A 72,089-nucleotide genomic window follows, 5' to 3' on the forward strand; every position below is an offset into this window, starting at 1 on the left:
GTGGTAGGTGCATGGAATGCACTGCCAGCGACAGTGGTGGAGGTGGATACAATAGGGTCTTCTAAGAGACTCTCAGATGGGTACATGGAGCTTAGAAAAATAGAGGGTTAAGCGATAGGGTAATTCCAGGCAGTTTCTAGAGTAGGTTACGTGGTTGGCACAACGTTGTGGGCTAAAGGGCCTCTAATGTGCTGTACATTTCAATATTCTATGTATGAACAACTGTTAATTAAGTTTTTGTGAATTGCTAAGAGTAATGTATAAATAGTTCATACTGTAATTGCAAACAACCAAGGAGAAGATGCCAATCGGGCTGCTTTGCCTCAATATCTTCTTGGCCTGCACTCATCCAAATAAAGCAATAATTATACCTTCTCACTCCTGACTTGTGTCTGGTAGGTGATGGCAAACCCTCGAGATGTTAGGAGGCAAGTCATTCGCCACACTGCTCCCGTAACTATTCTATTTATGTGGCTGATAACCCCAGGATATTGACATTGGGGGACTACACAATGACATTACACACCAAATGTAGGTGGTTAGACTACGACTTGCCAATTATCAGTTCATATCTGAACGTCATCAAGATCTTTTATTGAATAGACTGCATGATTTGAGTAATTGCTAGTAGATTTAAAACTATTTAAAGCTTTTCACTATAGGAAAGGTGGAATTGGATTGGGGTTGGACTAGGAATGGAGTGTTTCAGTAACGCAGAGGGCCAAGTCTGTTTTCCATTGGGGAGGAACTGAAGTAAATATTAAAAATAAGATAAAGCAAGGTGCTTAGACTTAGACGTTGGGTAAGGGGAAGAGATTTAGAAGGGAATGGCAGGCATCTAGAACGCACTGCCTTGGAGAGTGGTGGGAGAGTCCAGATGAACATCTAAACTGCCTAGCTGTAGAAGGCTGCTAGTCAAGTGCTGAAAGGTGAGGTTAATTCAGGTGGATCACTGGTCAGCATGACTGTGCTTGACCAAATGGCCCACACCCATGATGTATAACTTATTCTTTCAAGGCACTCTGACATTGTTGTGCTGCGCGTGAGCTAATTGACCACCAGTGGCCTCTTTGATCTGCACAAGACTTGGAACTGTTTCTATCGATTGGAAAAGGTGGTGTGAAATGATTACAAAAACTTGTTACTTACATTTCTTGTCCTAAATAATAATTCTAGAATTGACTATTAGATTCCTATCTTGTACAATAAAGCATAGCACAATTAAAAGAACAATGAACTGATTCCATATAATTGAATCATCTGGGTTTTATTTAGTTAAAAAAAAACAATTTTGAACCACAAAATATTTACAAATGAGCTTTGAATATGGAATTTGGATAAATGCCTTCAAAATACAGATAAACATTAGTGTTTCTCTGTGATAAAAAGGCACATTCCAATTACAAACTTTGGAATCATTTCTTTCATGTTCTGAATCTATTTGGTTTCACTGAATTATGATGTGCAGTATGATCATAAATCAGGAATTCGTATCATAATTTCCTACTCGCATTTAAAATATGAATCAAGAGTACATTTTCAATAAAGCACTTTCATGGGTTGAGGATATCCTAAAACGTTTCACAGAAAGTAAAACTGTTGAGGAAAAACCACTATTGGAACCTATAAAATGTAACATTAACTTTCACACTGCAGATGCCTACAAAAAGCAATGAGGAGTAAGTGATCTTTCCTGGGATTTTTGCATCATCTTGATCCTATATCTCAACTTTAAGAAGACAACTTTCACAGCGGTGATAATATGTTTAACTAGATTAGATTAGACCCTACAGTAGTACCTGAAAGCCCTGGAACAAATACCACCACAGATCCTCACAAGAGACTCGGAAGATCAGCTGGAAGGATAGACACACCAGTGTACTGGAGGAGGCCAACACAAACAAAATCTCCATGTCACCCGGACGCCCAGCTCACATCTCCCCAATCTCCCAGTTGCAGGAAAATCGGCAAGCCCTGGTGAACAAAGGAAACAATTCAGTTCAGCATGGGCCATCAAACCCTCAGGACCTTCCACAGCGGCACCGAGAGCGTCCTGACTGGCTGCATCGCCGCCTGGTCTGGGAACTGCACCAACCTCGATCGCTGGGCGCTGAATGCAGAGAGTGGTACGGATGGCCCAGCGCATCAGTGGATGTGAACTTCTCTCCATTAGGGGCATTTATAGTAGCAAGTGCAGAGAGAAGGCCTGGAAGATCATCGGGGACACCAGTCACCCCAACCATAAACTGTTTCAGCTACTTCCGTCTGGCAAATGCTACCACAGCATTAAATCCAGAACTAACAGGCTAAGGGACAGCTTCTTTCTACAAGCCATTAGACCTTTAAATTCACTTGTCTGGACATTGCAACGGAGTCATAACGCTAAGATTTTTACTCCCTCATGTTGTGGGATGGATGTAAGATTTAGATATAGCCTGAAGAAACACAACTTTACATCTAAAAACTGGGAAGACGTTGCACTGAATAGATACACCTGGAGGAAATCTGTTCAAGAGGGGCCTGTGCTACAGAGAACGACCTACGTTGTGTCGCACACAACAAGCATCAGCTGGGAATGGAGAGACTGAGTAACCAAAAGAGCCAGCCACTAACCACAGCCACCACTTACCCTTGCTCACACTGCATCAGAACATGTGGATCCTGCACTGGCCTCTACAGCCACCTGCAGACTCAACAATAGACAGCCCCTTAGCGGAACATCATACTCGACTTGAGGGATTAATCTTTGAACCACAACTGGTCACATTAATTTAAGAAGAACTTTAGGCAATTATCTGGTAACATGGCACTGCGCAAGTTCTAAGTTTAACACCATAAAACAAAATAATCTTAATAATGTTTGTGCAGTAGTCAGTCTGCGCTAGTTCCTAGCCATTATTCAGAGCACACGGTCTCACCTGGTGAACATGGGGAAACATTTCCTGCTGTAAAGCATCTTCCTGCTGGTGCTTCATGAATCCCACCATTAGGGAAGGTGCATCTATAACTGAAACTGGTTGAGGTTTGGTTCTCATCTATGGGACGATCTCTTACCTCAGAGGGTGCTAGCTGGCCTCACCACTCCATGGCTAAGGAATGGAGAAAGCACTGACGGTCCTACATCCAGCAGAGTAACCATCTGAACAGAAACCAATTCAGCCATGACAATGCACCATCAAACGGTCTGATCGTACCCACTACTTCATTTGGCAAGAGGCAGCACCATCATTCATGGAGGTGTTCCCAATAAGGAATAAACATATCAAAATAGCTTATGATTTGTTTGTAGCAACAAATGCTTTTCCTTCCCCAAAAAAGTGATAAATAATACAGCTATCAATATGATTAATTTAACTGACTTACTCAATTTCAACATCTAATTTTGAGAGGATTAAAATCTACAAGCTAAACATAACCAGGTGTACCATTTTTCTAATAGTTCAGGCTGACTATTTTACCATAACACTACTTGTAATACTTTTTCTTCTGTCAATTAAATATCTATGCGTTCATAATTAAACAATCTGAAATTCTATTCCACACTATTTGAAACACATTTTATCGATAAGTTGCACGGGCATAAGATTCATTTTCTAAAAATTAAAATACAACTTGTGCTTACAACACATGAGAATATAAAATAACTACATAATAACACTTCAGTTTCCACAAATAACATTGCCACATTTAAACTTAAGTCATTTTGTGCACATTTCTATCGAGTTTTTATTCGTCTTGTTTTCTCTTGGGTTTCTTGGGATTACGGGACCGGCTTTTTGCTTTGCAGAGAGGACAGATGGGAGCATTCCGATGGATTTGCTGATGACAAGACAAGCAAGCCTGAGGATGGAAATAGAACGGTTAGTCATATCTCTAGATCGATTAGATGTTACTATCAGAGAATCATTACTACATTGCTGGGCTATCACCATGCACGTCACAAAAAATGCATTGAAAAAGGCATGAAATACAGGCAATGCTCTCAAATTGGCCCCACAACTCACAGCACTTGCATAGTTCCAAAGTTTAATGTCATCAGGTCTAAATGGTCTCTTCAGGCATTATCTAAGTTACCAAAAATACAAAATCCAATAACTATATCACTATGTGTTTTATTGGTCAAGAAGCTATTAAAGACTTTTCACACATTCTTTTGTTCATTCTGTATTCTAAGAGAAAGGATCTATATCTTATTCTGGTGAATAACATAAAAACTGTAATGAAGCTATGATCTGGTTTTGCAAAAATCTAACCAGCACTCCTGATAGTTATTTCATTTGATGCAGCTCTGGCAGCACTTTACTACAATGGCATCAACTACTCAACACACGATCTCTCACTCACCCCAGCCAAAGGTTAAATGTACATGCCAAGACATCTATCAGAAGTCCATTCACCATCATCACTCCTACACCAAATGTCCAGCATTACAAACCAGGCCTGAATCCCTAGACATAATTATTCACCTTTCTCTGCCTTTATAACCAAAGGATATGAGAAGAGCAGGTCACCCACCATTCATCTCCTGATCTCAGTTTCACCTTTGTTCTTTTAGGACTCTTGATAGACTCTTATGCTCTTGATAGAGCCGGCTGAGTTCACAAACTTCTGCAGCTTTCTCTTGATCCTGAGCAGTGGGCCCTCCACAGCAGAGAGCAATGCTCTCCACAGAACGGAGATTTGCGAGTGTCTTTAACAACATACCAATTCTCCTAATGAAATATTGTCCCTGTCATGCCTTCTTTGCAATTGCATCAATATGCTGAGCCCAGGGTAGATTTTCAGAGATGCTGACACCCAGTTACTAGAAACTGCTCACCCATTCCATGCTGATCTCTCGATGAGGACTGGTGTGTGGTCTCTCGGCTTACCTTCCCCGAAGTCCACAATCGTCTCCTTGGTATTACTGACATTGAGCGCAAGGCTGTTGCTTTCCGTATAACCATATAACAATTACAGCACAGAAACAGGCCATCTCAGCCCTTCTAGTCTGTGCCGATACTTACACTCACCTAGTCCCACCTACCCGCACTCAGCCCATAACCCTCCATTCCTTTCGTGCCCATATACCTATCCAATTTTACTTTAAATGACAGTACCGAACCCGCCTCTACCACTTCTACTGGAAGCTGATTCCACACAGTTACCACTCTCTGAGTAAAGAAATTCCCCCTCGTGTTACCCTTAAACTTTTGCCCCCAACTCTCAAATAATGTCCTCGTTTGAATCTCCCCTACTCTCAATGGAAACAGCCTATCCACGTCAACTCGATCTATCCCCCTCATTATTTTAAATACCTCTATCAAGTCCCCCCTCAACCTTCTACGCTCCAAAGAATAAAGACCTAACTTGTTCAACCTTTCCCTGTAACTTAGGTGCTGAAACCCAGGTAACATTCTAGTAAATCTTCTCTGTACTCTCTCTATTTTGTTGATATCTTTCCTATAATTCGGTGACCAGAACTGTACACAATACTCCAAATTCGGCCTTATCAATGCCTTGTATTATTTTAACATTACATCCCAACTCCTATACTCAATGCTCTGATTTATAAAGGCCAGCATACCAAAAGCTTTCTTCACCACCTTATCCACATGAGATTCCACCTTCAGGGAACTATGCACCATTATTCCTAGATCACTCTGTTCTACTGCATTCTTCAATGCCCTACCATTTACCATGTATGTCCTATTTGGATTATTCCTACCAAAATGTAGCACCTCACACTTATCAGCATTAAACTCCATCTGCCATCGTTCAGCCCACTCTTCTAACTGGCCTAAATCTCTCTGCAAGCTTTGAAAACCTACTACTTTATCCACAACACCACCTATCTTGGTATCATCTGCATACTTACTAATCCAATTTACCACCCCATCATCCAGATCATTAACGTATATGACAAACAACATTGGACCCAGTACCAATCCCTGAGGCACACCACTAGTCACTGGCCTCCAACCTGACAAACAGTTATCCACCACTACTCTCTGGCATCTCCCATCCAGCCACTTTCGACACCACTCAACCAGCTATGCTTATTTCACTTCTGTTAGCCTCATCACCTTCTGAAGCTCTCTGCCAATTTTCATCGGCAAATATGTACATGGCGTTTGAGCTGTGCCTAGCCACACAACTGTAGGTATACAGACGAGTAGAGCAGTGGGCAAAGCTTGGGGTCTGCCAACGTTGATGATCATCATTGACTTTGATGTGGTTATAGTTGCATTTAAGATACTGTCTTTTCATCTGGCATCCAATATTCACGATATTTCTCTCCACCCACCTCCTTACACACAATTCCTGACCACCGATCCCTGCTAACCTCCACATTGCTCATTTGGTTAATTAAGTGTGTTCCCATTCTTTCATCTTTCATGGAGCCACGAGAGACTGCACAGGCTGGAATCTGGAGCAACAATCTGCTGAAGCAACTCAGAGAATCAAGCTGCATCGAGCTGTTAACAGTCGGGCTAAAATCCTGCATTAGGACTGTGAATGCAGAGAGCCACTATAAAAAAGAGAGAGAGGGAGGAAATGAAAGGCAGTTTATGCCAGGTGGCAGAGCAAAGGGGAGGTGTTGGAGTGGGACAACAGAGTCAGGTATGATAGGTAGAGGCAGGTAGAGCTCCTGTAAGTGGACCTAGTGAGGGTGAAGGCAGAGATGGCTGCTGGAGGGTGTTAAATGGGATCACAATGTCATCAGTGTTGGCATCTGATAATGTGAGCCATTGGGGAACCCATTAGATCGATAGACGGAACCAGATGGGATGCAGGGGCATCCAATGGGCAAAATGTGAGGGTAATGGCTGGGTGGAACCAGCAGGTAAGGGAAAGCAGATAAAAATGGAAGGTCCAGAAGTGGATCAGGAGGGGTGAGGGATTGGGATGAGTGGCATGGGATGGGGTGGGGCAGAGAAACACAGGAAATAAGTGTTACTGGAAACTGGAACTCTGATGCTCACTCATAACATGCAGTTGTAGATTACTCAGTTGTTTTTACTCTAGTTCGCATTCACACTCGCTCTGGCAGTGGAGAAGGCTAAGGACCGACAGGTTGTTGTGTGAATGGGAAAAGAAACATCAAGCAACCAGGAGCTCAAGATGGCCTCTGGTGCCCTGCAATCACTGCTTAGTCTCTCCATTGTAGAGGAGACCACATCAAGAACAGCAAATGCAGTAGCCACACCTAATTCCCTTTCTCCTTCAAGACACCCGAATCTGTTATTCACCTGATATCTCTGGTCATTTCTGTTATGTAATTTATTTGAGTTCTTCCAGTCAGATAATTTTTTTCTCTTTCCCCATCAATAGCAGGGAGTTGACCCTAATCAATATTACAAATATTACCTGTGACTAAAGGCTTTAACCTCCTTATACTGTCCCACTCAGCACAGTTAACTCAAAGCTGATCTTCCCTTCTTTTGTTTAGCTGATGAGTCTGTTCTTTTCTGTCCCTTGTGCAGAGATCAACTCTGGAAATATCTTCTTCAATGTACACCACTCTGAGACAAGATTTTTTTTTCTCACTTATATTCTCTTCAGTTTTCTTTTAGTGTATGTTAACACATGACTTTAGAATGCACAAAGCACTTTAACCTCTGCAGTGCATCAGTTATTTTAAATACTTGTTTGGAATGCTAACAATAACCTTCTGCCTTTCTTAACCCCTGCCAAGGAGTCATTAAAGCAGTTTAGAGACCTCCATATAGGAGTACACCCAATTTAATCATTTCCTGTTCAAATTTATTTAGAACACCGCCAATCACATTCTCGACTACTGGACTTTTTTACTGGGAACACTCAAAGCTACCAGGGTTCAACAGTCCTACATGGGCTTGTTGGAATGGTCTGTATCATTTTTATTTTCCTGTACTTTCTTATGCCTAATCGTATTTTTATATAATTAGCTATGTACATGTAATTGTTCAGTGAGTTTTCTATGGTTTCAGTTGCCTCTGTAATTTGTCTGGAAATGTCTTGGTTTTAGTGGTGGATATCACATCACTTGAACAGGAGTATTCTTATTAGTTAATTACAGCATTGGAATTTCTTCCACCTTCCTTTCCAGTCCAATGGAATGAGAACTATCAGTAGTTAGATACAAGAAGATCAGACTACACTTTTTGGTCTCTTCTCTTCTCCTGCCACTACGCTTTCTTTCCTTTTCCCTCATTTCCTTTGTTCTCGTGAAACTTAATAAAATTATTGTAAGCAACAAGCTTTATACCTTATTCTTGACTTCTGAAAACTTCTGACTTCACCAAAACATCAGGATCCAAGAAGCTTCATGGGGCAAGTTAAAAGATGCCATCTTGAACAGGGCCAAGCCCAATATTGGGAACACATTTGAAATGAAGGTATATTTTGTTTTATTTCTTTGCCTGCTCTTTGAGTTAACCATGTAAGCATCATATTGTATGGACCACAAACCCATCTCACAACCGTTGGACTATTAGCTCTCAGACCACAACTCAACACACACACACACGTGCCTCCATTCACTGCCCCTCCCAGATCTGACAGGACCTCAAGCTGAATGTGTACCACTAAATGTGCCTGTTATTTTCCTTTGACTGCAAAGGGAAGATCAGACCATTGTGTCAGGTCGTTCAGTGTGCTCAGTGCTACTGAAATTTCCAGTGCAAAGTCACAATAAAAAGTCTTCAGCCCAACACACTGTCACCACCTGACTGGGCGGCAGCAGACGCCATTGAATTTCTAGGCTACTCTCTATCTAGAGAGAGAGAATGTCACAAAGACAAGGCAGATTTTATCATCCCATTTTTTCTTAGTTATTCAACGTGCCTTACCGTTAGCGGCAGTTAGTATTTTTATAGGAGAGAGAGGTGATGTCATTTACTCTGCCCTAAAAAAAGGAATCCAGAATTTGTAACTGCCAGGAAAATATGGCTTTAATTAGGCTGAAGTTTTCTTTTAGTGAGCACAAGCTTAGGAAGGTGCAAGATGGATTCTGTGACCAGCAAATACTTAGTTTCCTACAGTGTTCACTGCACACCCAAACCCAGAGGTACAGCATGTTTCCCCCAATACTAAAAACTAATAGAATAACTGCTATGTGAAGCCATGTCTGAATGCTGGTCTAGGCTCATCTATTAAAATGTCAGGAGAAGCTTTCACTGACGTTACCTTCATGGGAGGGGGTTGCTGCCGGAACGTGGCTGTTTGCCGAGCATCCTGTTTCCTGGCCACCTGTAGCTGCTGGGCAGCGGCAGCGGCCGCCGCAAGTGACTCTGGTATTGGTGGCTCCTGAGGTTCTGTCTGCCATTCTGCTTTCTGCTTCTCAAAGTAACTAAACAGCAAAAACACAGAAATCCTCATTGACGGGCATTGTCAAATATACAGTATTCAGTTAATATCAGATATGTGCAAAAACTATTGATCACCTAAATAACTAGGTATTTCTGAACAGCCTGAACACAACCTTGTTATCTTTATACTACTTATTTATTTTCTTAATTTACAGATATTTATGTCTTTGTACAGTTTCACGCCAGTGATAGCCTGATTTTGATTATTACGAATAACAATTTGAGTACTTTTTGCCCATTTTTATTGCAGTGCAACCTCAATATGACATGCCTCAGTTTTAGTTGCACTGTATGCGTTAACTTTATCCCCCAAGATGGCAATTACGTTTTGAAGTTCAGAAGTTGAATGTAAATTTATCATCAAAGTATGTGCATTTCACCAATACTGCCTTGAGATTCATTTTCTTGCAGGTATTCACAGTAGAACAAATAAATACAACAGAATCAATGAAAACCTGCACACCAGCAAACAAACAATGCAACTCCAAGATGCATATCCCTTATCCGAAATGCTTGGGGCCAGAAGTATTTTGGAATATATGACAGTTTGGGATTGCCATCATTTTCAATTTTCAATTTTACTGTACGTCCTACCTGTAAGCAGTCTTTGTCTTACACTTGTTCATCAAACATACCATTAATATAATGAAGATATAGTGTGTCTTGGGTAACAAAACAGCACAGCAGCATTGGGAGAGAATACCTGAATCAGCTGTTGAACAGCAGGCTTTCAGTCTCCACCTACGATGCCATGTTTTGATTAAAGGGTTGCAGCACATTATATTTCTATTTCACTGTCTTTTAGGTTTTATGCAAGATAAAAATAATCAGCATTGTAGACTTGTTCTGGTTAGATTTTCATCAGCGATGCTTTAAAAATTTAATGCTGTTATGTAAGGCATAAGAACGTTCAGTACCGTAGACCTGCTCTGCTGTTAGATTTGTGATCAGCAGATGCTTTAAAAATTTAATGCCCTGCCTCTTCTTACATTTCTGCAACCAGCCTGCCGAAAATCCACAATTACCTTCAATTTTCAGCTGGTCGTGAAAGATTTCTGCTTGTTTCATGATCAGCATACTGTTAAGCAGTATATGTTCATTTTGACGCTGGCGATACACGAATGAGGAGTTCGCTTTTTGCTTTATGCAGTTTTTTTTATTTTTCACTAACTTCTGTTTATTACCTATCTGAGGACACTTCTCAGAACTGTCTGTGGTGCACAGAGACCTGTGCATCGCCTGGGAATCTTCCCCGCGTCTCCTGGAATTTCCCATTTGTGGCGTCACGTCCATGCTCAGAAAACAATCTCAATTTCGGAGGTTTGCAGATTTTGAAATTTCAGATAAGGGGGTACTAAGCCTGCATTACCATTACTTATAATGTAGATAGCTTCTAAGTAGCTTCTGAGTTGTTTCTCAATAGTTGTATGAAATTTCTGCACTTCACCTTGAATAAATATAATTCTGAAAGCATCGAGCAATTAATTTTCTAAAGCCAAATTTACATGCTTTCTCCTGAAGACGTTAATTCTTGCTACAACGTATTTCTGTAGTTTCCAGCAATTCTTCAGCACCTCACACAGCTCTGTGGAGAACGCATACAGGCATCCTTTTCTCATGTCCATCAACAACAATTCATAGACTTTGCATTCACAAGTACCATGCAAAGTTTGCAAATTAGTCTCAGGAAAATGCCAAGCATTGTATGGCCTATTTTCAAGCAGAGGACAAACCAACTTCTGTTGCACATTCTGCCCCTTGCTGGAAGGACAAGTCTCGAGTATCCATTTCATCATTTAGCTCAAGGCTAGCCATCTCGAGTATGGATCACAAACAAGAGAAAATCTGCAGATGCTGGAAGTCCCAGCAAACACACATCTCAGGATGAGGCCTTTCATTCCAAAAATGCCATCCCCTTCCCTCAATTCCTCTGTTTCTGCCACATCTGCTCTTAGGATGAGGCTTTTCATTCCAGAACTAAGGAGATCTCCTCCTTCAAAGGCCTCAAAGCCCTCCGCTACTTTCTTGACAATAGATCTCACCAGTTCCCCAACACCACCATTCTCTTCCGATGGGCCAAACTGGTACTCACAATTAATAACTCACACCTTCTCTTTTGGCTCTTCCCACTTTCTTCAGACTAAGGGTGTAGCTATGGGCACTCGCATGGCCCCCAGCTATGCCTGCCTCTTCATGGGTTATGTGGAACAGTCTATGCTCCAAATCTATACTGGTACTGCTCCCCAACTTTTCCTTCGCTACATTGACGACTGCATTGGTGCTGCTTCCTGCACCCATGCTGAGCTTGTCAATTTCATCAACTTTGCCTCTAATTTTCACTCAGATCTCAAATTCACTTGGTCCATCTCGGACACTTCTCTTCCCTTTCTCGATCTCTTGGTCTCCATCTCTGGAGACAGACTGTCCACTGATATCTTCTATAAACCCACCGACTCCCATAACTACCTTGATTATACTTTTTCCCACCCTGCCAAATGTAAAAATGCTATTCCCTATTCCCAGTTCCTCCATCTCCGCCACATCTGTTCCCAGGATGAGGCTTTCCATTCCAGGACATCCCAAATGTCTTCTTTCTTTAAGAATCGTGGTTTCCCTTCTGCCAACATCAACGATGCCCTTACCCGCATCTCCTCCATTTCCCACACTTCGGCCCTCACCCCATCCTCCTGTCACCACAACAGGGACCGTGTTCCCCTTGTCCTCACCTACCACCCCACCAGCCTCTGGATCCAGCATATTATCCTCCGCAACTTCCGCCACCTTTAACAGGACCCCACCACTAAGGTCATCTTTCCCTCTTTACCCCTCTCTGCTTTTCGCAGGGATCGTTCCCTCCGCGACTGCCTGGTCGACACGTTCCTCCCCAAAGATTTCCCACCTGGTACTTATCCCTGTAAGCATAAGTGCTACCCCTGTCCCCACACCTCCCCCCTTACCACCATTCAGGGCCCCAAACAGTCCTTCCAGGTGAGGCAACACTTCACTTGTGAGTCTGTTGGGGTAATCAATTGCATCCGGTGCTCCCGGTGTGGCCTCCTCTACATCAGTGAGACCCAACGCAGATTGGGGAACCGCTTCGTCGAGCACTTCCGCTCCATCCGCCACAACAGACAAGATCTCCCGGTTGCCACCCACTTCAACTCTGCTTCACATTCCCATTTGGATATGTCCATACATGGACTCCTCTACTGCCATGAGGAGGCCAAACTCAGGTTGGAGGAGAAACACCTCATCTACCGTCTGGGTAGTCTGCAGCCCCTTGGTATGAACATTGAGTTCTCCATCTTCCGGTAATTCCCTCCCTCTCACTTCCCCCATCCCACTTTCACTCTGCCTCCTCCTCTAGCTGCCTATCACCTCTCTCATGACACTGCCTTCTTCTACTACCCATTGTGCTTTCCACTTAGATTCCTTCTTCAACTCTCCTGCCTATCCCCTCCCTGCTTCCTCTCCCCCACCCATTGATCTTTCCTCTGATTGGTTTTTCACCCTCCCCCCCACCTTCTTTATGGGCCCCCTGCCCACTCCTTCTTCAGTCCTGACGAAGGGTCTCGGCCCAAAACGTTGACTGCACATTTCAACGGATGCTGCCCGACCTGCTGAGTTCATCCAGCTTGTTTGTACGTATCCTCCTTCAAAGAAAGGGGCTTCCCTTCCTCCATCATCAATGCTGCCCTCACCTGCATCTCTACCATTTCATGCATGTCTGCCCTCACATCATCCTCCCACTACCCCATCAGGGATTGGTTTCCTTTTGTCCTCACCTACCACCCCACCAGCCTCTGCATGCAGCACATAATTCACTATAATTTCCACCATCTCCAACAGGATCCCACCACCAAGCACATCTTTCCCTCCCCCCCGCCCTCACTTTCTGCGGGGATTGCTCCCTGTGTGACTCCTTTGTCCATTCATCCCTCCCCCTGATCATCTCTTGGCACTTATCCTCGCAAGTGGAACAAATGCCACACTTGCCTCTACACCTCCTCCCTCATTTTCATTTAGGGCCCCAAAAGGTCCTTCCGGTTGAGATGACACTTCACCTGCGAGTCTGCTGAGGTCATCTGGTGCTCCCAGTGTCGCCTCCTATATATCAGTGAGGCCCAACACAGATTGGGAGCCTGCTTCGCCGAGCATCTACACTCCACTCCATATACCAGAAAAAGTGGGATCTCCCAGTGGCCACCCATTTTAATTCCACTTCCCATTCCCATTCCAACACATCAGTCCATGGCCTCCTCTACTGCCGTGATGAGGCCACATTCAGGTTGATGGAGCATTACCTTATATTCCATCCGGGAAGCCTGCAACCTGATGGCATGAACTTCAATTTCTCAAACTTTAGGCATTCCCTTTTCCCACTCATGCTTCAACTCCTTCCCTGCCCATGAACTCCCTCTGGTACCCTACCCCCTTCCTTTTCTTCCATGGCCCTCTGGCCTCTCCTATCAGATTCCCCCCCTCTCCAGCTCTTTGTCTCTTTCACCAATTAATTTCCCAGACCTTTACCTTACCCATTCCCCCTCCCCCCATTTCACCTATCACTTACTATCTTGTATTTCTTCCTCCCCGCCCCCACCTTCTTATTCCGACCTCATCTTTTTTCTCCAGTCCTGATGAAGGGTCTCGGCCCGAAACATCGACTGTACTCTTTTCCATAGATGCTCCCTGGCCTGCTAAGTTCCTCCAGCATTTTGTGTGTGATCTTAAGAATGGAGGTAGTTTAGGGGAACCCCAGGTAGGTCTTTTCCCCATCACCACCCCCGACTCACAAGATAATTCTCAGTACTACTGTATTCTGTACAGCAGTTGTAAAACAACAATTTTCATATCCTATGAAACAGCAATAATAATCCTGATTTATAGAGACTGTGGAAGCAAGATGGATGCAGTCCAAACTGGCCCGTGACGTTGGTTTTCGGGGAGCACCCTGAAACTAAGGGAATCCAGAACAAGCCCCACATGGTTATAGACATTAACGTAAGAGATTCTGCAGCTGGGGGAAATGAGAAGCAACACACACTACAAGTGCTGGAGGAACTCAACACATATGGAGAGGAGTAACAGTCAAAGTTTCTGATAGGACCATTCATCAGGACTGGAAAGGAAGGTGGAAGAAGCCAAGATAAGGTGGTGAAAGAGGAGAAGGAATACAAGCTGGTAGATGAAAGGTAAAACCAAGTGAGGGGGAAGGTGGGCAAGTGGGACAGATGGGGGGGGGGAATGAATGAGAAGTTGGGTGGTGACAGGGCTGACAAAGAAATCTAATAGGAGAGGGCAATGGATCATGGGAGAACGGGAAGGTGGAGGGCCAGCTCCACTGCTCGAAGGGATCTGTTGAGTTCCTCCAATATTTTGTTGGCTAAGACATTCTGCCTGCTGCGGTCGGGATGCTTTCACCGTGTGCTGCGTATGCGAGGCTGGGTCTGGCAGTGCTTGCATTGTGTGCTGTGTCTGCGAGGTGGAGTCCAGCGGCAGCGTGCAAGTCCATAGTGGGGGTATTCCCTTCTGCTTTCTGCGTGGGACGACGAGCCTATCGGGACCCCGAGGACTTGTGGAAACTGTGTGGTGGTTTAATATCTTTTGACTATTTTTTTTGTGCCCGTAGTCTGTTTTTTTTAATCAATTATGGTATTGTTTGCACTGTTGTAACTATATGTGAACCATAACTATAAGTAACTATGTGGTTTTGTGTAGGTCTTGTAGCTTTAGTTTTAGGTTTGTTGGGTGGTAGAGTTGGTCTCCTGACTTGGTTGTGTCTGGGTAGCTTGTTTTGTCGGGTAGGTTTGAACCTCCTTTCCGGGGAACAAGCTAAGATGGTAGCGCAATATTAATACGCAGCAGCCTCTCCGTACTCTGGATTGGGTATTGCCAAACGTTATGTGGATTTTCTGGTGTAGTCTGTTTTGTCGTGTGCTTTTGTGATATCATTCTGGAGGAACTTTGTTCCATTTTTTAACTGCATTGTGCTTTCTAAAGGACAATAAATCGAAATTCAATCAATTGCAGAACAAGCAATGGCACCCGACACAGAACGTTTGTTGTTCAATACTTTAAGGAGCAGCGAAGCAATGTGGAACTCGGGATTACAGAGCACAGAGTAAAGAGTGTGGTAATGAGTAAATTAAAACTTGGTACAACATACACTGCACTTGAAGGCATTTAAATGAGCTGCTGTCAGAATATTATCCAACAAGTCGAGGGGCCGTACTGGATCTGATGTTGGATACTGAGCCTGGCCAAGTGATTGACTTTTTACTGGGAGAACAGTTAGGGAACAATTTCTTAATATTTAAGGTAGCTTTAGATAAGGAATTGGGTGGTGGGGTAGAGACACGCCTCTACCAACGGATGTGTACGGCGCTCCTTCCCTCTGCTAGCCTGCAGGTCACCCTTGGACAAGATGAAGCACCTGCTTAACCCCGCGAGCGGGGTCAGATGAAGACATGGGAGCAGGTGGTGGATGGTCGTATGAGCAGCTGGTGCACATCACAAGATGTAGTTATCAGGGAGACTAGAGCTCTCCCAGAGTTCCCTCACCTCTCATTAAGAACAAGCCAGTAACATTATTCATTCTCACTGCACTAGCTATGCAATAATGGACAGAGAGAGAAAGAAAATACTAGAATCTTTCTTAGAGTATAAGCCTGACAACTCTGACACTTCCTCCTCCAACAATGGCAGCTCATATTTGGAGGCAGAGAATGTAGGTGAGGTCCTAGATGACTACTTTGCTTCAGTATCCAACGAGAAGGACGTGAAATATAGGGAGATCAGTGTGGAGGTATTTCAAGATCAAGTTTAAGATAGTGTGGGGCCTATTAAAGAATATGAAGGTGGATAAGTCTCCAGAATATACCCCAGGTTATTGAGAGAGATAAGGGATGAGATTGCTGGGGCCTTAACCAATAGTGTCCACTCTAGCTGCAGGGGTGAGGTCCCAAAGTTCTGCTGAGTAGCTAATGTTGTTTCATTATTTAAGAAGGGAAACTAAGATATTTTTGGAAAATATACATAGACCAGAGAGTCTCATACCAGTGGTAGGGTAGTTTCTGGAGAGGATTCTTAGGAACAGGATTTAAAAGCAATTGGAAAACCATGGCTTAATTAGGCACAGTTAGCATGGTCTTGTGTCGGGCAGGTCATGTCTTATTAACTTTATTGAATTTTTGAAGAAGTGACAAAGACAATTGATGAAGTTAGGTCTGTTGTCTGCATAGATTTTAGTAAGGTGTTTGGCTTTCGGGGGTGGGGGGGGTACATCCATAAGTTTAATATGCATGGGATCCATGGTGAGTTGGTTACTAAGATTCAAAATCTGTTTACCCATAGAAGATGGTGGAGAGTGACTGATAGGACTTATTCTGGCCAGAAGTCTGTGACTAGTAGTGCTCTATAGCAATATGTATTGAAACCTCTGCTGTTTAATGACCTGCATTAATGACCTTTGCTGTTTAATGAGCTGCATTAAAATGTGGATTGGTGAGTTAGCAAGTTTGCAGATGATTTTTGTGGTGTTGTTGGTAGTGTAGAAGACTGCCAAAGGATACAATGAGATAAAGATCAGTTGCAGTTTTGGGAGGAAAAATGGCAGATGGAATTTAACCTGACCAAAAGTAAATTATTGTACTTTGGGGATCAAATATAAAGTGACAGTGTACCTTTAATGGCCAAACCTTTACTGAGGAGGGGTTTTGGGGTTCAAGTTTGCAGTTCCCTGAAAGTGACTACACAGGGTTAATAGGACGGTAAAGAAGGGATATCACACGCTTGCCTCTATTAGTTGAGAAATTGGGTTCAAGAGTCAGGAAATCAGGTTTGCAGCTTTATAAGACTCTAGATCGGCCACATCTGCAGTACTGTATTCAGTCTGATTACCCCATTAAAGGAAGGCAGTCGAGGCTTAGGACAGAATGTAGTAGAGGTTGGCCAGGATGCTGCCCGGAGTAGAGGACACGTGCTATAAGGAAAGGTTGGACAGAGTTGAGTTGTTTTCCCTGGAACAGCAGAATTATTGAGGTTTATAAGATTGTAAGAGGCATAGATATACATAGATTTAAATATCTAATACCAGAGGACATGCCTTTAAGGTGAGTGGGGGAAAGATCAAAGGAGTTGTGCAGGGCAATTTTTTTTTTGCGCAGAGAGTGGTAGCACTGGAATGCGCTACTGGGGCAAATACAATAGGAGTGTTCAAGAGGCTCTTAGATAGGCACATGAATGTGCAGGAAATGGATGGATATGGATATCATGGGGGTGGAAAGGATTAGTTTAGTTGGGCATTTGATTACTGCTTTAATGAGTTTGGTACGGACTGTGGGTTTGTTCCAGTTCTCTTCTGTTCTATGTACTTAATAAAGATGTTGAAGGCAGTAATAATGATTTCAATGGCAGGAGGGCTGAAATAAGGAGAGAATAAGTGATATTTTGGTGGTGAAAATAGACTGCTTCTGCAATGAATTCCAAGTACACAGATGGGTTGAATGTTGCAATCTGTAACAGCAAACACCTCTAGGCCATTCATTTGGCCAAGGTGTTTGACAACACAAAGGCAGCAGAGGGATCCAGATGACATTCAGAAAAGCTATATTTGGGAACTAAAAGTCTTTTTTTTGTCAGTTTTGCTAAATGGGTGATACTTTGTACTGCTCATACTTCTTTTACTTCCCTGACAAACGAGTAACAAATAACGGGCCGGCGCAGTAGCATAGCAACAAGCGTAATGCAGTCACAGTGCCAGCAACCCGGGTTCAAATCTGCCATTCTCTGTGGGGAGTTTGTACATTATCCCCATGACTGTGTGGGTTTCCCTCCAAGTGCTTCAGTTTCCAAAGGCGTACAGGTTAGCAGGTTGATTGGTCAATAGACTGCATGGGTATATCTGGGCACCGCAAGCTCACTGAGCTGGAAGGGCCTGTTACCGTGCTGTACCTCTAAGTCAGTCAATAACTAAAAGTTATAGTCCACCAAATCAAAGATGCTTACTCAAGAGAAAGCTTTTCTTCTTCCTCACACAAGTCTGGTAATCGCTGCAGACCTAGAGTCATTCTCAAGGCATCCACATGTTCTTTAAGGGGCTTGTATTCCTCATGCAGACGCCGTGTAGATTCAAGAAGTTTGTTCAAGTCATTTTCAGATTGTTTTATTGTATTTTCCATCTACAAAATGAAAAAGAAAATTCTTAATGGAAGCAGTGTATTGAAAGTGAATGATACTACAGTGGATTCTGGTTAATTGAGCTATCTGTTAATCCGGGCACCTCATATTGGAGACAATGCTTTAACAAAAACAAAAACTAATCAGAAAATTGCTGGGATGCCCTTCATTTATTTGGTATGCTATGCTGTTTAATTGGGGCAGGACACTGTAGCTGAACAGGTTCTAACTAGCATCAGTCACACACACTTATGTGGCCATTAGACGCCACACGCGTTGAACCAACCATTTTTAAATGGTCTCAGTTGTGTGTGTTTGTGTTCAAAGCCCAGTGATTTCTGACACTGATAGCTGGTGGGAAGTAAGCAGTAAAACATTCAGACTTGGAGATGCCAGAAATGGCCAGGTGTGAAAGTTATACCCTTTCACTATTTCAACAAGTTAGGAACTAATGAAGAATTCGAAGGCATCAACAAGCATCTTGAATTTTACATTAAAAGTGAAGATTTAGAGGATGAAATCATCAACAGGAAGGCAGTCCATTATCTGCTCCAGGTGTCTGTATTGATTTTGATCATTGTGGACACTGGATGAATTTCTCTGTCGATAACTACTTGGAACTAATATACAGTTTTACAATGCCGTAGTACAATGGTACTTCCTAATTTGTTCTGTATTTCATCTAAATACATAATTTGTTATTCAGTTTGTCTTTTTTATACCTTTTTAACTATTTACATGAGATTTCGGCTAACTGGGACATCGGTTTAATTGAGCGAAAATGTACTGGTCCCAATGTGTCTCAGTCAACCGGAATTCAATGTGTTAACAAGCATCTTTTCCCCTGTGCCATTTTTCTTGTGGAGTTGCCTATTAGTGAGTGGGTAATGGTATAGAATTCCAAAAGCTTTGGAAGCGATTACAAAAAATGCGTGGGACTGAAAACTCCTTCTGTGCACAAGGTGAGACTGATCTCTACCATCCAAGATACAAGTTGGATTAATTTTCCCGTTCCTAATGCTTTAGACAGACTCACTGCTTTAAACAAATTTAGTGGAGAAATTGGCAAGAAGCATATATTCAGTTGATAAGTAGTCAATATTAGTTCTCTATTTCTCACCACAAAGAATAGATCTGGTTTGCTGATTTTTTTGTTGTTTAAATAGCATTTGCTGTTTTAGAGCTGCAGTAATTTATTTTTGGAACAAATTAACTGACTACTAAATTTTAAAAAAACTATCAAATAGAAATTAAACTATCTAGTTTCAATGCTGCCTTGAGCACCTGGCTAGAACCCATTGTTGCAAATGGATCAAAAATAAACCAAGTCATATTTAATTTGTTTTTTTACCTATTTTGCTTGGTATTCACAGACTTCAATGACATACCACCTCAATGCCCAGTTTTGTTATGGTCCTATTTTTACAACTAATGCTCTACAATTAATGCTCAACCTGTTGCAATTTACACTAAATAAAATGCAACCCAATGCTAACGTGCCTCCAACATACCACATTGATATCTGCATGGATCAGCCGGAGCTCCTCGACATGAGCCATCTTCTCCTGGAGCAAGAGATCCATTTCATGCTTATAGTCTTTCAAGTGCCTTTCTTCAGATTCCAGTGCATCAAACTCAGCTTTCAACCGAGCTTTAATTTTTTCCATTTGCACTGTCTTAGCCCTGCAATTTCACATGGACATTTAAGGCTTCAGAAATATAGCATATTGATAATTTTGTTTCACAGCTCTCTGAACAACTTCTCATAGCATACTAAAGCTTTTGTAAAATAAATCAGCTTTTGTCCACCTACAGTAGAAGAAAACTATTTTATTGAAGCTAACGTGTTTGAGCTCATCTCGTAGCCTAATGCAGTCCACACTGCTTTCCTCACCTGAATCACATTGGCCGAGTTCAGGAAGGACAACTGATCCTACTGGACAGATCCTATTTACAGATATTAATATGAATCACCAGGGTTGACTACGATACCCAGGCCATGAAACATCACAAAAGGGGTGATATTAGTGAAAAGAGTACAAGTTAAGTAATATTTAAGTTTGCTGACCGCACCACAGTTGTTGACCGAATCAGAGTTGGTGATGAATCAGCATATTGGAGGGAGATTGAAAATCTGGGCGAGTGTTGCCACAACAACCACCTCTCACTCAATGTCAGCAAGACCAAGCAGCTGATTATTGACTTCAGGAGCTGGAAACCAGAACTTTAAATTCCTTGGTGTTATCATTTCAGAAGATCTGTCCTGGGTCCTGCATGCAAGTGACATTGCAAAGGAAGCACGCCAGTGTCTCTACTACCTTAGAAGTTTGTGAAGTTTCAGCATGACATCCAAAACTTGACAAACTTCTATAGGTCTGCAGTGAAGAGTATACCAACTGGATATACTACGACCTGGTATGGAAACACCAATGCCCTTGAATGGAAAAGCCTAAATAAAGTAGTGGATAAGGCCCAGGCCATCACAGGTAAAGCCCTCCCCACCATTGAGCACATCTACATGCAGCGCTGTCACAGGCAAGCAGCATCCATCACCAAGGACCCCCACCGTCAAGCCCACGCTCTCTTCTCACTGCTGCCATCAAAGAGGTGGTACAGGAGCCTCAAGACCCACACTCCAATTTCAGGAACAGTTATTACCTCTCAAATGTCAGGCTCTTGAACCAAAGGGAATAACTTCACTCAACTTTACTCACCCCATCACTGAACTGTTCCCACAACCTATAGACTCACTCTTAAGGACTCTTCATCTCATGATCTCGATGTTTATTGCCTGTTTTTTGCCCCTCTTTTTTTCACAAATTCTCAGTTTAATAGTCTTTTCCACATTGGTGTTTGTCCATCTAGTTGGGTGCAGTCTCACTGATTCTATTGGTTTTCTTTGTATTTACTCCGTAAGGCCTGCAGGAAAATGAATCTCTAGGTTGTGTATATGTACTTTGATAATAAATTGACTTTGTACTTTGAACAATGTAGAATTCCAGCATCAACATTTATAGGAGACAATTTAGGGCAGCAATAATGTTTAAAATCTACCTGAAGTAACCTGTCTAGCTAATAGTTAATCAGTATAATCTTAGTAAAAGAATAGTACCTCCCACACTCCACTGTTACATCAGAGAAAAATACATGCTTAGGTCTTGGTGTTGAGCTTGAATCTGCAACTTAATTTGGTTCTAAGAAGTACCAACTGTCCTCCCACAACACACTCCTACAGATTTTACCTCCTCTGATAAAATGGAAGCCAATCAACAATAAATATTTATAAAGTGAAAACTCCAATTAAGTAGTACCCTGAAAAACTGACGGACAATGGTGGATTGTGTAGAAACTGTACGAGTCCAGTCCAGGTCACTGCAGGCTGTTTATTCACAGGGATCTAAACAGAGGCTTGTTGAATATTTGCTGCCTGGAAATTCAGTTCACTGAATCCCCACTCACTGTTCCTGTTATACATGTGCTTCTTTCTCCATTGATTTCAGTTGTTTGAATATCCTGGCTGCAGGGATTTAAGTTATGAACTGCTCACCAAAGAAGCAAAACCACAGCTTGACTTACAAACAAAATATTTATCAAATTCCTTCCAGCTTCCTGTGTGGTTTCTAGAATTCGGCGACAAAAACGTCTTGTAGCGACCCAATACAAAGACTCAGTGACATGCTCCAGGCTAGTGCTTCCCATCACAAAATGCAATTGTCCAGTCTCAATCCACTTCCTGGTTGGAGTGGACTGACAGTAAAATCGAATGGCAGTCTACTGCAGTAGTAAAGTTGTGGCAGCTATCTATTGGTATTCAAGCTTCAAAAACCTCTTTCCCAAAAGCGAAATTCTGCCACCCCCTACCACCCCTCCTTTGGAGTCTCGCAAAAGCTATTCCTTTAGGAGTAAAACAGGCTGCAGAAGCCAGATTCCAGTAACTTTTACAAAACAGTTCAACTTATTCATCCACTCGCTACATCGTTTATTGCTTTAACACAGTGGTCCCCAACCATACCAGGCCGCAAAGCATGTGCTAGCGGGCCGCGAGGAAACGATACGATTTGGCGATATGAAACAATATGAGTCAGCTGCACCTTTCCTCATTCCCTGTCACGCCCAGTGTTGGAACTTGGAGCACACACGAGGTCATTACCCACACGTCATCCATGTCAGCACAGGAAGATGCAGATGACGGTGGGCTGAGAAGTATGTTTGACATAACGTCTCTGCCGGCATTCTAGATAAACGTCAAGGCTGAATATCCTGAGATAGCCACAAAAGCACTGAAAATGTTGCTTCCATTTCCAACATCATATCTCTGCAAAGAGGGCTTTTCTGCAATGAATGCAACGAAAAATAAATTGCGGAATAGACTAGACACAAGGAACCCACTTCGAGTATCGCTGTTTCCCATCACCCCTCGATGGGACCGTCTTGTTGCAGGGAAACAAGCCCAGGGCACCCACTGATTCAGCGATATTGGTGTGTTGCAATGATTTTATATGTTCATACAGGGAAAATACACACTGTGTGTTTACTATTAAGTTTGTTAGATAAACCCTTTTAAAAACAAAGTTGAGTGTATTAGCTACTTATAAGTGACTTAGTTAACTTATCACCTATATACCGGTTGTGATTAACACCCCCCTCCACCCCCACGGGTCAGCCAGTCCGCAAGAATATTGTCAATATTAAACCGGTCCACGGTGCAAAAAATGTTGGGAACCCTGCTTAACAGCTAAAACAAATTGATTCAATGATTGGGGGTTTTTAGATTCTAGTAAGAGTTGAGTCTGATCTTGATACAATTTGTGTAGTAACTCACAATCTATGACTGAGGTCTGTTGCTTATTTGTGAAGTTAATGTCAAAGAATCAATGCTATACTTGCTGACTAAATTTAAAAAACTGCTTGTTAATTGCTTGGTCAAGCATGGATTTTTTGCATGGCTTACAAAGCTACACAAAAGAAGTTCAAATGAAAGTTACCAACTTGAAATATTCAAAATTCTAGTTTGAATTACATTTATTATCAAAGAATGCATAAATCATACAACCTTGAGGTTTGCTTACTCACAGGTAATCACAAAGCAGGAGACCTGAAAGAACCCAACTAAAGAAAAAGAGAAAAAATAAAAGACCAACACCAGAGGTGCAAGAGAAAGACAAAAAATACAAATCGTGCAAACAATTGAAGTGAACAACAGCATCTGGAACCAAAACTGAGTCCTCAGATCCAGACCTCGAAGCAGCCCGGAGTAGGCCCAAAAGTTCACTTATCAGTTCATCGTATTAACAAGCAAAGTGCACAGCAGCCGGGGTAGTCTCAGCCTCAGTACTATGGAGATGACTATCGCAGAGAATAAACAAAATTACCTCTTGCCATGGATCCCAACACCCTGTCTTTTCAGTCTATCTGGGCCAGCATTTAAATTGAGCAAACAAAGGAACAGCAAAAGGCTCTGCCACCCTGGAGAGAGAAGTCAAGATCGCGGAGATCAAGCGAAATTGGCTCTCTAGGCCAATGTTTAAATTGTTTAAACAGCAAACCGTACCTCGCACTAGGACCCAGGCAACACTGCAGCAAAAGGCTCCAGTCCTAGACAATAGACAATAGGTGCAGGAGTAGGCTATTCGGCCCTTCGAGCCAGCAGCACCATTCACTATGACCATGGCTGATCATTCACAATCAGTACCCCGTTCCTGCCTTCTCCCCATATCTCTTAACTCCACTATCTTTAAGAGCTCAATCTAACTCTCTCTTGAGAGCATCCAGAGAATTGCCCTCCACTGCCTTCTGAGGCAGAGCATTCCACAGATCCATAACTCTCTGGGTGAAAAAGTTTTTCCTCAACTCCGTTCTAAATGGCCTACCCCTTATTCTTAAATTGTGGCCTCTATTTCTGGACCCCCCCCAACATCAGAAACATGTTTCCTGCCTCTGGAGTGTCCAATCCCTTACTAATCTTATATGTTTCAATCAGATCCCCTAAAATCCTTCTAAATTCCAGTGTATACAAGCCCAGTCGCTCCAATCTTTCAACATATGACAGTCCTGCCATCCCGGGAATTAACCTCGTGAATTCGCTGTACTCCCTCAATAGCAAGAATGTCCTTCCTCAAATTTGGCCACCAGAACTGCACACAATACTCCAGGTGTGATCTCACCAGGGCCCTGTACAACTGCAGCAGGACCTCTTTGCTTCTATACTCAGCTCCCCTTGTTATGAAGGCCAACATGCCATTAGCTTTCTTCACCGCCTGCTGTACCTACATGTTTACTTTCAGTGACTGATGAACAAGGACACCTAGATCTCGTTGTACTTCCCCTTTTCCTAATTTTAGACCACGCCACCCAGCAACTCGATCTGAGCTCAGATTTCGTCACCCAGCCCAAAGTCATTCTCAAGCTCTTCAAATCAACTCAGCATGCAGAGTGATCCAACCTCGCACCCGGGCCAGTTGTATAACCACCAAATCTCGTGGGCCCAGGCTCCAACTTGTCTTGCCACCCAGAGTGAACTAACTTCACACCCACACCAATTGTACAAACATCCAAACTCCATCTGCAATGACTCTGCAACACGCCATTTCAGCTGATCCCAGGAATCCATCTCACCATCGCTCGCCCCTTCACCATTTGTGGCAATAATTTAACACAATGTACCTCAGAAAAGGTATATTTAGTGATGTTTTTAGTTGGAATTCCCTAGCTTTTTGACTACCAGAGATCTATTGCACATGTTCAGTGGTGACATCTTAACCGAAAGTGTTAAAGATGCATGTTTAATCTATTTCTAGGCCATGGTAGAGAAATGAGAATGCAAATCACTTTTAACACCTCTACACCTGCTGCCTGACCAGCTGAATATTTCCAACACTTTTTGCTTACATTACACTTTCAAAATTAGTTCCTCCAGGTCGTCACAGAAAAAAGAATCAAATGCTACATAAATTTAAGAATTTTAAACATAAAATACAAATTTAAATAAACTAAGAAATATTAAAACATTTCATGTGTTTTCTACAATCAATATCTTACCTTGCTATGTATAAACTTATTTGCATTGCTCTCATGGTATAATTGTTGTGAAGTGAAAATATCTTGCCAAGATTATTCAGCTTCACACAAACTACATTTGACAAAAGTAGCTAAAACTTCGCTAAATCCAAGCAAATGTTTTAACATATCTCAAACCTCGCAGAGTGATAAGCAACCTGTACGAACATTATTTTTTATTTCACCTGCTTCAGGATAAATATATTTTTGGTTACATAAATTGACAGAGTGAATTACAATATATTTGCTGAAGAAAAGCAGTATTTGAAGAGTGGTGTTTATTGATGTTATTGTTTGTTAAGCTATATAGAAAAAGGTATTAAAAATACTGAAGAATTATAATTTTATAACATTTAAAACAACTAAAAACATTAAAAGTCAAGTTATCTTTTTAAAAAGTGATCTGCATTCTCATTTCTATTACATGCCATGGAATACAATTTCCAATGCAATTGATATGATTTCAACCCAAAAATCAGAATCAGGTTTAATATCACTGGCTTACATTGTGAAATGTTTCGCTTTGCGGTTACAGTACATAACAATATGTAATAATAAAAATTGTTTAAATTATAGTAAGGATATATGAAAAATAAATTAAGTAAGTAATGAAAGAGAGGAAAAATAGTGAAACCAAGTTCACGGATACATCGTCCATTCAGAAATCTGATGGCAGGGGGAAGAAGCTGTTCCTGAAATGTTCAGTACGTGTCTTCAGGTTCCTGTACCTCCTCCTTGATGGTAGAAGTGAGAAGAGGGCGTGTTCTGGGTGATGGGGGTCCTTAGTGAAGGATGCCGCCTTTTTGAAGATGTCCTCAATGCTGGGGAGACTAGGGCCCATGACGGAGCTGGCTGAGTTCACAACTTCCTGCAGCTTTCTCAGATCTGATGCAGTAGCCCCTCCATCGCAGATGATAATATAACCAGTTCGACTTCTTTCTATAGAATTTCTGTAGAAATTTGAGAGTGTCTTTGGTGATATACCAAGTCTCTGCAAACTTCTAATGAAATATAGCCACTACCATGCCTTCTTTGTAATTGCATCAATACGTTGGGACCAGTATTGACTTTCAGAGGTGTTGACACTCAGGAACTTGAAACTGCTCACTCTTTCCACTGCTGTTCCCTTGATTAAGATAGGCATGCATTCCCTTGACTTCCCCTTTCTGAAGTCCACAATCAATTCCTTTGTCGTACTGACATTGAGTGCAAGGTTACTGTTGTAGCACCACTCCAGCAGCTAACTTATCTCACTCTTGTACGCCTCCTTGTCACCATCTGAAATTCTGCCAACGATAGCTGTGCCACTGGCAAATTTATAGATGGCATTTGAGCTGTGCCTAGCCATGCAGGCATGAATGTAGAGATAGTAAAGCAGTGGGCTAAGCAAGCATTCCTGAGGTGTGCCAGTGTTGTCAGCGAGGAGGAACTGTTAATCCTTATCTGCACAGACTGTGGGTTACCGGTGAGCAAGTCAAGGATTCAGTTACAGAGACCTAGGTTTTGGAGGTTGTTGATTAGAACTGAGTGTATGATTGTATTGTACACTGAACTGTAATGAATAAACAGCAGCCTGACATAGGTATTTCTATGATTCAAGGCCAAGTGGAGAGCCACTGAGATGGCAACAGCTGTAGATCTATGATGGTAACAGGCAAATTGCAGCAGGTCCAAGTCTCGCTTAGCCATGACCAACCACTGAAAACACTTCATCACAGTAGATACGAGTACAGCTGGGCAATGGTTATTGAGGCAGCTTACCCAGCTCTCTTGGGCACTGGTAAGACTGTCGCTCTTTTGAAGTAGGTAGGAGCCTCCAATGGCAGCAGTGAGAGGTTGAAGATGTCCTTGAACACTCCCACCAGTTGGATGGCACAGGCTTTCAGAGCCCTACCAGGAACACCATCAGGGCCTGATGTCTAGTGAGGCTTCACTCTCTTGAAAGATGTTCTGACATCAGCCCCTGGGGCAAAGATCACAGGGTCACCAGATGCTGCAGAGATTCAAACAGGTGTAGTTTTATCCTCCTTTTCATAGCGTGCATAAAAGCCTTTCAGCTCATCGGGGAGTGAAGCATCACAGATATTTGTTATGTTAGGTTTCCTACATTCATTATGTAGGAAGTAATGACCTGCAAACCCTGCCACAGCTGACATGCATCCGATTCCACCTCTAACCTCAATCAGAATTGTCTATTTGCTCTTAAAATAGCTTTCTGGATTGCTGGACTTCTTGGATAGTCCTTGATCACCAGTCTGTGCCTACTTTGACCTGGTCCGAGACCCAAAAGGAGATTACACCTTTGGACCTATGTGGAAATGGCATCAAGACTGTATTTTGCCACTGGTCTCTATGGGGACCCCAGTCATGGGGAGAATCGCCAACGCACATCTTCAAGCATGCCAAATCGTTACTACAACTTCACTTTGTACACCTCACTGGCGAAAATCCAGGACTTAACAATCATGTAAATAGCTGAAAGCCGTGGTCCTAATCTGAAGTACAGTAGGCCCTCAAATGCGAGTTCCGCATCGCGAATCAAGAAAACCTGGAAGTGCTCTTCCAGCACTTATTGTTCAAGCATGTATAGATTATTTTTCTTGTCATTATTCCCTAAACAATGCAGTATAACAAACATTTTACATAGCATTTACACTGTATAAGGTATTATAAGTAATTTAGAGATGATTTAAAGTAAATGAGAGGACATGCATGGGTTATCATGAATCGGGATCAGAAAAAATAATCGGAAGTCCTCTTACTAAGTAAGCCAGAGCAAGTATATCCGCTATTATTTAGTGTCAGCTAGTCAAACATTTATCTTAGTATATAGTATATATTTTACCTTTCTATGCATATGAAACACTTAATTCAGTGCCGGGAATGTGCTGGTTTGATGTGGGGGATCAAAAACTCAAAACCCCAAAACCCAATAATTTAACCACTGCGTTGCTGAGTAATAATTGTAGCTTTCATCGGGGCAGGGCCTTTCTCACTTCATACTTTAAAATTGTTCCCATCGTTGACTGACATAACTTAATGCTTTTACAATGACCGATGGTGTTTCACCTCTTTCCAATCACTTTATTATTTCCACTTTATTTTCGATTGTGATTATTTTCGTGAACAGAAACACTGCGGATTCAGAGCTCTGGCGCCGGGACCTAATGTCCACTGCACTGAGACAGGTTAAATAAGGTCAGGGGTTCCGCTGGGTCCCAAGGACCACCGAATTGAGACAGGTTGAATAAAGGACTTGAGCATCCGCATTTTCTGGTATCCGCGAGGGGTCCGGGAACCAATCCCCCCGTGGATAAGGAGGGCCGACTGTAATAATTGAGTACTTCTTACTTGAAATGCTTTGGCTCAAAAGTGTTTTGGATTTTGGAATATATAATGAGAGAGCTTGGGAACTTCATCATTTCTGGGTCTACCAGAATTTATGTTGTACTGGTAAACAGTCTTTGTCCTACATTTCTTTATGTACTTAACAGTAAAAATTATCCTGTACCATTAATATAATTAAAATATAATGTGTGCAAGGTAACAAAAACAGCATCAGGAGAATACTGAGTCAATGCTGAACAACAAGCCACAGCAGCTTTTCAGTCTCCACCTATGATGCCGTGTTATGATTAAATAAGTTACAGTACACTGCATTTGTATTTTACTTTTTTTAGGTTTTACGTAAGGTATATTTAAAAAATCAGCATTGTAGACTTGTTCTGGTGTAGATTTTCATCAGTGACGATCTCAGCAATGAACTTCTCTGCTGCTTTGTGATCAGCCGATGCTTTAGCTTTAAAATGTTTAAATTCTTTAAAAGATTAATGCCATGTCTTTTCTTGAATTTCTACAACCAGCCTGTTGAATATTGATAATTTCCTTCAATTTTCCATCCGTAGTGATAGATCGTTGCTTGTTTCAAGCTCAGCATACCGTTAAGCAGCATATGTTCACTCCGACAAATCCACCCTTTCAATATACAATCGCAATCTTCATTTTTCACTTACAGTGTTCTTCTTTTCACTAACTTCAATTGATTGGATACATGAGGTAACTTCCCAGAACTACCTGGGGTGTGCAGAGACCTGTACATCACCTGGAACCTTCCAAGCATGTTATGATATTTTCCATTTGTGACACCAAGTCAAAAAAATTTCAGATCTTGGGGGGGTTTCGGATTTCGGAACTCTGAATAAGGGATGTCAGCAAAACTCAGTACAATTCAGCCCAGAATCTCAGTGTCAGCTTATGACAGGCTTTAACGGGAAGGCAGATGGTGATGGCTTTGTGAGCATAGAAGATTAAGCATTCACAGAACAATGAGTGGAGATTGTGAACAATGGCAGTATTCAAAGCAGAACAAATCTAAGTGCTTATTCATTTTCCAGGGATTCACATTGAAAGTGATTCTGGCAATAGACCAGAACAGATGCAAATAATCTACACCATTCTTCATTATAATTTTATTACAGTTGGTCCAAGTTCATTCTGGCATTCAGTTCCCTGACGTACTTATTTTCTTTTTGATGTGTCTAATGATATGTGGAGTACTTTCTGTTTTCAATTTACCTCAGTTCCATTGCATAATATGATAAACAGTCCCTCAATGACCAGGTGGACACATGATCCAATGTTTAGGGATCCACAACCAAATTATAGAGACTTCCTCGCATAATGTGAGAAAACTGTATTAAATTGAGTACGAAAACTATCAAGAGGCAGTAATTAAGAAAAATATGGTCATTTAAGAAGCAGCAGTATATAGAGATAATTAAGCAAAAATATATCTCACTACTGGAAGAGTAGTACAAATTAACTTATTCAATGAGTTGAGGTAAATTAAAGATAGCTCTCTCAACTATTAGTGCTTATGCACTATTTCCATTTCCTTCAATTCTCTCAGGGATGCTGCCATTTAATCACTACAGTTTCATTGAGTCAGTAGAGTGGTGTTGGATAATTTTCAATGCACAATCAAAGCAGCAAAATTTTCATGATTAAATCCTTATATTGAATGTTTGCAGGCACCTACTGGAAGCTACGCAAGGATAATTGATCAGAAATGATGAATCTGGCAGATTTTCTTTCCTCCATCTCAGGTATAACAGACGAAAGTGTGCTCTTTTTAATAGGACCCCCCCCCCCCCCCACTTATTGGGCAAGTTCTGTACTTTGGCTCTTCAATACATTTTGATTTCTTTTTTTCTCTAACCTACAATTCAAAAGGAGAGAAATGCAACAGTTCAGGCATTGTGGCTCCATTAGGAGTGGTGTCCTCATTCACTGCTTTACTTCACTCAGACTGTTTATAAATCCAGAAGTTTTTGTTTAAATATAAAAACAGAAAAGTTACTGGATGCTGAAACAAATAATTTAGCCAATTAATACCAGGAATGTTTTAGCACCTTTCCTCCCATTTAACTATCCATCTGGGGCTCAGGAGAACTACACCTTTCATCTGGTTTCTGGAGAACAGCACGGTGCTGACAACCTGACAAGGAATTTAAACTACCAACTACCGCACAACAAATGGGAATGGAGAAAATAAATTTTATGCTATTGCAGAAATATTGATTTCATTCTTTTTTATTAAATAGAAATTCTAAGCCTTTGGTTTGTTTGAGTTGTGGATTATTTTACATTGTTGAGAGAGGGAAGTTCTTGTGTAAAATGTTTACTTAAGATAATTTGATGCCAGGTATCGGCACAGACACAGAAGCTAATCCTCTTCATCTGGATCAGAACTGGTCAGTAAAGATGATACAGGGGAACGTTTCCAAAATATTGAGCGTAGCCTAGTGATGTAGCTCATAGAACCACTGCCACAAAGTGCCAGAGACACAAGTTCATCACTAACCTTGGGTACTGTGTGTGTAGCTTGCACTTTTCTCCCTGTGAAGATGTGTGCTGTCCCTAATTGCTCTAGTTGCCAAATAAGTTGCCCTTAGTGTTAAGGTCAGTGGCAGAATCTGGGAACAGTTAATGAGAATGTGGGGAGAATAAACCATTAATACAGGACTTGCACTAATGATGTCGAGGATTGCTGCAGCCTCAGTAGGATTGCCAGTTTCCATACTGCAGGTCTATTCCAGAGGCAGCTTCAGAATCCATTACGAATTAGATAATAAGGTCTCAATTTATAACTTGGAGCAAGGCTTTGACAAAATGTGAAAAAAAACTTAAAGCTAGAACAAATTAATGTATTTCAGAATGTAAACAACTTTAAAGACCAGAGATGGTAATGGGAATTAGCTACAAATAAACATACATTTGCTTAAATCTTAAAACAAATTCTGCAAATTGTGACAAAATGGCATTGAAATACATCTCAGACTCATGGTGTGTGGACATTTTCAATAACAGTATTTTTGTAATATGTTTAGTACACCTCAGTTTAACTGGAACATCATCATACAAAACCTACCATAGTCCCACGTAAAGGGTCAAATATTTTTCTCTTTGTGATAGATTATGAGCATCATGGAAAATGGAAAGCATAGTAGAGAAGTTTTGAGATTCTGGTAGCAATCTATAAAGCTTAAAGACATAGCCACCAAGGACAGTGATAAATTCAATGGTGCTCCAAACCCCAGAGGTGTAACACCCTCAAAGTGTATTGGGCTGGAGGAAAGGTTTGGTCAAGGCCATTGAAGTGTATGAAATGCTAGAGCAAAAATCTCAAACTTGTCTCACTATTTGAAATGATTGTGCCTGCACTGCTCCAGACCTCATCACCTTTTCCATACCAGATCCCCTTAGGATTAACACAACAGGTCGACCATCATCCGCAGGAGGAAAAGAATTGTCAATTGACAACAACCGCATCAAACATCAACAATTCCTTTCCTCCCACAGGTGCTGCTCAACCAACTGAGTTCCTCCAGCAGATGGTTTGTTGCACCAGGTTCCAGGATCTTCAGTCTTTTGTCACTCGTTCCCCGTAGGCCTCAATGACACATTCTTTTAAAAACTTAATCTACACCCTTTTTAAATACCTCCAAGGATCAATAAGCTCAGAATGGAGTTTATCACTGGGGAGCTGAGTGTGTGGTATTGGCCTAATAAAACTAAATTATTCGTCCCAATGCTAAGTTGGTAGAAATTTTTGATCTTCCGTTACAGATGATGCCTTTATCTGCTAAATATTTCCACCACTTTTCTATTTCAGTTTCACAGTGCTTGCAATTTTTTTTCTAATTTTCATTTCAAATAATTATTTGACAATTTAAAAACAGTGGGGTAATCAGAAAGAGGGGTCCCCAAAGACTAAGGCAAATTCTGAAGATGCACTGTGGGGATTATTCTGTCTGGTTGTATCAGTGTCTGATAATGGAGGTTCCGATGGACGGGACTGAAACAGGCTGCAGAGGATTTTAGACTCGGCCAGCTCCATCATGGGCAGCAACCTCCCTGTCACTGAAGACACCATCAGAAGGCAGGGCCTCGTGAAGGCGGCATGCAACATTAAGCACCCTTGCTATCCAGGACATGGCCTCCTCTCATTACCACCATTAGAGAGGAAGTACAGGAGCCCGCAGACACAGCAACCTTTTGGGAACAGCTGCTCCCCCTCCGCCATCAGATTTCTGAACGGTCCATGAACACAATCTCACTATTTTGTTGTCTTTGGCACTTTTTATGTATTTTTTTATACCTTTTTGGTTCCTTAAGGTTGTTATACGGGGTGGAGGGGAGAGAGGAGGACTGGTAATGGGGATATGCTCTGCACTACCTATGAAATGCTCCCAAAGGCATGCACCTCAAATAGCCTCTGACAACCAAGTCCAGCTCCCGGCCTTGACGTAAGGCTTAGCTACTAAGCCCAGTGGAACTGTTTCTACTGACAGGAAGAGTAAAGGTGGGCTGCTGGCACCTTAAAATAAGTGGGAGTCATCAACCGTAGCTGGCAGCTCTTTTGGAAAGAAAGCTCTGATTGCACACCTCCGCTGCCTTCGGCTATATCCACTCATAGGAAGGGCTTCCGCAGTAAACCCAAGGAAATTGTCACAGCTGGGGTCTCTAAGGTAGTCCTACATTGAGTTTAGTTCTCACAGCTCCCTCTGAGACTCGCTTGGCCGGCGAAGGACAATTGACAGAAGCAGGTGGCAGCCGCACATTCTTCTGGAATGGACGCGGCAGCACCGAGCATCGCGAAGTAGGAATCTGATCTGCTATCAAGAGCCACTTTGTCCAAAAGCTTACCTGTCTGCCAAAAGGATTCAGTGATCATCTAATGGCCATAAAACTACCACTGAGGAACAAACACAACATCATGCTGATCAGCGCCTACGGCCCGACGATAACCTACCCAGAGGATGCCAAAGCCAAGTTCTATGGAGAGCCTGATTCCCTGATTGTGACTGTACCCAGGTCAGAGAAGCTCCTTGTCCTTGGAGATTTCAACGCTCGGTAATACCTGGGATGGAGTCCAAAGGCTCCATAGGACAGCCAAATGGAAGAGCAACAGCCTGCTTCTTCTGAAAACCTGTGTCATGAACGACTTCCACCTGCCAAACCATAACAAGATGTCTTGGATGCATCCTCACTCTAGGCACTGGCATCTGATTGACTATGTAATCACCAAAAGGCTGATGGTCACAGTGACCAAAGCCTTGTGTGGCACGGACTTCTGGACAGCTCACAATCTGATTGTTTCCATTCAACGTCCACATTCAACTCAAACGATGTCCACAGGCAAGGAAATGTGCCAAGAAGCTCAACATCAGAAAGCTGAAATTGGGTACTACAGCTGACTACCAGGTGAAAAGCCGCCAGTCACAGCTCACCAAGGTTCATCTTGGAGGGCATATTGGAAAAGACTGGGCTGCTTTCAGAGATCCCATTCACTCTGCCTCCTTCCAGGTCCTCAGCCATACAAGATCGGTTAGATGAGAATGATAAGGAGATAAAAGCTCTCCTACGAGAAAAGCACAGGCTATACAGACACTATCAGATCAACCCTTCCTGTATCTCCAAGTTAGCATTTCCCAATGTGCACTGAATAGTTCAAGCCAAACTTAGAAAGATGCACGACTCTTAGCTCTGCAAAAAGGCTGATGAGATTCAGGGCTACATTGATAGAACTAAACACGGTGTGACCCTCAGCCTTCTGGGACCTCGCCGCTCCTAAGCTCAGATGGCACCACACTCATCACCGAGAAGCCCAAGATTCTGAACAGATGGGCAGAACATTTTGAATCTGTGCTGAAGAGACCATCCACTGCAAGTGAGGAAGCAATCAAGTAGTCATCAACCATGAGATGGCCTCTCTTTCCCAAGAAGAGGAAGTCAAGAAGCCAATAGACCAGCTGTCAAGTGGCAAAGCTCCTGGAGCAGATGCTATACCAGCGGAGGTCTACAGAACAGGCAGTCCACCCATCACCAGCAAACTGACAGTTCTTCCAGTCCTTCTAGGAGAAGGATTAGATTCTGCAAGAAATGAAAGATGCATCCATTCTACACCTGTACAAGAGGAAGGGAAACTGCCAAGCATGCGACAACCACAGAGGCATCTCTTTGCTCTCAGTAGCCCGGAAAATCTTAGCCAGAGTCCTGCTAGACAGGCTATATGCTCACTGGAATGAGGCCATCTCCTGGGAGGTCAGTGCAGCTTCAGGAGAGGAAGAGGAGCTATCGACATGCGAGACAACTGCAGGAAAAATGCCAGGAGCAGAACGGACAGCACTGCACCACCTTTGTCGATCTTACCAAGGTCTTCAACACTGTGAGCCAAGATGGATTATGGAAGATCATGGCGAAGTTTGGTTGCCCTGGCAGATTCATCACCATGGTCATGCTTCGCCAAGGCTAGTGCCAATTTTGAGAGACTACGTGACACTGTCTGGGGGTGAAGAGGAATTACTCTTTAGACCCAGCTGGAAGTTTATTGCACTGTCATCATACTGACCCTCCTCTACACATGCGAAACGTGGACTGTGTACATGATTCATTACATAGATTGAACCACCTCCACATGTCATGCTGACGGAAGATCATAAAAATCAATTGGCAAAACAGAATTGCTGACACGGAAGTGCTGCCTGCAGCAGACGTGCCCACCATCCACACATTGCTGAGGAAACATCAGATGGGCGGCCATGTCGTCAGACGATCGCATCCCCGAGCAGCTGTTCTTCAGGGAGCTGTCCACAGGCGAGCGCCCTCCTGGTGGTCAGTGAAAATGATTCAAGGACACGCTCAAGTCCTTGCGTTGCGATCGACCACACCTCTCGGGAACACGCAGCCTTGACCCGCTCATCCTGGTGCGGCCTTCTCAATAAAGAATCACAATGCTGAAGCAAAAGGGAAACGACCACTGCGGAAAGAATGCACAGCAGGCACCTCAACTGCACAACCGTCACACACTTGCCCCACATGTGGGTGGTACTTCCCAGCCCGGATTGGATTCATCAGTGATCACCGGATACAGGAACAACACACCCACCCGCAGACGTCAGCGGTCCTCATCGTTCGTGATGGACCCGCACACACGTTGAGTTCAACGCTAACTGGCAACTCCTGTGACACTGCTGATGCCAAACTGGATCAGGTCCCTGCCGTTCCTTCGGGTTCATTAGTTGTGTGGAGAGGGGGAACTTGCTACAGGGGCAATGGCTTGCTCTCCATATCGTACTGCCCAGACTTGTGTATCTAGACAGCTAGGACACAACATACATGGTCGGTCCCCACCAACGGAGACCTTGCTCATATCTTAAAACTTATAGTAATATTTTATATACTACATTGTACTGCTTGCCACAATAAAAATCAAATTTCACAAGTTTCACAACAGTGATAATAAATCTAATTCTGTATGCCAGAAACTGGCTGTGTTTTGAGATGATATTGCCAAAAAAAACATGCAAATTGTAAAAGGTAGATCTTTGAGCACAACAGATTAGTACAGAAATGAGAAGGGAAGTCATTGATAATCACAATCGCAAAAGATGTAATTAGTAATAAGGTGTTCTATTACCATGGCAGAAATGCAAAGTCATTTCATAGACAAGATGGTGGTCATGGTGAGGTTGGATTTCAAAATCACAATTGTGAGAAAGGCTAGCATGAATTTGGGAGGCTACTCCCTCAAGGTGTTTAAGTTACAACCAAGCAGGGTGAACGCTGACACTTACCAGGGTGAAATATGACTTGAACCACAGTTATTCCATTTTGAATGTGGGGTATGATTTCTTTATCAACCACATAAGAAGTGCTGCTATATTACGTGAAATGTTCCTTCACAATAACTGGTGATGAAATTGGATCATGCTTGCCCATGAGAAACCTTCATCAATTAATGGTGTTTAGGACAGCAATGAATGTCCTCCATCTCTGTCTGTTCACACTGTCACACACAGACGTAGAAGGATACTTCATTGCTGTTTCCTTAACAATGTTTTTTGACCAGTCAGGATTGTTAGCCCTGAGTTGAAGCCCCAAACCTGGAGGATTGGTGACACTGGCCTTTATCTTCTGACCTATTTGGCATGGGGGTCCCGACCAAGAGCCAAAGCACCAGGCGCTGACTCCAGCCAATATCGCTCTCTGGGTCACTGAGGCACGCAAGCCTCCAAACCCTACGGCAAGGCTGTGGTCCTCCTGGAAGTAACTCTGGGGCAATTTGGTTTTAATATCACAGCTCTGGCTTGGGATCGCTACAAGTCCAGACACTTTCTAACTGTTGATCCTTCAGATCCCATGCACAAGCCTCTAAGTTTAATTATATTAATACATGAAATTAGGTTTGCAGTCTTATCCCACTTTCCAATCTTGTCCACAGTATTGAAGGTTATAATAATTCATGTGCACATTGAAGCATTTTCAAAAATGTGATGGCATTTCTCCTTCCACTACCCTACCACCTAACAATGCTGGTACCTTCCCCATCTGAAAGAAATGCTCATGTCTAATTCTTCCAGCAAGTACTACAAACCTTCACTCCATATTGATTACTCTATCATGGGAAATTACAGCTGAGGACTAACTTCAGTTATAAACACCAATTAAATCTTTCCTCACTGGCTTACAAATAACCCGTCTAAATAAAAATGCTCCACCACGGCCCACCATTGCAAATTTAACAATAGGTTCTCCTTTCCTAAGTATGCACTATAAAATGAACTGTTGTTTGTCTGGATTAAGCTGGCATTGGGGGAGTGAGAGGTACTGTATATCAGTAGGGGACAGGCGGGTCGATTACAGCAGTGGAGATTAACACCTGCACTGGGAGTCGGTAGGGTAATTGCACTGAGGGGATCCTGAGTGCGTCACGAGGAAAGAACGGTTGTCCTGGTGACCAGTGACTGTTGTTCCAGGTATAACAAGGTCGAGTTTCCCTATAAATGACCCCAAAAGTAAAACCTACACAATTTGATGAAATTTGTCCAAGCGAGACTCAAGTGCCCAGTCGAATGTTCAGAGACACGGTCTCTACAGCATTTCACTCTGGAAGAGGTCTGTATTGGCATAGATTCTGGCCATGTCACCACTGAAACATATTCTACCTATCATTTTTAAGTTAAGAAGAGTCTGTACTAGAAACATTTTCCTAATGTTATGAAGTATTTCAACTTCACCCTTCATCAATTCTTAAAACTTTCTCTTCCTGATAACATTATTAACTTGTTCAATCGTCTGTCTGATTCTTCTTCTTAAAGCCCACGTAGCTCAGAGTTCAATGAAAATCCCCACAAAGTAATTAACTCAATAAACTCCTGCGTGAGCTTTTTTTTTACACTTTTCGGATTGTAGGTTGCATTAAGGTGAACTTTCTAACTTGTCAATGGATAGCATATTTTATTTCCGTTCACTCTTAAAAGATTTTGCTTAGTGGAACCTGTGTGCGTAACGAAATACACAGCCTTAATCCGAAAGATTCAAATACAAAATACGACAATATTTCGGCTGCTATTGATTTGATCAAACAATTTATCTTTATCTTGGTTGAAATTAATGGAAAGGCTACACGCCGAACTATCGATATTGTTAAAATACTTGAAGATTAAATTTAGGTAATCAGAATCCTACTTGAAACAAATTTTTCAAAAAACGTTACGTATTTAAGGTTTCTATATTCGTTTCATTCACGTTAAAGGAACGTGAATGCATGTTGAATAAGCTGCACAGCTTTTTTTAAAAAAGAGGAAAGTCTGGACTGGATACCACCATTGTAAATAGGTATGATGCACCAGCCCCACATATTGTTTGGACCACATTCGAGATGCTAAAGCAACGTATTAACCGAATATTCAAGTATGTCGTCTTCACCTTATTTCCTTAATGCTTTCCAATTTGCACATGATCTCCTGCTCTTCGGTCATGTTGCTTGCAGCAGATGTGCAGTGAGAATGAGAATAACTGCTAACAAAAGAAGTCTCCCTGTAGCAGCTTCACACATCTCACAGTGAGCGAGCACGCACGCAACACTAGACCTCGGGAGTTGCAGTTCTTCCCACCCAGAACAGAAAGAAAATTCCCGAGTACAAACTACTACTCCCGTCAGGCCCTGTAAACCCCCCCCACTTCCTGTTATTCAGGACTCCTCTGGGAAAGGAAACCTTCAGAACGTTTCATTCTCTTTTAACACTTAGAAGGAAAAAAAACTACTCAGTTGAAGTGAAACTTCACAAGCTGTGATTGTGTAAAAGAAACTTATTCAAATGTTTACTGATCACGATGAGCGTGTTTAAAAATTTTTCTGAAAAAATGCTTAAGTCGAAACGGTAAAAAGCTGTGCTGTGTGTAAAATACGTCTTCGAAATGCAAAAGGAAATTTTTTTTTGGAGTTGTAGCCTTTTCAGATTCTCCTACATCAAAAATATTAGCTTGCATGTTTTCTGGTGTGGGTGTGGTAATTTAATCCTTAAATGAATGTGTTACATTTTCTCGCTCTGTTTTTTGTTTTAAAAATATTCTTCCCAACCGTTCAATAGTATTTGTCGTCACAAGAAAGAGAACCGCTCACAAATGGGAAGAATTATTTTAAATTGTTAAACAGCTGGTGAAGGCTTGATTTTTTTTTAAGTCAACGGGTCAAGTTGCATCGTTAGGTACAGGAACAAACCTATTTTTTCCCAGGTTGGATACCTTGCATTAGAAGAGAAAATAAAGTAGTATTGACGTGTAGGGATGGAATGGATAGGACAAAGTCATAATTGATAGAATGACGCCAGGTTTGTCCTGGGATCAGTAGGAAATGAGACCACGTGTTTGACAGGTTAACAGATATGGAGAAGAAAAAAAACTTTGAAATGAGAGTAGTTTGAAATTGAGAACAGACAAAGGTAAGTAAAAGATGTTACACCAAATTGGATGCAGTACAAAAAACACAAGAAGATAAGAGCACAATAATAAAAAAAACAATAAATCTATAAGATACCTTGTATATGCATTGATTCTATGTCAATAAAGTGGTGCTAGGCACAGGAGTGTTTGTACATAAGACGAATGACAGGACATAAAGTACTGCTGGTTGGTTAGTTGGGTAGTGGTGTTGATCAGCCTTACTGCTGGGGAAAGTAACTACTGTTGAGTCTGGAGGTCCTTGTGTGGATGCTAGAAAGCCTCCTCTCTCTTAGGAGGGGGACGAACAGTCCATGAGCAGGATGGGTGGGATCCTTCATGATGTTACTGGCCCTTTACCAGCATCTTCATGTATACAGTGGATTCCTGTTAAATTGGACACAAAAAGACCAGTACATTTGGACCCCGCTAAGCAGCTGCCCCAATCAGCCAAAGTTTCATTGGAATAGTTAAGGTGTTAAAAAGACAAGTTGCCATTTAATTGAATAACAAATTGTGTATTTAAATAAAATATAGAACAGATTAGAATGCTATAAATAATACTACAGTACTCTAAAACTGTGTATTAGTTCCTAAAAGTTATCAATGGAAGAATCCAGCTTACACTGCCATGTTCTTCCAGTTGACTGAAAAAAATCAGCATAGACACCTGGTGTGGATAATGGGCAGCCTTCATGTAATGCTATCAATGATTGCATCCTCCAAATCTTAATTTTCGTTGTAACATTCAAGATGAATGTCCATATCTTCAGTTTCCTCATAGTCCCTAACTTGTGAAGTAGTGAAATAGTTTACCTTTCATTCCTGCCTGTTTCTGGCATCTCCAAACCTGAAAGCACAGTGAGTTAAACAATTCTGGTTTGTCTTGCTGCTTATTTCCCACCAATTATCAGTGACAGCAATCATTGTTTTTTGAAAACAAGCACACGCAATTGACACTCGTTTAAAAACTGTTTATTCTGAGCACGGTGCACCTACTATGTAAGGGCCACAGAAGTGCAAGTGTCTGAAGCTGGTTAGAAATTGTTCAGCGACAATTTCAATTAAGTGGCATAGTGTCCAAAGTAAATGAAAGGAATCCCAGCTATTTTCTTGATTAGCTTTAGTGATTTGAGATGTCCCAATTAACCAGCATCCACTGTATATGCTGGTACCAGTGAATCATTGGGCAGTTGTAACTACCCCCGTGTAGAGCTTTCCAGTGAAGTTTCCGTGCCATGCAATGATGCAGCACATTAGGATGCTCGCTACTGTACATCTGTAGGACACAAATAGAGACGTGCATAGTCCAGCTCCCTCCAGCCTCCTCAGAGAGTAGGGATATTGGTGAGCTTTCAATTTTAAAATAGAATTCAGTATTTAGCCTGGAAGGCCATAGTGTGCTCAGAAAGAAGGTTGGGTGACGTTCCTCAAACTTGCTTAAGCAGGAGTTCACAGATGAGTTGATCAGAGCGGGAGTTACAGTGACAGGAATCGGGAAGGTCAGAATCAAAATCTGTTTTATATGACATGCAACTTGTTCTGACCTACCCCTATGGGCAGAGTACAAACCTTAGTGTAGACTGGGCTCGTGCTAGTCTGTAACATTGTCCTGATCATGTTTCAGCCTTTCCTGGGGCATGCTGAACCTTGCCCCCCCACTTCAAGCTTCCTACTGGAGTGGAGCTAATATACTTCTAATGAGAAGCTGTTCAACCTATAGTGCCGACATCCCAAACCAAAACTCACTCCAGACTCAATCACTGAGCTGTTACATACAGACAATGTTTACATTTATACTCATTTGGTGGTCTGTGTTCAAGAAATCATCAACTTATTCACAGAAGCAGACGTGTGGGTAGTGCTTGCACTAGCAAGACACTTGTACTTTACCAATCTGCCTTCTCTGTACACTGCCTCTGATATTAAAGATTCAGGACACGACCTTGTGGAATGTTATATATTTCACGCATCCCAGAAGCCTCTTTGGTTAAAGAACAATAGTGCAGACTATCATCTAACTGGGGAGAAGGTTCAAACATCCGAGGTGCAGAGGGATTTGGGAGTCCTCGTGCAAGACTCCCAGAAGGTTCATTTACAGGCTGAGTCTGTGGTAAAGAAGGCGAATATAATGTTGGCATTTATTTAAAGAGGAATAGAATATAAAAGCAAGAAGATAATGCTGAGCCTTTATAAGACACTCATCAGGCCATACATGGAGTATTGCCAACAGTTTTGGGCCCCATATCTCAGAAAGGATGTGTTGTCATTGGAGAGAGTCCTGTGGAGGTTCACAAGGATGATTCCAGGAATGAACGGGATTAACATATGAGGAGTGTTTGGCACTTTGGGTGGAACTGGACTCTCTGATGGTGGTGTCTGAAAAGAGGATGCTGTCCAAGTTGCATGCCATCTTGGACAATGACTCCCATCAACTCCATAATGTACTGGTTAGGCACAGGAGTACATTCAGCCAGAGACTTATTCTGCCGAGATGTAACACTGAGCGTCATAGGAAGTCATTCCTACCTGTGGCCATCAAACTTTACAACTCTTCCCTTGGAGTGTCAGACACCCTGAGCCAATAGGCTGGTCCTGGACTTACTTCCATTTGGCATGATTAACTTATTATTATTTAATTATTTATGATTTTATATTGCTATATTTCTTTACTATTCTTGATTGGTGCAGCTATAACGAAACTCAATTTCCCTGGGGATCAATAAAGTATGTCTGTCTGTCTGTCTGTATTCACTGGAATTTAGAAGAATGTGCAGAAATCTCATTGAAAGCTACCGAATGTTGAGAGGAGTAGATAGGGTGGATGTGGACAGGATGTTTCCATTGGTGGGGGCATCCAGAACTAGATGGGACAGCCTCAAGTTTGAGGAATGCCCCTTTCGAACAGACTTAAGGATGAATTTTTTAGCCAGAGAGTAGTAAATCTGTGGAATGCTTTGCCATAGACTGAAGTGGAGGCCAAGTCCATGCATATGGTTAAGGCAGAAATTGATCATTTCCTGTCCTATTAGGGCATCAAAGGATATGGTGAGAAGGCTGGTGAGTGGGATCTGGGATCAGCCATGATAGAATGGCAGAGCAGACTCGATGGGCTGAATGGCCTAATTCTGCTCATGTCTTTTGGTCTAAGGCACCTTTCAGCAGAGAAGAGAGATTGTGATGAAATTCATCATTGCCATTATTGTCACTGTAGCTGACTTGAGGAAGAAGGTATTGAGGATCAAGACTTCAAAGCTGGCATCAAACTCATGGTGTCTTGGCCAGCAGCGATCCCTGCCATCCACGGGCTCTTCATGTATGTGCATATTTTCTATGTTTCTATACAGCACTGTGCAAAAGTCTTGGGCACCCAAGCTAAATAAATATGCTGAAGACTTCTGCATAGCTCTGTATATTCTTTCTACAAAATACTCTCAGTCCATCAGTCCACCAGTAAAATAAACAAGTTTATGCCCTGGCCTAGGCCCAATTCTGAGAGCCAGATAACATTCAATTTCTCCATTAGACAGGCTACATCAGTCATGTGCCTGCTTAATGAAGAAACGGAAACAAACACTAATCCACAGGAAAAGATTACCAGTGGACAGAGCAGTTTCAAGGATACTCTCAAAGCCCTCATGAGAAAATGCAATAACCACCACTGATTCTTAGCAACCATTGTATCATGATGGCTTAAAGTAGAGAAGTAGCATTTTGGATAGTACTGAGAATGTTGAGTCCCCACATCAGAATCACAGTGTAAATGGCAAAGGGCTGTACCTCCTCTCAAACTACCCATTCTTTGAAATTTCCTGCCTCATCTGTGTCTCTAGCCCCCATACCGATCTCAACAGTCACCTCAGAACCCATAGAGCATTAGAGGAATCAAGTTAATCCTGAGTAATAAGAATAATTAGTTCTGTACAGCATCATAGGTCAAGTGACTTATTCTTGTGCTACACTGTACTACACAATAGTGGCCCTTCAGCCCACAATGCTATGCTGAACATGTACTTTAGAAATTACCTAGGGTTACCCATAGCCCTCTATTTTTCTAAGCTCCATGTGCCCATCCAGGAGTCTCTTAAAAGACCCTATCATATCCGTCTCCACCGCTGTCACTGGCAGCCCATTCCATGCACTCACCACTCTCTGTGTTTTGTTATGAATGCACCGCAGCTCTGAGGGGCCAATGGGGCGGGGGAGCCCCCTCCTTTGTGAGAATTGCAAGAGCATTATTGGGTTTGCAGGAAATGAGAGAGACCTGGCCATTGTCTCCTGGAGACCACGTTTGTGGATTGGGGACTATGCTACGTGCAAGCCCTCGGGCAAAGTGGGCAGGTTGAGAGAGAGGGATTGCATCATCCCAACCTGATTGACATCTGAGACCCCGTGAGGAAGTATAAAAGAGGGTCTGGGGGAACAACCCCTTTCAGACGCACCAGAAGAAACGCTAATGATCCCGTAGTAGCGGGAAGCCATTTGAAGGAAGCCATGTGCGTTCGGTTCCCTCGCCTGGGGGCCGGTGGCGGGTATCACAGAAACGATTTTCTTGAACTATCAACGGGGAACTAACTTTCCTGATTCAACGGATTTGCTTCATAAAAGACCCAGGCAAGTTTCTTTTCTCACAAATCTCTCTCTCTCCAACGTGAAAACCCAGCAGTCCCCAAAGGCTGAAGCCTGCAGGAACTGAGTGACTTTTATATTTCCATCGGACAATATATAATCCCCTAGACAAACGATCGAGCTATTTCTTATTGATGATTATTATTATACCCGCGCTTTTAGATTGAGTATTGACGACATATATTATATGAATGTTTGTATTAATCTTATTTTTGTGCCCCTTTATAAATAAAGACTTTTAAAAAATAGTACCATCAGACTTCAACGGACCTCTCTATCTTTGCTAGTAAGTGACCCAGTTACGGGGTACGTAACAGTTTAAAAAAGAAAACAACATCTTACCCCTAACATCTCCTCTGTACCTACTTCCAAGTACCTTAAAACTGTGCCCTGTCATGTTAGCCATTTCAGCCCTGGGGAAAAGTTCCTTTGACTACCCACATGATCAATGCCTCTCATCATCTTATACACCTCTATCAGGTCACCTCTCATCCTCCATCGCTCCAAGGAGAAAAGGCTGAGTTCACTCAACCTATCCTTGTAAACTTGTAAACTAGATAAATTGTGAAGGAGCACTTTGTGTGCGCTCAAACTTCTGCCCCCTTTCCTCGTGACTAAGTCAGAGATTTCATAACTTTCACTACTTGTTAATAATTGTCCTAACTAACTGGATTTGTTTCAGCATCAGATAATTGGTGAAATGTGTAAATGTCACAATAGAAGTGAGATTTCATTCACAAAATATTTCAGTTCCTCGTAGGGACTAATTTTCCAAGCCATCGGGAAGCCATCTTGAAGGTCAGAGATTTATCTATAGCCTTAAGGATTCTTCAAGGCAGAACACACAAACCCCAAGTATGAGTCTGTGGTGGCCAGTGCTATCAAGTTTGCTGTTGTGTTCTGGGGCAGCAGGCTGAGGGTAGCAGACACCAACAGAATCAACAAACTCATTCGTAAGGCCAGTGATGATGTGGGGGTGGAACTGGACTCTCTGACGGTGGTGTCTGAATAGAGGATGCTGTCCAAGTTGCATGCCATCTTGGACAATGTCTCCCATCCACTCCATAATGTACTGGTTAGGCACAGGAGTACATTCAGCCAGAGACTCATTCCACCGAGATGCAACACTGAGCGTCATAGAAAGTCATTCCTGCTTGTGGCCAACAAACTTTACAACTCCTCCCTCGGAGTGTCAGACACCCTGAGCCAATAGGTTGGTCCTGGACTTATTTCCACTTGGCATAATTTACTTATTTAATTATTTATGGTTTTATATTGCTATATTTCTATACTATTCTTGGTTGGTGTGACTGTAACAAAACCCAATTTCCCTCGGGATCAATAAAGCCTGTCTGTCTGTCTGTCTATTTCTGACAAAACTATTTTTGTATCGAAATTCATACCCTCAAACTATGATAGCCATGTACTGCAACTTAACTCTAAGTCATTGAACATTATTAATGCAGGAAAGAACATGGATTGTCATCAGAAAAAAAAATGCTTATGCTGCGAAAGGAAAATTAGTTTTCTAAAATTGTGTATCTGAAGAGACAATCACATCAAGGAATTCTTAAGTTCATGTTTTGGACACTATTGAGCCAATAAGGAGTTTTAGATAGTATCATTCTCAGATAAGTATGCACACAAAACTTGTAATAATTAATCTCAAGTCCATAAAACATCTATTTCCATATCTATTTCAATTCAAATTTAAAATCTCAGCTGCTATAAAATGTGGAACTTAGTTTGAAACTCTGCATTGTTCCTAATTAAAAGTTTGCTACCCCATTCTCTAATTGGTATCATTGTGAAAAGAGCCAATCAGAAGAAAGCAGAAGCACTCACAAATCAATTACAAATCATTGCAGTCTTTTATTAGCTCTGATGAAGGAAAATTCGATCTTGGGTGCTGTTCTGGCTGTATAAGATGCCAACAAGCTCAACCAGTAGAACCTATTGAAGGGGCTGTTGAACGTGGGCTAAAGAGAATGCAGCAGTGCATTGAATGTGGAAATTGAATAAAAAGGAAATGAAGCTGAAATCAGTATGAGGCATGCTGACTTTGGGACCCTTAATAAAGTTTACTCACTTACAGTGAATAATGACTACTTATTGAATGCATGAAGAAATTGGAACAATGTCTTTTCCCAAGATAGTTACTTCAGAACAGAAAAAAAAATGTCCATTGACTGAAAACTAACTATTTTCCAATCTCATTCAAAAAGCTGTATGTGCCCAAAGAAAGCACGATGTAGGTAAATCTCTTCCTCATATTAAATGCTAACGTAATCTAAATTTGGTAGGTAGGAAAACTGATGTGTGGGTTGATTCTGTGTGGGCATTTCCAAATTGTAAGCTCCTTTACGGATGTGCTATGCAAAAGACAAGTTATGTAAAAAATTTATGTGCATTGATTATATTTAGAGCAGATAAAGGTTAATAAATTGAGAATGGCAAGCGGTTGAATATGAAATTTATTACATAACCCCCAATAGCCTAGTCTGAAAATTCAGTTTGTAATCAATTCATTCAGATTAGGGAAGATTAACGCACTGTCCTCTGCTCTCTCTCCGCACCAACCCTAACCTTGCCATCAAACCCGCAGACAAAGGAGGAGTTGTTGTAGAGTGGCACCTTGCTGAGGCCAGGCAGCAACTCGTAGACACCTACTCATGCCTACCACCCATGGAGGACCCTACTCCACACCCTCAGAAAACTGCCTGTGGCACTCTTACTGACCTCATCCACTCTGGAGAACCAGCCACTGCTACCAAACTTAGCCCACACTGCTCACTTCTGCCTCCTATAAAAGATCCCCTACCCTGTTCAGATAGGCCCACTGTCTCTGCCCACTCCTGCCCCATTGAACTCATGTCCACATTCTACCCCCTTTGGTTTAGCCCTACATCTGTGACACATCTCATGCCCTTGATCTCCTCATTAGCTTTCAATTCCCTGGTCCTGGCTGCCTCATCTTCACCATGGATGTTCAGTCCCTATGCCCTTCTATCCCCCATCAGGAAAGCCTCAAAGCCCTCCCCTTCTTTCTTGACAGAAGAACTAAGCAATCCCCCTCCACCACCACCCTTCTTCATCTGGCAGAACTGGTCCTAACCCGGAACAATTTTTCCCTTCAGCTACTCTGACTTTCTTCAAATCCGAGGGGTAACCATGGGCCCAAGCTGTGCACTTTCTTGACCTCTCTGCCACCACCTCTGGAGACAAACTGTCAAACTACATCTTTCTTAAACCTACCAATTCCCATAGTTATTTGGAATAATCTGGAGTTATCTTCTCACCCTATCTCCTATAAAAATGCTATTTCCCTTTTCTCAGTTTCTTCGCCTCCACCACATCTGTCTTCAGGATGTGGCCTTCCATTCCAGGACATCAGAGATGTCCTCCTTTAAAGAACTGGGTATCCCTCCCTCTACTATTCACTCATGTCTCCTCCATTTCCCATATATCTGCGCTCACTCCATCTTCCCAGCATCATAATCGTGATAGTCCCTCCTATTCTTACCTACTACCCCATCAGCCTCCACAATCAACACATTATCCTCCGCAACTTCCCCCATCTCCAAAGGGACCCTAGTAGTAAACATATCTTCACTTCACCCGCCCTCCCACCCCCCCCCCCCCCCCCCGGTTTCCACAGGGATCGCTCCCTCCACAATTCCATTGTCTATTCATTCCTCCCCATGTATCTCCCTCCAGGCACTTATCTCTGCAAATACCCTAAGTGCTGCACCTGCACAGACACCTGCTCCTTCACCTCCATTCAGGACCACTATCATTCATTTCAGATGAGGCAGCAGTTAACCTACAAATCTGCTGGGGGCGCCTTTTCTGTCCAGTGCTCCCAATGCAGCCTCACCTACGTTGGTGAGACCCATCACAAATCGGGGGATGGCTTTGTCAAGAACCTCCACATGATCTGCCACAAGTACAACTTCCCAGCAGCCAAGGACTTTAATTCCGATTCCCATTCCCATTCTGATGTGTCAATCCATGCATTCTCTTGAGCCAAGAGGAGGATGAGGAGCAACACGTTATTTTTCATCTGGGTACTCTCCAGCCTGATATAAATGTTGATCTCTCCTTCCAGTGAACAAAATTTCCACCCCCCGACCTTCTCATCTGCCTATTACTTCCCATTGAGTCCCCTCTTTCTTTCCTTTCTCCAATTGTCCACTCTCCTATCAGATTCTTTCTTCTCCAACCCTTGACCTTTCCCACCCACCTGGCTTCGCCTATCACCTTCCAACTAGTCCCATTACCCCTTCACCCCCCCCCCAACTATTAATTCAGGCATCTTCCCCTCTTTCCTCTCAGTCCTGAAGAAGGGTCTTCAGCTGAAATGTCAGCTGTTTACTCTTTTCCACAGATGCTGCCTGACCTGCTGAGTTCCTCCTGCATTTTGTGTGTGTGCTTTGGATTTCTCATGTTTGAGATTAGGGAAGTTACAGGTTTGATCTCCTGCTTCACAGTCTAATTAATTTCATTTTGAGCAGAAGTATGGGTTAAAATTGTTCCTGTACTAGAAAAAAAATCCATGGTTCCCACCCTAATTAGTATTCAGTAATTCCTGTCAAAAAAGACACTGAGTGAAGGGACTCTCGGAAAGAAAATGATTTGACACTTAGCTATGGTACTTTCAATCAATGTTCCCTCTAATTTGTAATGACCAGTGTGCACAAAAATTTCGTGCTGTGCAATTTTTTTGCAGTGACAACAGCATGTGCGCACTGAATTTTTAAGTGGAAGTAAACCTGAAGCTATTCTAAGGATAATAAGCCATTGTAGCGGTGTGCTACACGCAGCGCTAAAATTACGACACGGAGTCGGTAACTGCAGTCGAAGGAAAAAACTTTATTCGAAATCTTCAGCCTCACTTTTAAGCCTCCCTCAACTTGCCCCCCGTGGCGCAGAGGCTCCAAAGCTCTGTGCTCGCAAACCCCCGTAGGCTATCTAATTGTGAGTCGGTTCGGATGTGCCAGGAAATGGGTCGCCACACCATCCTGCTTTAAATGAACTAGCAGTTCTTTTGTGCTTCATTACCTTTGCTTCTTTAGATTTTGATATGGTGAATCAATAATTTCTCAATAAAGACAGTATAAATATGCCAGTTCTAAAATCTGCAGACTCCACGTTGTCAATACCAGAAACAACATCAATACCACAATTCCACATCAGAAACCGGAAAAAGGAAATGTGATTGTGTATGATCAGGAAATATACTTAACATGCCAACAAGGTAGAGGGTGACAACCTTTTGTGCGCAGTTTTAATTCCTTTGTGTGCTAGTAGCAAAAGATGTGTGCGTGCACACACGTACACACCTTAGAGAGAAAATTGTTTTCAATGATAGACTACATTGGTGGTCGTTCATTAAAGTTTCCCTCTCAATTTTTATTCTTAATTCTATTTGTTACATGCTTAAGTATTTATTTTCCAATATACAGATAATTACTTCAATAGATTGCTACATCTTTTGGTAAAAATTAAATAAGTGCACATGCAAACCTGGAAACTATGGATGGAAGTTTGTAAATTTTAGTTCAGCCGTTCATGCAACTGGAAAAGCTGTATTTTAAAAGAAATATAAACTGTTAAGTAAAGAACATGTGCAACAATGTTCTATGTAAAATTGCTCAGAAGCTAAATTTGATGTCATTCTTTACATTCTAGATAGATTGAGTTATGTTTGAGACAGATTAAGTTATGCTTAACTCCAAAACATTAAACTAAACAGAAGAAAACAAGAGTCCGAACTGCAAGTCAAACTTCCTGTTTACTTCAAGAGAGGAATGCACATATCCAGCATCGTTACATATGCAATTCACATATTTCATACATATAATCATGAATAATTATTTAAAGGTTCCTAAAGTTGTCAAGCCAAGGAGTGGTAGAGGGGACAAGCTCCCACTACCTAAAAGTGCTCCTCATAGCATGTGACTCAAATGACCTCTGACAACCAAGTCCAACTCCTGGCCTTCTCGTGTGGCTTAGCCTCTAAACCTGGCAGAACTGTTTCTACTGACAGGAGAAGAGGCGAAGGTGGGTCCTGGTGCCTTAAAACCAGTGCTTCGGGTGGATGGAGCTCGTCAGCCTGGCAAGGCAGTCCATCTAAGAGAGGGAAAACTCTGATTTCAAACCTCAAAGCTTTGTGGCCATACCCACTCATGGGAAAGGCTTCCGGAGTAAACCCTGAGGACAAATCCGGAGCTGGAGTCCCTAACGCAGTCCGATGTTGCCTTCAACCTCATTCTAGCAATTCCTGTGACAACACTGGTGCCAAGCTGTATTGGCCCTTGCCCTTCCCTTGGACAACATCGGTGGCGTGGAGAGGGAAGACCTGCAGCATGGGCAACTGCTGGTCTTCCATACAACCCTGCCCAGGCCTGCGCCCTGGAAACCATGAGGTCTCGCAAGACTAACGGATGCTACCACCAATTATTTAAGCAAAAAGAATGCTTCGTCAAATAAGAGGAAGTCTGCAGATGCTGGAAATTCAAGCAACACACACAAAATGCTGGTGGAACGCAGCAGGCCAGGCAGCATCTACAGGGAGAAGTGCTGTCGACGTTTCGGGCCGAGACCCTTCGTCAGGGCTAACTGAAAGAAAAGATAGTAAGAGATTTGAAAGTAGGAGGGGGAGGGGGAAATGCAAAATGATAGGAGAAGACCAGAGGGAGTGGGGTGAAGCTGAGAGCTGGAAAGGTGATTGGCAAAAGTGATACAGAATTGGAGAAGGGAAAGGATCATGGGACGGGAGGCCTAGGGAGAAAGAAAGGGGGAGGGGAGCACCAGAGGGAGATGGAGAACAGGCAGAGTGATGGGCAGAAAGAGAGAAAAAAAAGGGGGGAAAAGCTAAATATATCGGGGAGGAGGGGCATTAGCGGAGGTTAGAGAAGTCAATGTCAAGAAGTCAAGGTTGGAGGCTACCCAGCCAGTATATAAGTTGCTGTTCCTCCAACCTGAGTGTGGCTTCATCTTGACAGTAGAGGGGGCCGTGGATAGACATGTCAGAATGGGAATGGGACTTGGAATTAAAATGTGTGGCCACTGGGAGATCCTGCTTTCTCTGGTGGACAGAGCGTAGGTGTTCAGCGAAACGGTCTCCCAGTCTGCGTCGGGTCTCACCAATATATAAAAGGCCATACCAGGAGCACCGGACGCAGTACACCACACCAGCCGACTCACAGGTGAAGTGTCGCCACACCTGGAAGGACTTTCTGGGGCCCTGAATGGTGGTGCGGGAGGAAGTGTAAGGGCAGGTGTAGCACTTGTTCCGTTTACAAGGTTAAGTGCTAGGAGGGAGATCGGTGGTGGGAAGGGATGGGGGGGATGAGTGGACAAGGGAGTCACGTAGGGAGCGATCCCTGTGAAAAGCAGAGGGGGGGGAGGGAAAAATGTGTTTGGTAGTGGGATCCCATTGGAGGTGGCAGAAGTTACGGAGAATTATACGTTGGACCTGGAGGCTGGTGGGGTGGTAGGTGAGGGCAAGGGGAACCCTATCCCGAGTAGAGTGGTGGGCGGATGGGGTGAGGGCAGATGTGCGGGAAATGGGAGAGATGCGTTTGAGGGCAGATTTGATGGTGGAAGAACCCGCTGATAAGGGGGGAGCTGTTGTAGTCTGGCGTACTGACCTCTACCTGGGCGAGGCACAGCGACAACTCTCTGATACCTCCTCTTATTTACCCCTTGATCATGACCCCACTAAGGAGCACCAGGCCATTGTCTCCTATACCATCACCAACCTCATCAGCTCTGGGGATCTCCCATCCACTGCCACCAACCTCATAGTTCCCACACCCCGCACTTCCTGTTTCTACCTCCTACCCAAGATTCACAAACCTGCCTGTCCAGGTAGACCCATTGTCTCAGCTTGCTCCTGCCCCACTGAACTCATTTCTGCATACCTTGACACAGTTTTATCCCCCCTTGTTCAATCCCTTCCCACCTATGTTCGTGACACTTCTCACGCTTTGAATTTTTTCAATGATTTTAAGTTCCCTGGCCCCCACCGCCTTATTTTCACCATGGCCATCCAGTCCCTATATACCTCCATCCCCCACTGGGATGGTCTCAAAGCTCTTCACTTCTTTTTGGATTCCAGACCTCTACCACCACTCTCCTCCGTCTAGCAGAATTAGTTCTTACTCTCAATAATTTCTCCTTTGGCTCCTCCCACTTCCTCCAAACTAAAGTAGCCATGGGCACCCCCATGGTGCCAGTTATGCCTGTCTTTTTGTTGGCTTTGTGGAACAGTCCATGTTCCAAGCCTATATGGGTATCCCCCCCCCCTTTTACTTTGCTACATCGATGACTGCATTGACGCTGTCTCCTGCATGCATGCTGAGCTCGTTGACTTCATTAACTTTGCCTTCAACTTTCACCCTGCCCTCAAATTTACCTGGTCCATTTCTGACACCCCCTCCCCTTTCTTGATCTTTCTGTCTCCATCCTGGAGACAGCTCATCTACTATAAGGCTACAGACTCTCACAGCTACCTGGACTATCCCTCTTCCCACCCTGCCTCTTGCGAAAAGGCTATCCCCTTCTCAAAATTCCTCCGTCTCCACCGCATCTGTCCTCAGGATGAGGCTTTTCCTTTCCAGGATGAAGGAAATGTCTCACTTTTTTAAGCAAAGGGGCTTCCCTTCTTCCACCATCAACTCTGCTCTCAAACGCATCTCTCCCATTTCCCGCACATCTGCCTTCACCCCATCCGCCCACCACTCTACTCGGGATAGGGTTCCCCTTGTCCTCACCTACCACCCCACCAGCCTCCAGGTCCAACGTATAATTCTCCGTAACTTCTGCCACCTCCAATGGGATCCCACTACCATTTTTCCCTCCCCCCCCTTTCTGCTTTCCACAGGGATCACTCCCTACGCAACTCATTTGTCCACTTTCCTCCCCCCCCCATCCATTCCCACCGATCTCCCTCCTGGCACTTATCCTTGCAAGCGGAACAAGTGCTACACCTGCCCCTACACCTCCTCCCTCACCACCATTCAGGGCCCCAGACAGTCCTTCCAGGTGAGGCGACACTTCACCTGTGAGTCGGCTGGTGTGGTATACTGTGACCGGTGCTCCCGGTGTGGCCTTTTATATATTGGAGAGACCCGACGCAGACTGGGAGACCGTTTCGCTGAACACCTGCTCTCTGTCCGCCAGAGAAAGCAGGATCTCTCAGTGGCCTCACATTTTAATTCCAAGTCCCATTCCCATTCCCATTCTGATATGTCCATCCATGGCCTCCTCTACTGTCAAAATGAAGCCACACTCAGGTTGGAGGAACAACACCTTATATACCGTCTGGGTAGCTTCCAACCTGATGGCATGAACATTGACTTCTCTAACTTCCGCTAATGCCCCTCCTCCCCTTCTTACCCCATCCCTGATATATTTAGCTTTCCCCCCCTCCTTTTTTTTCTCGCTTTCTGCCCATCACTCTGCCTGTTCTCTATCTCCCTCTGATGCTCCCCTCTCCCTTTCTTTCTCCCTAGGCCTCCGGTCCCAGGATCCTTTCCCTTCTCCAGCTCTGTATCCCTCTTGCCAATCACCTTTCCAGCTCTCAGCTTCACCCCACTCCCTCCGGTCTTCTCCTATCATTTTGCATTTCCCCCTCCCCCTCCTACTTTCAAATCTCTTACTATCTTTCCTTTCAGTTAGTCCTGACGAAGGGTCTCGGCCTGAAACGTCAACAGCGCTTCTCCTATGGATGCTGCCTGACCTGCTGCGTTCCACCAGCATTTTGTGTGTGTTGCTTTGTCAAATAATATATTTACAATATTACTCAAATATTACTGGTATATTAAATACACAACACATTGAAATATTTTTCATTCATTTTCATGATGTGGGCATCACTGACAAGACAAACATTTTTGGCCCATCCAAAATTGCACTCAAACCGATGGGCAGCTACCTTAAGCTGCTGTATCATTCTTGCAAAAGTACTTCAAATGATCTGGGAGTTCAAGAACAGAAATACAGTGACAATGAAGTAATGGTGATACTTCTCTAGTTCAGGAATGGCATTTGAATTGGAGGTGAACCTGCAGATTGATAGACTCCAGTGTAACTGCTGCTTTTGTCCTTCCTGGCAGTAGACATCATAGATTTAGGGAGTGGAGTATTTGTAATCGTACTCTAAACAAAAAAGCTTCACTGTATTTTAAATCCAGTAGATTCTAGGAAATTGCAAAAAACAAAGTTGATTGCATTAAAGAGCCAGTCAATGGCAATAAGAAGGAAAGCTCAATAGCTCTATCCGGCTCAGCATCATAACCAACACTATGCCATGATTATTTATGGTTTATGAAGGCCAGTGAAGTTCGTCTCAAGACATTGTTCAGGAACAATGAACAGTGGCCAGGCAGCAATCCGAAGCATGAGAAGACGTAGCTCACTCAGGCTGGCTGACTGAGTATATAAGGCATCGATTCACGGCTGTTTAGTGTTTGAACTGTCGCAGATCAGTGATTGGGATTAATTGGCAAGAAGAAATAAAAATAAGGCAGGGACAAGCACAGAGGCCATTGTTGGAGTGGCCTTTGTTGAAGTGGACAGTGTTGGTGGCTATTTGAGAGCTTTTGCTTTAGCTCTCAAGGCTCCATTGAGGAGAGGCTTGAGTGAGAGAAGGTGAAAAAGCTGTAGGTAGATTCTGCTTAACCAGTTTATATATTGTTTCCTTCTTTATATTCGCACAATTAAAACAGTAGAGGTGCCAAGCAGGACAGTTGAACGCTGCTCTTGTGGGATGTGGAAAGGCAAGGAGACCTCCAGTGTCCCAGGTAACTTCACCTGCGGGAAGTGCATCCAGCTGTAGTTTATAACACTGAATTAGGAGTTGGAGCTAGAACTAGATTAACTCGGGATTGTTTGGGAGGTTGAAGGGGTAGTAGGTAGGACATTTAGAGAGGTAGTTACACCCAAGGTATAGGACGTGGGGAACGAGGTGACAGTTAGGAAAGGGAAAGTGGTTAAATAGCCAGTGCAGAATACCCCTGTGGCCATCCCCCTTAACAACACTTTGGATACTGTTGGGGGGTGGGGGTGTGTGGGTGACTTAGCAGAGGAAATTAACAGCGATCAGGATTTGAGCATTGAGTTTGACTCTGCAGCTCAGAAGGGAAGGGGGGAGAAGAGGAAAGCTGTGGTGTTAGGAGATTCATTAGTTCAGGGAACAGAAATGAGGCTCTGTGGTCAAGAACAAGATTCATGAATGGCATGATGCCTCCCAGGTACCAGGGCCCAGATCATCCTGGACTGAACCCTCAGCATTCTTAAGTGGAAGGAAGAGTAGCCAGAGGTTGTGGTCCATGTAGGTACCAGTGATGTGGGTAGGAAGAGTGATGAGCTGAGTTGAGGGACAGGACCTCCAGGGTTGTAATCTCAGGATCACCACCCGTGCCACTTGCCAGTGAGGTCAAAAACTGGGAGGATCATACAGTTTAACACATGGCTAAGGAGTTGGTGAGGAAGAGAGGATGTCAGATTTTTGGCTCATTGGACTCTCTTCCAGAGAATGTGGGACCTGTACAGAAGAGACAGTATGCACCTAAACTGGAGGGGGACCAATATCCTAGTGGGAAGGCTTGCTACAGGAGTTCGACCGCACCTAATCAGGGAGCGGCAGCATGACGAGAAGATACATTTTTACTTGTGTTTGCAGCTGAAGATGAATCAGTGAGCAAGAATCGCACAAGAAGATGGGTTTTCACTTAAGTTTGCTGCTGAAGTTTAAAAAGGCGGCACTTCGCAGTAATTTTTTCATAGCCGTACTGCGCCCAATCAGTGAACAGAATTAATTAAAAAGGGCAAATAAAAATAAGGCAGGGGCAAGAGAAGCAGCCATTGATGGAGTGGTCATTGTGTGAGTGAGCCAGTGTTGGAGTGGCTTTGGCTTGTTAGGCTTCATCAAGATCAAGCTCGGATGATAAGAATCTGGTAAGTTTCACCTTTGTCGTCTTTACTCTTCGTTAGGACACAGTTAGAACAGTGAGAATGGCTCCAGGGGCAGTGCTCTGTGTCTGAGATGTGAGAATTCCCGGATAACCATATCTGCATTAGCTGCACCGAGCTGCAGTTCTCGGAGAATGTGTTGCGGAACTAAGCTGCAGCTTGGTGACCTTCTGGCTCACACAAGAGACTGGGAAAGTGATAGGTGGGAGCTACAGGGAGGTAGTCGCCCCCTAGGTTGCAGGAGACATGTAACTGGGTGACTCTCAGGAGAAGGAAGGGAATGAGTAGCCGGTGCAGAGTGCCCCTGTGGCTGGATGCTTCAACAATAAGTACGCTCCTTTGGTTACTGTTGGTTGGGGGGGGGGGGGGGTCCTCAGTGACCAGGTCTCTGCCACTGAGTCAGGCACCATGGATAAGAAGTGACTAGAGGCAAGGAGGACTGTGGTATTGATAGGAGATTCTATAGTCAGAAGAATAGAGTCGATAATCTGTGGGTGTGATAGATTCACCCAGATGGGATATTGACTCCCAGTTGCCATGGTTGGGGATGTCTTGGATCAGGTCCATGGCTCCTAAAGGGGGTGTCTCAGCAGCCAGAAGTTTTGACATAGGTTGGAAAGTTGAAGAGGCCCTGAACAGAGATTTTTAGGAAGCTAGGAAGAAAACTGAAAAACAGTACCAGCAGGGTAGTAATCTCTGGATTGCTGCCCCATGCCACACACCAGTGTGGGCAAGAATAAGATGATTTGGCAGGTGAATGTGTGTCTGAGGAACTGGTACAGGAGGCAGGGTTCCAGATTGGTGGATCATTGGGGATCTCTTCTGGGGAAGGTACGATCTCTATAAAAGGGAAGCGATGCATGTGAACCCAAGGGGAACCAATATCCTTGCAAGCAGGCTTGCTAAAGCTATTCAGGATAGTTTAAACTACGTTGGTGGGGAGTAGGAACTGGAGTGATGGGGTAGTTGGTATATAAATAGAGGCTGTGTGTAGTGAGACTGGTAGCAAGGAGAGGCTGATGATAGGGTAAAACTGCAGTCAACAGGATAAGTTGCAATGTAAAAGGTGGACAAAATTGGAAAGGGTGAATAAAGGACTGAAAGTGTGATATTTGAATGCACATTATATGGAATAAGGTAGATGAACTTGTAGCAGTTACAGATTGCCATGTATGATATTGTGGGCGTCACTGAATGGTGGCTGAAAGATTATAGCTGGGAGCTAAACTTCCAAGGATACACATTGTATTGTAAGGTCGGGCAGGTAGGCAGAGGGGATGGTGTGGCTCAGTTAGGAAATGAAAACCAATCACTAGAAAGGGGCAACATCAGATTGGATGGGGTAGAATCATGGGTTGAGCTAAGGGACTGCAAGGGTAAAAAGACCCTGATGAGAGCTGTATACAGACACCCCCCCCAAAATAGTAGTAAAGACCTAATGTACAAATTACAACAGGAGATAGAAAATGCATATCAAAAAACAACAGTACAATAGTAATGAGGGATTTTGGTATGTAGACTATTCAGGATTGAGTGTTGTGCAATGAGCCAGAATTGATTAGAGAGCTTAATTAGATTAGAACACTAGCAGGGATGATGGCTGAAATCTCTGGGAGCAATTCTTAAAGTGCTGGATATATACTGTACAACCCAAAGAAGAATTATTCTGAAGGCAAGACACAACCGTAGCTAATGTGAGAAGTCAAAGCCAACATAAAGGCCAAAGAGAGGGCATATAATAGAGCAAAAATTAGTGGGAAGTTAGAGGATTGGGAAGCTTTTAACATCTAACAGAAGTCAACTAAAAAAATCATGAAGGAAAAAAATAGAATACGAAGGTAAGTTAGCCAAAAATATTAAACTTAAATATTAAAAATATTAAATACCAGAAGATTCTTCAGATATATAAAGAGTCAAACAGAGACGAGAGTAGATATCGGACCACTTGAAGATGACGCTGGAGATGTAGTAATGGGGACAAGGAAATGGCAGACAAACTGAATAAGTATTTTGCATTAGTCTTTACTGTGGAAGACACTAGCAGTATGCTGGAAGTTCCAGAGTGCCAGGAAGCAGAAGTATGCGAGGCTCCCATTACTAGGAAGAGGTTCTTAGGGAAACTGAAAGGTCTGAAGTCACCTGGCCCAGATGGAATAAACCCCAGGGTTCTGAAAGATGTGGCTGAAGAGATTGTGGAGACATCAGTAATGATCTTTCAAGAATCAATTGATTCTGGTATGGTTCTGGAGGAATGGAAAATTGCAAATGTGACTCCACTCTTCAAGAAGGGAGACACAGAAGAAAGAAAACTGTAGGCCAGTTGATCCGATCTCAGTGGTTGGGAAGATGATGGAGTTGATTGTTAAGGATGTGGCTTTGGGGTACTTGGAAGCGCATGATAAAATAGGCCATAGTCTGCATGATTTCCTAAGGGAAAATCTTGCCTGACAGATCTGTTTGAATTCTTTGAAGAATTAACAAGCAGCATAAACAAAGGAGAATTAGTGGATGTTGTGTACTTGGATTTTCAGAAGGTTTTTGACAAGGTGCCACATATGAGGCTGCTTAACAATTAAAGGCTTATGGTAGTACATGGAAGATACTAGCATGGATAGAGAATTGGTTGATGGGCAGGAGGTAAAGTATGGGAATAAAGGGAGCCTTTTCTGGAGGGCTGCCAGTGACTAGTGGTGCTCCACAGGGGTTTGTGTAGGACCGCTTCTTTTTACGTTATATGTCAATGATTTGTATGACCGAATCGATAGCTTTGTGGCCAAGTTTGAGGACGTTATGTAGATGGGTAGAGGGGCAGGTAGTTTTGAGGAAGCAGAGATGCTATAGAAGGACCTAGACAGATTAGGAGAATGGGCAAAGGAATGGCAGATGGAATGTAGTGTCAGGAAGTGTATGGTTGTGCATTTTAGTAGAAGAAATAAAAGTGTAGACTATTTTCTAAATTGAGAGAGAATTTCAGAAATCTGAGTTGCAAAGGGACGTGGAAGTCCTTGTGCAGGATTCCCTAAAGGTTCACTTGTGGATTGAGTCGGTGGTGAGGAAGGCAAATGCAATGTTAGCATTCATTTCAAGGGGACTGGAATATTCTAAAATATTAAAGCAAGGATGTAATACTGAGGCCTTGTAAAGCCTCAGTGAGGCCTCACTTGGAGAATTGTGGGCAATTTTTTGCCCCTCGTCTAAGAAAGCTTGTGCTGGCATTGGTTCAAAGGAGGTTCACAGAAGTATATCTGGGATTAAAAGGCTTGTCATGTGAGGAGCATATGATGGCTCTGGGCCTCTCACTGGAATACAGTACAGAAGAATGAGGGTTGATCTCATTGAAACCTATCAACTGATGAAAGGCTTTGATAGAGTGGATGTGAAAAGAACGGTGGGGGAAGTCTGGGACCAAAGGGGTGTCCTTTTAGAACAGAGATGAGGAGGAATTTTGTTAGCCAGAGTGTAGTGAAGCTGTGGAATTCATTGCCACATGTGGCTATGGAGGCCAAGTCATTGGGTATATTTTTAGCAGAAGTCGATAATTTCTTGATTATTCCCGTCATGAAGGGATACGTGGAGAAGGCTGTGGATTGGGGCTGAGAAGGAAAATAGATCAGGCATGATGAAATGGTGGAGCAGACTCAATGGGGCAAATGGCCTAATTCTTCTCCTATATGATATGGTTTTATGGTATTAGCATGCTGCATGGCGGGGGTGAGGATATTAAACTACAGTTGCAGGGGTTGGGAACCAGAAATGCAGAAAAGATAGCAGAGTGGTCATGGACAGAGATGTTGTTAAGACCTCAGACAAAGTCTGGAATCAAATTGTTAAGCATGGTGCGACTAATATTCTGAGCTGTGTATATTACAATGCAAGACATATTGTAGGAAAGACAGATTAGCTCAGGGCATTGGTCAAACATGGAATTGGTTTCAGGAGGGGCAGGACTGGCAGCTCAATATTCTGTGGTTCCGTTGTTTTAGATGCGACAGAGTGGGAGGGATGGCATTATTGGTCAGAGCAGCACTCGGTCGGGACAGATTGGAGAACTCATCTAGTGAGGCTTTACAGGTGGAACTGAGGAATAAGAAAAGTGTGACCACGTCAATGGCACCACCCAAAGTCTGTGGGATATAGAGAAACAAATTTGTAGAGAGAACACACACTGATGCAAGAAACATAAGTTTGTGATAGTAGGTGATTTTAACTTTCCACATATTGACTGGGACTCCCATACTGTAAAAGGACTAGATGGGATAGAGTTTGTCAAAGGAAAGGTTCAAAGTATGTTTATTATCAAAGTGTCTAGACTATGTAGAACCTTGAGATTTGTCTCCTTACAGGAAGCCACAAAACAAAGAACCCCAATCATCAAGACGCACTGTGCAGAGGAAAAAAGCAAATCATGCAAACAATAAAAGTAAGCAAAGAACATTCAGAGCTGAAGTTCATGGAAAGTGAGTCCACAGACACAAAGCTAGCAGCTGATAATTTGAAGGCCACAGCCTCCATTCAGCACGGAGACGAGTATACCTCAGCAAACTAAACCGGCTGTCCCTCGCCTGGAGTCCTGATGCCCTGACCTTTTCAATCTGGCCGGGCACTTAAATCATCCTAATCTCAGGTCATTCCTTGCTCTTGGACCCAGGCCCTGCTGCTTCAATACACCCTCGGGGGCCCAGGCCCCTCCACTTTGATTCAGCCCATGTGCGACCAGTCCAATTCAGCCCAGTACTTAAAAAGATCAATCCTGGGACTTTTCCTCACTCTCAGGTGCTGCCTGACTCTGCTTCACCTCTGCTCACTTTGCCTCAGTTCTGCCACATTGAATCACCTCCAAGTCTGCTCCAGCAATGGCCACTGCCCGCTCTCGTGCCTGAGCTAAAACGCCTCAATTCGGCCTGTACATACCATTCTGCACCATCGAGTCTTCAGTTCACACCACAACAATACCAAGTCATACAGGTGGTTCAAAAGTTCAACACCAAAAGGGAAGATAAAGACTATTGTTTGCAGTCATTGTTCACCAGAAAAAATGTATTTAATAAAGTAGTTAGTAGTTTGTTTTGTTTGCTGCTGGAAAGTAGTCGTTAAGCTTCACCACTGCCATTTTAAAGCAGATATCAGTAAATAGCCAGTAACATGTGCATGTCTTAATTAGTACATAGAGGTCCCAATGAGATGGTGTGTGATACTTGATCTCCAAAAGGGAATGAGACAGGGCAGTTGTCAGAATCTTGTGTAGGGGAACACTTTTCACCTAGTGATCATAATGCTATTGCTTTCAAAGTAAATGTGGAAAAAGATAGGTCAAGTCTGTGGGTTGAGATTCTAAATTGGAGAAAGGCCAATTTTGATGATATCAGAAAGGATCTGGCAAGTGTGGACTGGGACAGGTTGTTCTCTGGTAAAGTTGCACTTGGTAAGTGGGAAGCCCTCAAAAGTGAAATTTCGCAAGTAAAAAGCTTGTATGTGCCTGTCAGAATAAAAGGTAAAGATAACAGGTTTAGAGAACCTTGGTTCTCAAAAGATATTTGACGCCCAGATTAAGAAAAAATGGAGGTGCATTGCAGGTCGGTAGGAGGAAATTAAGTACTTGAGGAGTATAAAAATGCAAGAGAACACTTAAGAAAGAAATCAGGAAGGCTAAAACAAAAGACATGGGGTTGCCCTAGCAGACAAGATGAAAGAGAATTATATGGGATTCTACAGATACGTTAAGTGCAAAAGGATTGCAAGGTATTCATCGTCTGGAAGATCAGAATCGTAATCTGTGTGCAGCCAAATAAGATAAGGGAGATATTGTGAATTATTTGCATCAGTATTTACTCAGGAGATGTACACAGTCTATAGCAGGGGTAGGCAATCTGGCCCACAGAGGCAAAAAGGTTGCCGACCCCTTGTCTATAGAAATGAGGCAAAGCAGCAGTGAGGTCATGGATAACTATGCACATTACACAGTGGGAGGTGTTTGCAAATTAGGGTGGATAAATTTCACTTGAAGCAACCCATAGCCACTCTTCTGCTTCCCATGACCACCTCTTTGTTGTCCTTGTCTCTTGAGTTTTGCTCTTTAGCCTCTGCCTGTATGCAGGTTGTAGAAGGACAGTTAAGTGATAGGATTTCCAGAAATGTTGTCTGGACATGGAGTGGTAGGCATTCCTAATTGTAATATAGCAGAGATGGAGTGTGTTGGAACCCCTAGTGCTGCCGGTTTATAGCTGATGATACCTGAGCAGAGATTTCTTCAAACAAGCCAGACTGAAATCCCCAACTATGATTTTGAAATGCGTGATAGTGGGCTGTTTCTTGTTTTGTGATGGCCACATTCAATATCTCAAGTGCTTGTTAACATTGGCTTTAGACGGTATGTAAACTACTGTCAGGATTACAGAGGAGAACTCCCTTGGTAAGTAGAACAGTCATCACTTAATCATGATGGGAACAAGAGTGTGACAAAACTACTATGTCTGAGCACCATGAAGAGCGTATCATGAAAAACAAAACCCCACCTTTTTCCTTCTCCAAATCAGCAGTCCGGTCCATCCTATGTATCAAGAAGCCTTCGGGTCTTAACAACATTTCCATTCTGTCCGGAGTGAGCCATGTCTCCGTGAAACATAGAATGTGGTATTTCCTCATTTCCCTCCAATACAACAATCTTTCCCTTAAGTGGTCAATCTTGTTCTCCAGCAACCGTACATTTGCTAACAAACTGCTGAGTAGAAGAACATCCATTTTTTTGACATTTCAGTCTGGCTTGGAGTCCCGCCTCCTCCCTCTTTTTTTTTTGGCTATGGTGATGTGTTTTCATCCGCTTAAAGTTGCCATTCCTGCCTGCTTGAGAGTTAAGTCCATTGAGTCCTTCAGAAGATCGTGAAATTGCTAGTTTATTAGGGTGGTTGAAAAGTACATTGCTTAAAGGGAAATTATAGGCTGCAGATTGCAGTGAGAGCAATTTACAATAGGTATATTTAGAAGTTTTGTAAGCAGCTTGTAACACACTGCCATGGTTCATTTTGGCCAACCCAGACTATTCGATAATCCTTTACTAAATTTTGCTAAACTGATGATCTGATGTTTTTTCCATGTTTTTCTTCATATAAAAGCAATTAATTTACTTGGCTAAACTACTGTACTCCCAATTTTTTTCTTACTGATTCTGTTGGAAGTAATCAGTTTCAGGAACTCAGCAGGGATTATCAAATATGTAACATCAGCTAAACTATGGTATATTACTGGTTACATTACTAAACTGAAATCCAGAAATCTAGACTATTGTTCGAAACTCACTGCAATAACTAGACAATTTACATTCAAATTATTAAATCAATTTAACATGCTCTTATGAGAATGTCTCACATCAACAATTTGCCAGCACTATTTGCAAAACCTAGAAAATAATAAACCCTTCTTTACCAAGTTATCAAGAAAGCCAGGTAATGAGTCAAGCACTAATAATTATCAACTTCAGAATCATAATTAATAGGACCTGCATAATATATCTGCAAATAATTAACAGATAAAGTTAACAAATTAGATTATTAACTAAGTTAAAAGATTTTGTTGTTTACACAGTAATTTAGCACTAGCTATGCTACCAATTATAAATTTTTCAGTTGTAAATTGATGAGGTATTTTAATATTATATTCCTTTGGATGCCTAATAAGGTAGCTAGTTTATATAATGAATAGACTGGAGTAAATTCCGGTTTTATATAAAATAAAGGCTGTCTGCTTATGTGTGAAGGACAGTGAGTTTGCATGGTATAATTTGGAGATGAGGTTTGCTTGAATTTGGGCTTCAGGCATTATTTTAATAACCAGGGCATACTGAAATCTCAAAGGGAATATGCCACAAGGCCAATGAGTCATTTGCAGAAAATATAATTCTCTTCTATGGAGTACAACCAGGCAGGGGATGGGGGTGGGGTAGGATGAGGCATGACTGATGCAGCCTAAGAATGAGTTTGACAATCTACAGGATTTTCTTGGAATCTCCAGTTACAAAAGATTTGTATTCTATGCAGTGTTATGAGTAAACCCTAAAGGAGTGATTACAAACTTGAAAGGAATACGATTGTATAATTTTTATTTCTTGAGCATTTTAGTTTATTACACAAATATTTGGGATGATGAAAATAGATGTTGGTAAATGGTGGTTTTGAGCTAGAACAATTTGTGAATCCTTCAGGAACACATCCAACTTGCCAAGTGAGCTGCAGAAATACCTTGCTGGTAATGAATGGGGTCCTTTTGGCTCTGCATTAAAGTGAATTTGTTAAAAGGAATGTGGTTTTAAAATTTGGATGAAATAGACCTGGAACCAGCTGTGCACAACAATGGCCTATTTAGCAGCAAGATTTTCCAAACTGTTACCAGGCCTTAAATTATCAGGCAATGCCTGTTTTCAGTGGAATATAATATATGATCATAACCAGCAGGGTGACAACCATAGTGTTTGTGTATATCAGTGTGGAAAGTTATCCCAAATTTAGTAATTTTTTCATCTTCTTGAAAAGAGATGTAAATTCTTCCTCATTTATGTACTATTAGTCATAAGTGGTTTCATAACTTATCCAAGCTTGCTTTTAGATGCTATATCATTGACCCACATATCTAGACATTCCTTGAAATGATGGCACATATCCTGGTATTTTGCATGATTAGTTTTCTTTTGAAATGTTATTCAAACTACTTAGATCCTCCTATGTCTGATTAAACTCTTGAGAAAGCTCCATAGATCTGTGTCAATGCCAGTGTTATAGATGCACTGGAATTCTCGTAGGGGACTGTGTTAAATATTTCCTGATGTTCTTAGCAATGATTTGGAACATTCAGTTCTGGTGAAAATATTTTGAGGATTGCCATTGGGATTTTGCCAGCACTGTACCCTTAGCTATATCTAATGCAAATATTTCCTTCTTGATATCAAACAATGTGAAGCAAATTGATGGGGCGCTGGTGGCTACAACAGCAGGATCCCCAGACACAATCTTTTACAGAAAATATCTGTCGGTGCTTTGAAATGTCACATTATATACTCCAGAGCTTTGTTCTTTTATATTTTTCTTTCTCTTATGAATCCACAAGACTGTAGAACTTGAAGTCAATGTCAAAGTCCACAGCTCAAAGCAGATTTGTTATCAAAGCATATATATGTCACCATATACTACCCTGCGATTCATTTTCTTGTGGGCATTCACAGTAGACACAAAGAAATACAACAGAATCAATGAAAAACCACGCTAAGTGGTGTCATCAGCAAACCTAAAAATGGCATTGAAGCTGTGCTTAGCCTCACAGTCGTAAGTAAAAAGCAAGTCAAGCAGAAGGCTAAACATGCATTCTTGTGATGCACCTCTGCTGATGGTTACTGTGGAGGAGAATTTGTTGCCAATCTGAACTGACTAGGGCCTGCAAGTGAGGAAATAAAGGATTCAGTTTCAGAAAGATGCATTGAGGCTGAGGTCCTGGAGCTTATTGATTTGTTTTTTGTAATGTATGGATCTATTTCTTTTAGTGCAATGACTCCCCTTAGCACTAATTATTGACTGATAACTTGTGCATGTGCATTGATTTGTTGCTCTCTCAGCAAGGTGAATATACACATTAACTTCACCACCGAGTACGTGCCTTTATTTATTTTCTATGTAGCCATTTCCTTAGTCAGGAAAGTTGACGAATTTGCTAGTGCTGATGAGGTCTGGGAATCATATATCGAGAGAGTTTGACTGTATTGTAATGCTAACGAAGTAAAGACAGTCTCAACACTTCTTAGCTTAATCAGAATCAGAATCAGACTTTAATCGCCAAGTACCTGTGCACATACAAAGAATTTACTTCCAGCAGATGTTGTCTCTCTGCTCATAACAATAATAATGATAAATATAAATGAAAATATAGATTATACATACAGGTAGTGCAATCCAAGTAATAGTTAGCCGACAGTTAACCGGCAGTTAACTGTTCAGCAAAGTGACTGCAGTAGGGAAAAAACTTCTCCAGTGCCTATTAGTCTTAGTCTGGAGGGATCTGAAGCGCGTACCAGACGGAAGCAGTTCAAACAGTCCGTGTGCAGGATGGAAGGAGTCCTTTATGATGTTCCCCGCTTCAACCTGGAAGAGTACAGGTCCACAATAGAGGGCAGGGAGGCTCCAATGATGCACTCGGCAGTCCTCACTGTGCACTGTAGTCTGGTTCTATCCTGCTTAGTGCTGGCTCCAAACCACACAGTGATGGAGGTGTACAGGACAGACTCAATGACTGCAGTATAGAACTGCAGCAGCAATTCCTGAGGCAGACCATATTTCCTCAAGAGCCGCAGGAAGTACATCCGCTGCTGGGCCTTCTTCAGGATGGAGCTGATGTTCTGCTCCCACTTCAGATCCTGAGAGATGGTGGTTCCCAGGAACCTGAAGTTCTCCACGGTGGACACAGGGCTGCTGAGGACTGTGAGGGTACTAGAACGTAGTCTCTTACACAACTTGGTAACCCCTGAAAAGCCTGCAAGAAAGACGTTTGACAAAATTGTTGCAGTTTTGCAAAATCACTTGAGCCCAAAACCATTAGTAATATCACAGACATTTAGATTTCACAAAAGGAACCAGTCAAAGGATGAAAGCATTTCTGAATACATTGCAGAACTGTGTGAACTTTCTCAATACTGTGACCATAGAGATAAACTTTTTGATGCTTTAAGGGACAGGTGTTACAAACCCCGTAACTGGGTCACTTACCAGCAAAGATAGAGAGGTCCGTTGAAGTCTGATGGTACTATTTTTAACAGTATTTATTAGTAAAAATACACAAAAATAATATCAATGCAAACATACAGATAATATACGTCGTAAATACTAAATCTAAAAGTGCGGGTATAATAATAATCAATAAGAAATAGCTCTATCATTGTCTAGGGGATAATGTATTGTCCAATGGAAATATAAAAGTCACTCAGTTCATGCAGGCTGCAGCCTTTTGTTGGAGAGAGAGAGAGATTTTTAGAAACTTGCCGGCTTTCCTTTTATGATTTCGATCCGTCAGAAGTCCCGTTGGTGTGGCCGTTCACTTGTGGCCTCTCCTTTAGCTAAGCCATTCTTCCATGATGAGCCCGCTACCCTGGCAAGGAAGGACGCACACGGGCCCTCACCGGCGTTCGCTATAAAACGCTGTCACTGGCTTTCCAGCGTTTCTCCTGGTGCATCTAACGGGGTTGTTCCCCAGACCCTCTTTTACCCTTACACACGGAGTCTCAGATGTCAATCAGGTTGGGATGATGCAATCCCTCAACCAGCCCACTCTGGTCGTCCCCTGAGGGCTTCAATGAATAGTACAGTACTCAATACACAATTCTGTCTCCAAGAGACAATGGCCGTTATCCGTGGCTTTGTCTCACTGAGGCCAGGACACATTCCAAAACCTTGTGGATTCTCTCTCATTTCCTGGGTCCCAGACCCGAATTAATAGCGATCTTGCGATTCTCAAAAAGGAGGGGGCGACTTTGTACCCTTCGGCCCCTCAGGGTTGTGGCACATTCGTAACACAAGCTTGTATGTGACATGCATAATCAAAGCACTCAGACGAAATAACTGGCAGAAAAAGACCTAACCTTAGAATGGGCATTGACCATTGCAATATTGCTTGAGACTGCAGCAAAGGATGTGGCAGAACTACAGATAAGAGGTTAGAATGTGAAACACACAATGTCCCTGACTGGTGCAAAAAGCCAAAAATGTTACCGATGTGGCAAATCGTCCCATGATGCAAATGAATGTTGGTTCAAAGAAAAAAGTCTGCAGAAAGTGTTACAGGCAAGGCCACATAGAAAGACTGTGCACGTCAGATTAAAAAGCACAAACAAAGAGAAAAAACACTGAGTGAAAAGTTCCAAACACACAACTAAACAAATGTGTAAAGTGACTGAATCTGACATCGTGACAGTCTGGCAAAGGTGAACTGTCATGCCTAGAACTATATAGCATTTGTAGTGTTCTCGCACAGGTGTAAAAGAACTCTGAACTAAACACCAAGTTTAAACCAATCAATGAGGCGGTCCCAGTAAGATTAACCGTTTACTGTTTACTCTTCCACATTAACATATGGTGAAAACTGTTGATAAAACAATACAAAATATATACAGTATTTGTTTCCTTCTTGATATCACATTTACATCATAAATATTTGCAAAAGTAAAACTACAACAACTATATTACATTAAAGTGCAACATACAGACAGAATCTATCTACGCCATTGACTGCTTTAAATGCACTTCAACACAAACTATCCGCAACTCTTTAAATAACAAAAACATAAACTTTATCAACCGTCATTATTTTTAACAGAATCAGCGTTAACATTTTTAATTCAACATATCGGTTATCTCATGAACTTACGGCGTTGCTTCACCAATGTTTCTAGTGCGTAGAAAGAAAACTTTTCTCGCGCTGATCCTGCACACATGAGCCCCCTCCTTCCCATTCTCCAAACCGTTATTTTCCCACAAGACGTGATGAAACCAGGTGTGACGTCATCGCATGCCGCGATATATCACAGACAACGAATTTACTTTAAACAATCTTAACTTTAACTAGAAAACGATAACAAACGAATTACTAAAGCGAAAATATAATAAACTAAACAAATGCCATAAAGGCAACACAGCATTATTAAAGAAGATTGCATAGTCCTATGGATCACAACAGATGTGTCTGGGGTAAAACTGAAAATGGAGCTGGTCAGCTTTATAGACTCAGCTTTGACTATAATTTCAGAGGCTGACTACAACAGACTGTTTTCTAACCTACCTTTCGAAAAGACCTCAGTGATGCTAAAGACCTATGCAGGCGAAAAAGTATCTCCCAAATGCAAACTGAAAGTGAATGTGATGTACAGAGGCCAAACACACCAGTTAGAGCTTTGTGTTTAATAAGTGGACCAACATTTTTCCGACACGAACGTTTGAGAAAACTCCAAATAGACTGGCACGCAATCAAAGCTCTCAATGTGTCATCAGCAGGCAATTGCAGCTCAAATGGTAGCACTAACCAGAGACTGCCACAGATGCTTAATGCTTATGAAGTAGGTGTTTGAGAAGGGTATTGGTAAACTCTAAAAGCATGAGGTCCAGAACTGAAATGGATGAAGCAGCAATACCAAGATTCCATAAATCTTGTCCAGTGCCTTACGCACTACATCCTAAAGTGAATGCTGAACTTCAGAGCTTGGAGGTGTTTGGCATACTCTCCAAGGTTGAATGGAGTGATTGGGTCATGCCCGTTGTCCCAGTAATCCAAAAAGGGAAGGCTGGAGCTTCTCGCATATGCCGGGACTTCAAGGTAAAACATCAACCCTGTGCTACGTACTGTGCAGGATCTCCTGTCGAGAATAGAAGACGTTTTTGCATCTTTGGCAGACTGGGAGTGGTTTTCAAAGACTGACTTTTCACAAGATTATCTGCAAATGGAAATTGAGGAGTCAAGTAGGAAGTTAGAATCAACAATCTCAAGGGACTGTTCCAGAATAATTATCTCATCTTTGGCATCGCATCAGCTCCAGCAATTTGGCAAGGAACAATGGACCAAGTGCTCCAAGATGTCCCAGGAACACAATGTTACCTCAATTACATCATTATGACTGGCTAGAATGATGAGAACATCCAGAAGCTTGGTAGAGTGCTTACCAGGCTGAATGACCATCTTCTGCATGCAAAGAAAGACTAACATGAGTTTTTCAAGAATGAAATCTCTTATTGTGGACATGTCATTGACAGGAATGGTTTGCATAAGTCACAAGAGAATATTGAAGTCGTTGTCGTTGTGGCCATCCCTCAAGGTTGAGGATGATGGTCTTTGTTCCGTTTCCACAGAGCGAAGACACCTGTGCGTGTATTTGTTTAACGTGTACTTGATGTTGCACTCCAGGAAGCACACGATACTTCACAAATCAACCAACTGATTCCAATGGCATGGAAACCACGACAATTGGAGCTGATAGATTTGTTGCAGCCTTCATCCGCCTTCACAGCTGCTGAGTTCAAAGTAACTTTGTCCGCCTGTTCCACCATTGAGGCCTTGGTTGGATTGTTCTTTGTCGGGGACCTCACCCTCGACCTTACCGCCATGGGTGACCCTACCAGGGGCATAGCTCCAGACGGCATCACTCTCGGGATCTCAGGACCATACAAGCTTCTCCACCACGACAAGGTGACAATATTGAAGCAGTACTGCAGACACCCAAACTGGACAATGTGTCACAATTCGAGTCATTCTTGGGCTTTGTAAACTATTACCACCAGTTTCTCCAAATATTGCTACAGTTCTGCACAGTTTGAATGCACTGTTGCAGACAGGAGCAAAGTGGGAGTGGTCAGAAAGATATGAAAGAGCATTCACAGAAACAAAGAAACTAATAACATCAGATGAATTACTCTCCCATTATGATCCATCTCTGCCCACTAGACTGGCATGCAATATGCTTCCGTAATGGCACTGGTGCCATTTTTGTCACTCTCTATGCAAGATGGATCTGAACATTCGATTGCATTTGCTTCAAGATCACTGATAAGCGAGCGCAGATCACTGATAAGCGAGTGCAGAACACAGTTATGCTCAGTCAACTGAGAGACCCTTAGTCTGGTATGGGGAATAAAGCTTATGGACAAAAATTTATTCTAGTGACAGACCAACAGCCCCTTGTGTCCATTTTCAGTTCCAGGAAGGAAATCTCAGTGATGTCTGCTATCTGGTTGCAACATTTGGCTCTTTTCCTAGGAGCCCACTCTTATGACAGAGTTCAAGGGTACCAAACAACACAGCAAAGCTGACAGCTTGTCACGTCTTCCACTGTTGACAACTGAAGATGTCTTCATTCTGTGAGCCAGTCAAGGTGTTCCACACAGCATTGGTGGACCAGCCACCAGGAACAAATTCTGAAATGCAAAGAGAAACAGGGAATGACCCAACATTGTCAAAAGTTTATGACATCATCATGCAAGAATGGGCAGCTCATGGTAATCCTATGTTTCCAAAGTTCTCAGTGAGACAAGACTGTACGTCAAAGAAGGCTGATGTGTGGATCTTGTGTTGTGGTTCACTCTAAACTGTGCAGCAAAGTGTTAAAGAATCTGCACGAAGGACACCTGGGTACAGTAAAGAAGAAGAGTCTCACCCAGGTATATGTGCGATGGTCAGGAAAAGGTAGACAGTGACAATATTTGACCAAAAGCTGTTTGGGATGCCACAAAGTTCAAAATGCACCCCTACAGGCACTGTTACACCAATGGGTGTGGCTGTCTTCACCATGGCAAAGAGTGCAATTGACTTTGCTCAACCATTCATGGACTCCATGTTTCTAATTACTGTGGATGCTTATTCGAAATGGCCAGAAGTCATACCAATGAGGTCAACCATGTCAGAAAAGATGGTCTCCACTTTGAGGACTGTTTTCACCAGAAATGGCTTACCAGAACAAACAGTGAGTGATGACAGAACACGATACATGTCAGAAGAGTTCAGACTATTCATGAACAAAAATGGCATCAGACATTTCAAGTCATCTCCTCACAAACCTTCAATGAATGGGTTAGGTGAAAGGTTTATCCAAACCTTCAAGAAGTCTATTAAAGCAAT

At 42.7% G+C, this 72,089-nt stretch overlaps 1 protein-coding gene across 3 annotated transcripts; it reads right to left on the reverse strand.

Annotated features, from left to right (window-relative positions):
• Window positions 1-1,248: 1,248 nt before the first annotated feature.
• zc4h2 (zinc finger, C4H2 domain containing) lies at window positions 1,249-39,011 on the reverse strand. 3 transcript variants are annotated; one of them, XM_059976979.1, is made up of 5 exons: window positions 38,838-39,011; window positions 20,021-20,192; window positions 18,339-18,511; window positions 9,151-9,313; window positions 1,249-3,840 (listed from the first exon to the last, which is right to left on the reverse strand). In XM_059976979.1, the coding sequence occupies exons 1-5, from the start codon at window positions 38,888-38,890 to the stop codon at window positions 3,727-3,729; spliced, it is 675 nt and encodes a 224-aa protein (XP_059832962.1). In that variant the 5' UTR covers window positions 38,891-39,011; the 3' UTR covers window positions 1,249-3,726. The 3 variants fall into 3 exon arrangements, with proteins under 3 accessions (XP_059832962.1, XP_059832964.1, XP_059832963.1); XM_059976981.1 differs by lacking the exon at window positions 38,838-39,011 and adding an exon at window positions 21,261-21,453; XM_059976980.1 differs by lacking the exon at window positions 38,838-39,011 and adding an exon at window positions 21,224-21,452.
• Window positions 39,012-72,089: the final 33,078 nt, after the last annotated feature.

This window comes from Hypanus sabinus, chromosome 8, assembly GCF_030144855.1.
Source record: "Hypanus sabinus isolate sHypSab1 chromosome 8, sHypSab1.hap1, whole genome shotgun sequence".
Classification (NCBI taxonomy): domain Eukaryota; kingdom Metazoa; phylum Chordata; class Chondrichthyes; order Myliobatiformes; family Dasyatidae; genus Hypanus; species Hypanus sabinus.

Coding starts and splice junctions, on each gene's coding strand:
- zc4h2 (XM_059976979.1), bottom strand. CDS start 38,890: ATGACCGAAGAGCAGGAGATCATGTGCAAATTGGAAAGCATTAAGGAA. Junction 18,512..20,020: donor TCCATGCAGATATCAATGTG/GTATGTTGGAGG, acceptor TTCATTTTGTAG/ATGGAAAATACAATAAAACA. Junction 9,314..18,338: donor GAAGAAAAGCTTTCTCTTGA/GTAAGCATCTTT, acceptor TTTGCTGTTTAG/TTACTTTGAGAAGCAGAAAG.